Raw genomic sequence first — 72089 nt, 5'->3', positions numbered from 1 at the left:
GTTTCATGCATTGGAGAAGGAAATGGCAACCCACTCCAGTGTTCTTTCTTGCCTGAAGAATCCCAGGGACGGCGGAGCCTGGTGGACTGCCGTCTGTGGGGTCGCACAGACTTGGACACGACTGAAGTGACTTAGCAGCAGCAGCAGCAGGTTGGTTATAACTTTTCTTCCAAGGAGCAAGCGTCTTTTAATTTCATGGCTGCAATCACCATCTGCAGTGATTTTGAAGCCCCAAAAAATAAAGTCTGTCACTGCTTCCACTGTCTCCCCATTTATTAGGCATGAAGTGATGGAACCAGATGCCATGATCTTAGTTTTCTGAATGTTGAGCTTTAAGCCAACTTTTTCACTCTCCTCTTTCACTTTCATCAAGAGGCTCTTTAGTTCTTCTTCACTTTCTGCCACAAGGGTGGTGTCATCTACGTATCTGAGGTTATTGATATTTCTCCTGGCAATCTTGATTCCAGCTTGTGCTTCATCCAGCCCAGTGTTTCTCATGATGTATTCTGCATATAAGTTAAATAAGCAGGGTGACAATATGCAGCCTTGACATACTCCTTTTCCTATTTGAAACCAGTCTGTTGTTCCATATCCAGTTCTAACTCTTGCTTCCTGATCTGCATACAGGTTTCTCAGGAGGTAGGTCATGTGGCCTGGTATTCCCATCTCTCTAAGAATTTTGACCAGAAGAGTTAATTTAATTAGAATGATTTAAGATCTAGAACAACACAGGCAGTTAAATCTGAAAGCTAGCTTGCTCTGCATATACCTATTATTGGTAGAATTTCAGGAGGAAGGGCACATGGAGCACTTCCTTAAAACCAGGAAGGAGTTCACTGAAAGATAGCATAACAGCACAGGATTTAGATTTTCATTCTGACTCTGCTGCACCCAAACTAGAGGCCTTTTTCAAATTGAGATTTTTAATCTGTGTAATGTGGATAGTAATGTTTGACTTACTGAATAGTCTCTAGTAATAAAAGACATAATAAAAGATTAGCATAATTCTTCAACTGATAGCACACAATAATGATGGCTTATAATATTATCAGAAATTAGAAAAAAATATAAGATGTAGCTTCAATATCTTAATAAAAATCTTGCTCTAGCCCCTATATTTAGCAGTATATTTTTATTACCATAATTCTTTAAATCTAGATGTCATCTCTAATGTAAGATCTATCATTATTATATGTACACCTATGAAAGAAAAAAACTCAGCTATAACACACAATATCTCATTATCTTTTTCACTGAATTACATGTCACTGTAGGTTAAGCAGCTTCTGTTTAAAGTTGGCTGGAAGTTTCTGACATAGTGGTATATGATGCTGTATCAACACTGTCCTGTACAATGCATGAATGGATCATACCAGTCTCTTGCTGTCTTGAAGTTTTTCATCTGCTCCATGGAATTGTCAACTTTTTCTACTTTTAATTACTCTGCTTAATATTTGGTAGACAATCTTTTTTTTCATGTTTTCTCACAAAGTGTAGCTAACATAGTCTATTTACAAATTAACTAAAAAGTTAACCAAAAACCTCTGTACAGCAATGAAAGCCATCAAAATGAAATGGCAATTTATAAAATGGAAGAAAATATTTATAAATCATATCCAGTAAAGGATGAATACCCAAATTATATAAAGAATTCATATTGTTTTATTGTTGTTGTTTACTCACTAAGTCATGTCTGATCCCATGGACTGTAGGCATGGACTTTGTGACCCCATGCACTGTAGCCTGCCAGGCTCCTTTGTCCACAGGATTCTCCAGGCAAGAATACTGGAGTCAGTAGCCATTTCCTTCTCCAGGGGATCTTCCCAACCCAGGGATCAAACCCAAACCTCCTGCATTTGCAGGTGGATTCTTTACCACTAAGCCACCAGGGAAGCCCAAAGAATTCATATAGCTCAACAGAAACCAACAGTCTATTTTAAAAAATGGGCAGAGAATCTGAATAGATGTTTCTCCAAAGAAGTTGTACAGATGGCCAACAGTTACATGGAAAAAAAATGCTTAATATCAACAAATCATCATTAAAATGCAATTTAAAACTGCAATGAGATACTTTAATCGAGAAGAATAAACCTGACTCCGTATTGGATCTCTAGCTCTAATTTTTGTACTCAGTTGCCTGCACCAACTCAGGCTGGTTCTGTACCTTTGTCTTCTCAATTGGTGAAAGAATGTTATTTATAGCCTGAAATATGCATAGCAACCCTTTCTCAAGGCTCTGCCTCCCACACTTGACCTTTCATTCATACATAGATAAAAAGCTACAGACAGAAAACATTTGTCTTGCTGAAGGTTTGCAGGAATACCATGATTAGATCTACCTGGACAGTTCTAAGAACAAAGAAGATTGCATCTGGCTAGCACCAAGAAGTCTATAACAACCAGTCATATCCCCTTGTCCCGTTTTAGTATAAAAGAAGCCTGAATTCTATTACAGATAAGACTGTTCTTTGGGACACTAGTCCACCATCTTTTTGAACTGAGTTATTGGGGAAAGGAATACTGACATCTCTCAATTTTTTTTTCCTGTTGTTTGTTGAACAGTATGAGCCTGGTCTTGATAGCAATATCATCTCACACCTATCAGAATAACTATTATCAAAAAGATAATAAATAACAAATGCTGGCAATGAGGCAGACAAAAAAAACCTTTGTGAACTGTTGGTGGGAATGTAAATCAGTACAGACACTATGGAAATTCTGGAAAACAATATGAAACTTCCTCAAAAACTTTAAAATATAGATACCCTGTAAGATATTCCATAGTCCTGCCAATGGATAAATGGTTAAAGAAAATGTGATAAATTTATTTAAATGTGATAAATATATATAAATATTCTAATTACAATGAAATGTTATTCACCCATAAAAAGGATATCCAACCATTTGCTATAGCATGGATGAAACTTGAGGACATTTTCCTAAGTGAAATAAGTCAGACAGAAAAATACTTATATGTCAATTAAAAAAAAAAAAAGCAAAAATCAACACCCATAAATATAAATAACATTCTGGTGGTTGCCAGAGGAGGTTGAGGGAGTGGGCCAACTGGGGAAGGTGATCAAAAGGTACAAGATACTGCTTAGTCACTCAGTCATGTCCAGCTCTTTGTGACCCCATGGACTATATAGCCTACCAGGCTCCTCTGTCTGCGGAATTCTCCAGGCAAGAATACTGGAGTGGGTAGCCATTTCTTTCTCCAACAAGATTCTAGTTATAAAATAAGTCCTGGTTTGTAATGTGTAATCTAGTGACTATAGTAAACAATATTATATATTTTAAAGTTTTTAAGAGTAAATCTTAAAAGTTCTCATCAGAAGAAAAAAATTTGTAATTTTGTGTAATGGAAAGTTAATTACACTCTGATGATCACATCACAATACAAACACGTATCAGCCCATTATGCTGCACATATATCATTAAAAAATAAGATAAAAGGAAGTGCTTTGGGACAAAAAATAAATTCTTGAATATTGGAAAGAATTTGTGTGTTGCTTTATAAGAAAATAATAAACTGTGTTCATTCCTATAAAGAAAATTTTCCCTTTAAACATATCAAATTAATGTCACACTCTAACTAGAAACTTCAATACACAAAGTAATGTTTTATTAAAATAGTCATAGTGTAACCTTCTTAAACTTAATTGAAATAGCAACTAAACTCAAAAAGTTATTGTATAAAATGTTCAAACTCAACTTATGTGACGACAGCATGAACAAATATGATCAAGTTGACATACTATGTGATGTCTGTCATCTGATCAACACAAGTTGTAAAATAACAGATTGTAAGAAGCACCCCAATTTCAGATATGATTCTTATAACCTATCAGTATAAAACATGATCATATTTACTCAGGTCCCCTTATGAGGGGAAGTGAAAAGGACAGAAATTAGAGAAAAGGAGAGTCAGGTACAGAATTCGCCATAAGAAAAGTCAATTTTTAATACATAGAACAATAGTACCTATTTAAATGTTTATCAAACCCAGAATATACTTTCAATATTTAATTAATTATTGGGTGTTTATAAACTTTACCTTACCAGAAAAATACAATGTTTCCCTTTATTTAAAAAAATTATATAAACATAAGTTCTGGGGATTTTTTCTAAAATCAGCAGTTTTTTTTATTAATTAATTTAATTGGAGGTTAATTACTTTACAATATTGTGGTGGTTTTTGCCATGCATTGACATGAATCAGCCACGGGTGTACATGTGTCCCCCTGTCCGAAACCACCCTCCCACCTCCCTCCCCATCCACCCCTCTGGGTTGTCCCAGTGCACCGGCTTTGAGTGTCCTGTTTCATGCATTGAACTTGGACTGCTCATCTATTTCACGTATGGTAATATACATGTTTCAGTGCTATTCTCTGAAATCATCCCCACCCACGCCTTCTCCCAGAGTCCAAAAGTCTGTTCCCTCTATATCTTTGTCTCTTTTGTTGTCATCATTACCATCTTTCTAAATTCCATGTATATGTGTTAATAAACTGTATTGGTGTTTTGCTTTCTGACTTACTTCACTCTGTATAATACGCTCCAGTTTCATCCACCTCATTAGGACTGACTCAAATGTGTTCTTTTTAATAAATGAGTAATATTCCATTGTGTATATGCACCACAACTTTCTTATCCATTTGTCTGCCAAAGGGCATCTAGGTTGCTTCCATGTCCTAGCTATGGTAAACAGTGCTACAGTGAACATTGGGGTACATGTGTCTCTTTCAGATCTGGTTTCCTCTGTGTGTATGTCCAGCAGTGGGATTGCTGAGTCATATGGCAGTTCTATTTCCAGGTTTTTAAGGAATCTCCACACTGTTCTCCATAGTGGCTGTGTCAGGAACCATTTAACAGGAGGCTTCCTGTGTTCTGTTTTGGATCTGCCAGGAATCCTCTGGTCCTTGTTAATTCCTGAATATTCAGGAATAAAGAGGAGAGGCACGTTTTTCCCGGAGCTGAGGAATCCAGGTATTTCCTTCGTTAGTTTTTCAATACGGTGATAAGCACCCTCTTCCTTCTTATGAACCATACGGTAAAAAGTGATTGTTTGCAACTGTCTCTCTTTAATAGGGATCACCTTATGTTTTGTAAGTCTGGAATTTTAATCTTTATCTTTGCTGAGAATAAGTACCTTATAAGACAGTATATATGCCCACACCATATTGATTAAAGCACCTTTGCTCCATCAGAGCTTAGGTCCCTGTGTCTTTCTTTCTTTCTCTCTCTCTCTATCTGACTATTTCTGGCTGATTCCCTGGAGTGTGAAAGCCAGCTACGTAACACAGGGAATATTAGCCTCTTTCCTTCTTTCATTCTCTCATTGTAGACTCCAAACCACCAGGTTCTGGGGTCCAATAAAGGCCCAACATGGCTGTGCTAGTTTGCATTCCCACCAACAGTGTAAGAAGGTTCCCTTTTCTCCACACTTTCTCCAGCTTTTATTGTTTGTAGACTTTTTGATAGCAACCATTCTGACTGGTGTGAAATGGTACCTCATTGTGGTTCTGATTTGCATTTCTCTGATTAAGGAGTGATGTTGAGCATCTTTTCATGTGTTAGCTATCTATATGTCTTCTTTGGAGAAATGTGTGTTTAGTTCTTTGACCCATTTTTTATTAGGGCATTTGTTTTTCTGGTATTGAGCTGCATGAGCTGCTTGTATATTTTTGAGATTAATTCTTTGTCAGTTGCTTCATTTGCTATTACTTTCTCCCATTCTGAAGTAAAATCAGCAATGTATTTTTTAAATATGTGTTTGAAAACCTGCATTTTATAGCAATGCTAGGATGAATAATTAATAAAATGTTTTATTTTAGAGAAATCATCTGTCATTTTAAACTTAAAAAGAAAAAAAGAAACATGACACATGATCACTATTTGCTCAAATGTAGTGAACGGGCATGAAAATTCTAAATTTGAACTTGGACAGTGGGTGTGAAAAAAAAAATCAAGACAAAAACTCTCTACAATGTGTGGAGCAATGTGATGACTCATGGAATTAGCAATATGTTGCTAACAGTGCCTAAAGTAGCATTGAATTACATTTTTGTATCCTATGTATTCCTAGCTAAACCAACACTTCTGAGATGAATCAGTGCAGATATGTCTAGTTTACCCCAGAAAGGAAAGATTCAATAATTAGCTATTTTCAGGGGACCACAGACAGAGTATAATGGAGATAAAAATGAACAAAAAAGTTTATTGCTTCTATCTGAGCTTGGGTCATCCTGACTCCAGGGTGAGAGGAACTACAAGTTTTTACAGCTCCACTGTAGCCAGTTGTAGCCACAGTCTGACAGATAGGAATGGGGAAGATATATTAAATCAACCTGAAGCAAAGAATGGTTGTTGACTGCTTGGGTTATGATTCACAAAGCAAAGTAAAACCTTGGAGTTCCAGGGGGAAGAGATCATAGCAGAGGCCTTGGCCTTTATGTGCATTCTTGCGTCTAAAGCCAGAAGCAAAATTATCAAGAAACACCATAGAATCTGGGGGTAGAAGGATCCAATTGGGATGAAGATTTAATTCTTTCTGAATTTTCAGATGTAGCAAGAAGCCAGGATTGAATTTAGCCACTAAGAAGCAAGGATTTAAGAGGACAAATAAAGTGAAAGTCTCTCAGTCATGTCTGATTCTTTGTGACCCCATGAACTATACAGTCCATGGAATTCTCTAGGCCAGATACTGGAGTGGGTAGCCTTTCCCTTATCCAGGGGATCTTTCCAACACAGGGGTCAAATCCAGGTCTCCTGTATTGCAGGCAGATTCTTTACCAGCTGAGCTATCAGGGAAGCCCAGTAAAAATTAGGAAGCTTTTATAGAAAATCATTCTCACGTATATTGGGACTGATTGGATCAGAGAGGAAGGCATACATTTCCTCTCCCTAGAATATCTAAATTATCTAGACCTAAATCCCCTACATTTTCCAAAACTTCTCTCAGTTTGCTTCATTCCATTCACCTCTACCTGGAATCTAGCTGATATGCCATGAGGAGTTGAAGTCATATGGTCAGGCCACATGTAGGGATTCCTGTTGACAGTATTAGGTGGCCCACCCACCTGAATCATCTTAGCCCAGGTTCCAGACATGTGACTGCAAAAGCCATTTTACAACTGGAATCTCTAGCCTCAACTATTTCAGCATCCCTTTCAAGTAACCCCCAGACATCTGAGTCTGACCTGCAGAAGTCACAGACATCTGGGGCAGAGGATAGCTCTCCCTGCTTTCCTAGCTATCCTTTCTATATTAATGACCTACAGAACCTGCGAGCATAATAAAATGATGTTTCATGCCACAAAATTTAGAATTATTTATTATGAAGCAATAATAACTAAAATACATTTCCTTTCCAAGTAAGGAAGTTACAGCTTGGACATGGTTGTATAATTAAGTCTCTATAGTTCACAGCCTCCCTTACAACTTAATGGGGATGTACGTGTGTTGTAGACAATGGAAAAAGAACAGAAATACTATCATCACTTCTAGATATGTCCCATAACTTCCTGCAGTGAACTCCTATATACACAAGGACTGTCCTGCAAACTAAGTCATCAAATAAGGATAATGCCCTTTGAGACAATAAGCAAATAAGGTAATAGTAACCTATGATTTTGAATGGTGCTCTAGTTACTCTAAAAGTGAAATATATATATTGTTTGGGGAGCTCTTTGTTATAGCAGCCTAATCTTACACCAACTCTACCATATGCAATATAGAATCCTTCATTTCCTCTTCTAAAATAGAGATTGTAAGCAATGCAAGCTATAACACAGAATTGTGAGACAGTTTCAATTATCTTGTTTTGGATAAAGTTTCTCAGTATTATATGAAAAGATAGCAATGTGGCAAAGGGGTTGGAAAATTTAAATTTGAAGCTATTCTCTTAAGGAAACACTTGCTGTAACCTCAAACAATTTTGAAAATAAGTGCAGTATAAAGATGGGTGAACATTACCTATTTCAAGTAGTATTAAGAACTTGCTATTCTCTTTCAAATTCAGGATAATAAAAATGCTCCTCTTCACTTTCTCCATCTAGGGAAGGAAATAGAAGCAAAAACTCTTTTAATAAAACAAAGAGGCCTTTATTAACCCAAGAAATTATGAATAAAGGTTGAAAAGAGAGAAACATTAAATAGCTAGCAAAGAAAAGGAAAGTCAAGCCTATGTACAATTAGGCTTGTAGTGCAAGTGAAGTGGAAAAGAGTGTTGGTTGGCTCCAAGAAGGGTTGCAACTAAAAAGCATGAAAGTTTTTGGGAATTGGGAGAAATAGTATCACATAAAGGGAGATGAGATGAGATCAGAAAATAGGATAATTTAGAAATTTGTTTTAGGAAAATGAAAGCCCTTCATCTCCACCCTGACCTTTACAACTAAGGATATATTTAATCCTAATGCTTGCCAAAGTTATTAGAGACTCCCTGGACCCCAGCCTCTGTAACATCAGCCTTTTTTTTTTTTTTCTATCTCCTTTATATCCCCATGTAGAATATTGAAAAATATCAGAATTGCCAGTAGCAAGGTAAAGAATTCTCAGAACATTAGAAAGTTCTTTTTCTCTAAAAAACTGAATGTCTAGAGGACAGATGGGAACATGCTAGAGTGTATATGTATTCCCATTTAAAATCCAAGTAGTTATCTTACATATAGTGACTTCTACCAATCCATCAACCTCACCAAGTATAGAGATTCCAATAAGCATTTCACTGTCCCATTCTTAAGTGTGAAGAATGGAAATAAACATTACAATATATAAATATTTGAAATGGGCTATACAGCATAAAAGAAAGCCTAAAAGGACTCAAATGAAAAAAATTATTACTTTGTCTCATATAATGAAAATAATATATATATATACACTAACAAGATGTTATAAAGGAGGCACAAAAAATAATTTTTGGAAATTAAAAATATAATTAGTTTTGGGCTAAAAAATAATTAGAAGATAAAACTGAATACAATAAAAACAAAAAAAAAAAATGAACAAAAGAGAGAAAGTAAAAAGAATCCAGGAGATTCAACATTTCAGTTGAAATGTTGACAATATGAGCTTCAATATGAGATAACACACACAAAAAAACAACAACAAAGAGAAAATTGCCAAGAAAATACAGAATATTTCTTACAATGTTATAATGTGAGACTCCCTACTAGAAGGGTTTATCAATGCATAAGGGCAGAAAGTGAAGAGGAACTAAGGAGCCTCTTAATGAAGGTGAAAGAGGAGAGTAAAAAGCTGGCTTAAAACTCAACATTTAAAAGCTGAAGATCAAAGCATCCCATCCCATCATTCATGGCAAATAGATGAGGAAACAATGACGGACTTTATTTTCTTGGGCTCCAAAATCACTGCAGATGGTAAGTGTAGCCATGAAATTAAAAGATGCTTGCTCCTTGGAAGAAAAGCCATGATAGGCTTAGACAGCATGTTAAAAAGCAGAGACATTACTTTGTCAACAAAGTATGTATAGTCAAGCTATGGTCTTTCCAGTAGTCATGGATGGATGTGAGAATTGGATCATAAAGAAGGTTGAGCAGCAAAGAATTGATGCTTTTGAACTGTGGTGTTGGAGAAGACTCTTGAGAGTCCCTTGGACTGCAAGGAGATCCAACCAGTCCATCCTAAAGGAGATCAGGTCTGGGTGTTCATTGGAAGGACTGATGTTGAAGCTGAAACTCCAATACTTTGGCCACCTCATTCGAAGAGTTGAACTCACTGGAAAAGACCCTGATGTTGGGAAAGATTGAAGGCAGGAGGAGAAGGGGACGACAGAAGATGAGATGGTTGGATGGCATCACCAACTCAATGGACATGAGTTTGAGCAAGCTCCAGGAGATGGTGATGGACAGAGAAGACTGTCATGCTGAAGTCCATGAGGTCACAAAGAGTCAGACACAGCTGAGTGACTGAAAAACAATAACAACAAAGTCAGTGCATAAAGCAACAAATTTTAAAGAACCCAAAAGAAGGCAAACTATCATAAATTTCTTAACACCAAAGAAAAAAGAATCTCTAACATTGTAAGAGGAAAAACAATACATATAAAGGATAATCACAATGATTTCATAATTCTCAACAGAAATTTTAACAACAGGAATATTTACTGTCCAAATAGTGTTATTTAACTTAGAGCAATGAAGTGAGAAAATAAAGATAGTTTCAGATTGTTAATGTTTTAAAATATATTTTCCACATAGCCTTTATCAGGAAACTACTAGCCGATGAGAAAGCAATCCAAGAAAGTTGAAATGGGATTGAAATAATAGAGGAACCAACAGAGGAGAGATGAGAATTCCAAGCACAATAGCAGGAGTCTCAGACAATAGAACAGCTGTAGAACAACTTTTAACATGGGAGCAATAGGCCAAAGCCTCCAGAAAAAATGTCTCCAAAGTAAAACAATGACAAAATAAATGAACTGGCAAGTTATATAACTATTTTGACCATATATTTGGAAGTAATTTATGGAACTGTGAATGTGTTTGAGAAGTGTTCATCATATGTTCTAAGAAAAATAAGCAACTTAGAAAAAATAATTAAACCTTGGAAAATAAAATTTTATGCTAAAACAAATTATAACCAGAGCATATACCTAGACTCAGTAATGAACAACATGTGTATAATTGTAACAAAAACACTGACAATGTATTTAACAGAAACTGAGATATAAACATATTAGAAATATGTAGATAGAACTAGGGCTAAGTTTTATAAAGAACCATTAGACTTGATTAGAGAATTATTTTACACAAAATTTTTGCATTTAATCCTTTGAAAAATAAAATTTAATTTAAAATAGCTAACTAGAACATCCTATAAATTAATTTTTTTATCTTCTCCATTTCCAAATCAATGAATCTGGGCTTATCACATGTGTGCACTCACACACACACACACACACACACACACACACACACACAGCATCATAAAATAACTGGCAGGCTGACTGGATCACTGAGATGTCTCCAGAAGTTACAATATTGATGAATTCTAGCATGGATGGCAAATTTGTTTCCATTTTTTTAAGTTCCTCTTATCAAGAGTTGACATTTATGCACTCTTTGATTTGAGTTTAGCCTTATTACTTGTCCTGGCCAATTAAACGTAGAGAAAACAATGTTGTATGAAGCCTGGGCCTCAGCAGGTTTTTTGCACTTCTGCTCTTGCTATTGGGACCATACCTTCTGAACCAGTCTGCTGAAGAATGAGACAGGACATGAGCAGAGATACAGTCTCATATTTGAGCTACCTTCAACCAGTCAGACCCCAGCTGATGAAGCAGCTGATTCCAGATATGAGTAAGCCTAACCAACGCCAGGCAAGCCTGCTGTAGATCTGGGAACTTCACCCTACTGACTCTAGTTTTGAAACAAATGGTTTTCTAGTTTTGAAATAAATGGTTTTAAATCTCCCAATCTGGGGGTGATTGATTACACATAAGAGTGAGAAATCCCAAGGGAGATTATAAGCCCTTAACAATATATTGTACCGAAAATTGAGTTCCCCTAGAAAGATGCTGAAATAACCCCAAATTATAGGCCAATGGAACTTAAAGATGGAATAAGATGTAGTTGGTTCAGTGGAACAAAATAAAAGACAAATAGAATGTGACTTTGTCAGTTCAGTGTGCTATAACAAAATATCACAGACTGGATGGCTTAGCCCACAAACATTCATTTCTCACAATCTGGAGGTTGGCAACTCCAAGATCAAGATGCTAACAAGTTTGATGTCTGATGAGAGTGATCTTCTTGGTTTGCAGAGAGCTGCCTTCTATATGGCACCCGAGAGACATTTTGGTTTCTTCTCTTCTTCTAAGGACACTAATCATATCATGGGGGCTCTATCCAGTTATTTCATCTAATCCTAATTTCCTCCCAAAGGCCTCATCTCTAAACACCATCACACTGGGGGTGAGGACTTCAAAATGTGAATTTTGAAAGGTTACATTCAGTCCACAGCTGGATGATTGTGTTAGTCCCAAGATTTAAACGTTGCAAAAATCTGTGTCTGCCTTCAAATGAGAGCTCAATGAACAACCCACAAATTAGCTACCAGAGTAGCAATACAGATCACACGACAGTGGAGTATAAGACTGCACAATGGTTTTGGAAGCCAATTCCATCTGACATTTCTATCTTTAAAATGTATCCAGCAGATGTATATACCCATATTCACAAGAAGATCTATACAATAATACTCCCAGAAACATTAGTTGTAATAGAAACAGAAAGGAAATATAAATGTCAATTTAATGTCTTAAGATGTGTCTATATAAAATAATGTCCATTACATATTTCTGAGTTTAAAAAGGCAAGCCACAAAACTGATAATATCCTGAATAGAATATAAACATATTCTGTAATAACGTAATTCAATTAAAAGTAACTTTGAATTTTATGAGCACATAATTCCTCAATATTCTGAAGCCAAGAATTTTGAGAAAAACTGTTGATTGGATAATATTTGGGAAGAGGATCAAAACCAGAAAAATGCCACATTAAAGGTACAAAAAATTTTTTACTAATTGAAATAGTATCAACTTAACCATACAGTAAGACATCATTTCTTTTTCTGTACCGTGACAAGGTTGAATCTATGAATCTAATGCAGGTTCCACTGATTCCTCTACAACACCTTGGGCCATTAAACATTACATTTAGAAGCATGTAAATTTTTTTTATAACCTCAGCTCAAAAAATTAACTTTTTTCCAAATTCAATTTCAAGATCTATTAAGAAAAATTAGAGTTTAAGATAACATTTGTCTGATATATTGTGCACACCTGTGCATGTTAAGTTGCTTCAGTCAAGTCCAACTCTTTGTGACCCTATGGACAATAGCCCGCTAGGCTTCTCTGTCAATGGGATTCTTCAGGCAAGAATACTAGAGTGGGTTGCCATGCCCTTCTCCAGGGGATCTTCCCGACTCAGGGACTGAACCCGCGTCTCTGTGCCTTACCTCTCCTGCACTAGCCATCGGGTTCTTTACCACTACTGCCATCATATTGTAGGTTTTTTAAATTGCATTTTATGTGGTGGGAATTTAAACCTCTTGTCTTAAAATTTGGCACTTATGTGTATGTGGGAAAAAAAAAAAAACTGGAAAAATACATGCCCAGCTATTATCAGTAGTTACACTGGAAGAATAAGAGTGGAAAAAAGATAGGGGTTGGCAAGATTTTTAATTAAACTTTTTAATTATACTTTTAAAATGTCTACTATAATACATGTTTAATACATGCTATATGCTTTGTATTGTTTAAGTATACTTTAAAAATATACTTGGAATGTTTTACATATAATTTTTCTATGAGCTTAAATAACCAAATAGAAGAAAATTATTCTTCATTTATGGAAGGAGAAAGAAAAATGCAATTTGTAACACCTGATAAGGGCAGAAAGAAGGCAAGCACAAATATTACTGAAATTTTTGAAATGGGAATAAATAAATAATTTACCTTTACCACATCAACTAACCTCTCTTTTATGCCATAAAAAAATAAAAAAAAACAAAAAATGGAAACATAAACAGATAATCAGTATCTAGAGATGCATTGTAAAAAACTTGAGGAAGAAGGAAAATGGTAAATATTTTTTCTAATTTAAAAATGTATTTGTCACTTAAAAAGAACATTACACATGTGTACATTTTAAAGAAGGCAATAATTTTTTTTCATACACTGCTTTTTGATGTGTTAGTGCTGTGCAAAATCTTGAACACTAGCTATTTTTCTCTCTCTCTTCTAACAATAAAAATTAAACTAATGGAACATACGGGAACCTACGATTTAACTGTATAACTACATTTTCCTTTGACTCCATAAGTTCAATTCCAGATCCTACAGAAGGGTCTAATGCCCTATAGTCGGCAAGGTGGGAGAGTCATATGCCTCTAGTAAATTGATAGTTTTCCTTTTAAATAGACTTTTAAAAAATTCAGCATGTGGACTTCCCTGATGACCCAGTGGATGAGAATCTGCCTGCCAATGCAGAGAACACGGGTTCAATCCTTGTGTCTAGGAAGATGCCATATGCATGGAGCAACTAAGCCGGTGCACCACAACTCCCGAGCCTGTGTTCTACAGCCATGAGCCCACTACTGAAGTGTGTGCACTTTAGGACCTGGGAGCCACAAGCCTGCACACCGGAGAGCCGGCAAGCTGCAGCTACTGAAGCTGAAGTGCCTAGAATCTGCACTCTGCAATGAGAAGCCCACACACTGCAACTAGACAGTAACCCCTACTCACCACAAATGCACGACAAAGACCCAGCAGAGCCAAAAATAAATAAGTAAATAAATGAAAACAAAATTCAGCATGTATGAAAACATTTCCACAGAGACTATTCAGTGGAATATACATAAAGCTGAAATAGTCCTCTCTGTTAATGGATACATACAGAAATAAATTTTCTGAGGTGAGAAAATTTGTATTTGTATTAGTTTTTGTGAAATGGGAGCATGTTTTATCTGTAATAGTATGGCTATTCTTCACTTTGAATTAAAAGCTTCCGGGTTACATAAAAAAAAAAAAAAAAACTTGAGAAAGAACATAGATGAAAAAGCAGACAGCATCCATTTGCCCTCATGGTGTAAGCTAAATTGCTTCAATAGTGTGTGACTCTTTGCGACCCCATAGACTCTAGCCTATAAGGCTCTTCTGTCCATGGGTTTCTACAGGCAAGGATACTGGCATGGGCTGCCATTTCCTTCTCCAGGGGATCATCCCCACCTGGGGATCAAACCTGTATCTCTTATGCCTCCTGGATTTTCAGGTGGGTACTTTACCACTAGCATCACCTAGGAAGTCCTCATAGGGCCATGTAATAGGGGAGTCAGTATGCTAAAAACTTTGTAAATTGCCCATATCCAGGAAGAATGTTTTCACAATTCTTTTACAGTAAGTCCCCTATATATGAGCCTTCAAGTTGTGAGCTTTCAATGATATGAATATGTTCAAAGAAAGGACAGAGAGACAAGAGGGAGAAGTAACTGGAGAACCAAAGAGATTCAGAATGCAGGAAATGGCAAGGGGATTTTCTTTATTTGAGGAGGCACTGTTAGTTTCTGAGGCACAGGATGCAAAGGTACCTCAGACATACAGATGACACCACCCTAATGGCAGAAAGTGAAGAACTAAAGAGACTCTTTATGAAGACAAAGGAGAAGAGTGAAAAGACTGGCTAAAAACTCAACCTTCAAAAAATGAAGATCATGGCATCTGGTCCCGTCACTTTATGGTGAATAGGGAAAAAATGGAAATAGTAATAAACTTTATTTTCTTGGGCCCCAAAATCACTGCAGACAGTGAATGCATCTAGGAAATTAAAAGACAACTGCTCTTTGGAAGAAAAGCTATGACAAACCTAGACAGTGTATTAAAAAGCAGAGACATCCCTTTGCCAACAAAGGACCGCATGGTCAAAGCTATGGCATTTCTAATAGTCATGTACAAAGTGAGAGTTGGACCATAAAGAAGGCTGACTGCTTACAACTGATGCTTTTAAACTGTGGTGCTGGAAAGACTCTTGAGACTCTTTTGGACAGCAAGGAGACCAAACCGGTCAATCTTAAAGGAAATCAACCCTGGATATTCATTAGAAGGACCGATGCTCAAGCTGAAGCTCCAATACTGTGGCCAACTGATGTGAAGAGCCGACTCATTGGAAAAGACCCTGATGCTGCGGAAGATTGAGGGCAGGAAGAGAAGGGGGGACAGAGGATGAGATGTTTGGATGGCATCATCAACTCAATGGGCAGGAGTTGAAGCAAATCCAGAAGATAGTGAAGAACAGGGACTGTGGGTCCCTGGGGGTCGCCAAAAGTCAGACATCACTGAGTGACTCAACAGTAGCAACAGTGGAAGACTGCAGTAGCCATTCAGAATTCAGTCTAGTGCTACGCTGTCAGCTATGATCAGAATAAAGAGCTACTTCTCCAACATCACTGGATGCTTTTTTCAAGATAGAAAAAAGGTAGATAGAATTGAATCCAGCAAGGAACCAGAACCTGTGCCATCAATGTCAGGCCCGAGTGAAATTGCAGTTTGCCTTCCGTCTCCTATTGCTGACAATTCTTCGCTTCACCACCTCCCACCTCCCTCCCTCCTCCAGTCAGTAACTAGTCTTGCTTGTTCATTCAATGCCACCTCTGTGCCAGCTGTTGTACCCTACTTTTCAAGGTACTGTTTTGTAAGATAAAAAAAATGTTTTATTTTGTGGTTTGTGTTTTATGTATTATTTGTGTGAAAAGTATTAAAAACTGCTTACAGTATGGTACTATATAGCCGATTGTTAGTTGGGGACCTAGGCCAAATTTGTTGGACTGACTTGTGAACAAAGTGCACTTATGAATGTGCTCTTGGAACGAAACACAAAGGTGCTGCCAGGAGAGCCGGAATCTCCTTTTTGGACTTTTAAGTCCTTCTGTGTTGTAACTGGAATGGAAATCAGAGGCAGTGTTCAACTGTATGGTGATCTCTACCATAAATATTTTTAATGTTTGGTTTTAAGAGGGTAAATGATAATAACATGAAAATCTAGTAATAAGACTTTTCCTAAAAGGATTTCTTTAGTGACAGATAAGGTTATGCTTATAATCACACACTATTTCTAAAGTTATTTGTAAACTCCTACCCTTATGATAAAGATACAGTGAATAGGAACAAATGCTATACTAACAATAATATTAGCATGATAATATTTAGGCACTGTATTGCTGTTGTTGTTTTCAGTCACTCAGTCATTTCCAACTCTTTGTAACCTCATGGACTGCAGCACGACAAGCATCCCTGTCCTTCACCATCCCCCGGACCCTGTTCAAACTCATGTCCATTGAGTTGGTGATGCCATCCAACCATGTTGTCCTCTGTCATCCCCTTCTCCTCCTGCCTTCAATCGTTCCCAGCATCAGGGACTTTTCTAATGAGCCAGTTCTTTGCATCACATGGCCAAGGTATTGGAGCTTCAGCTTCAGCATCAGTTGTTCAATGAATATTCAGGATTCATTTCCTTTAGGATTGACCTTGCGGTCCAAGGGACTCCCAAGAGTCTTTTCCAACACCACAGTTCAAAAGCACCAATTCTTTGGCACTCAGCCTTCTTTATGGTCTAACTCTCACATCCATACATGACTACTGGAAAAGCCATAACTTTGACTATACAGACCTTTGGGGGCTGGAATGCAAAAGTAGGAAGTAAAGAGGTACCTGATAATAGGCAAGTTTGGCTGTGGAGTACAAAATAAAGCAGGGCAAAGGCTAACAGAGTTTTGCCAAGAGAACACACTGATCATAGCAAACACCCTCTTTCAACAACACAAGAGAAGACTCTACACATGGACATCACCAGATGGTCAATATTGAAGTCAGATTGATTATGTTCTTTGCAGCCAAAGATGGAGAAGTGCTATATAGTCAGCAAAAACAAGACCAGGAACTGACTGTGGGTCAGATCATGAATCTCTTATTGCCAAATTCAGACTTAAATTGAAGAAAGTAGGGGAAACCACTAGCCCATTCAGGTATGATCTAAATCAAATCCCTTATGATTATATAGTAGAAATGACAAAAAGATTCAAGGAATTAGATCTGATAGAGAGAGTGCCTGAACTATGGCTGAAGGTTCACAACGTTGTACAGGAGACGGTGATCAAAACCATCCCCAATAAAAAGGCACTATATTAGGACCTGGCAAAGTATCCAGCTGCAATGCAGGAATCTGCCTGCAATGCAGAAGATCACCTGCAGTGCAGAAGACCTGGGTTGGATGCCTGGGTTAGGTATCCTTCTCCCCTGGAGAAGGAAATGACAATCCACAGCAGAATCCTTGCCTGGGGAATCATACAGACAGAGGAGCAAAGCAGGCTACAGTCCATTGGGTTGCAAGAGCTGGATATGCCTTAGCAACAAAAGCACTACCATACTTGGAATAAAGGACTAGTAATAAAATTTCTAGACAGTATCATTTAAAAATTAATTTGATCATGTTTGGCTTAAAGCAAGTTTCTAAAATAAAAGTAAGAGAATAATAATGCTAGGAAAGGATTTTTGTTTTTAGCCATACCACACAGCTTGTGGGATCTCATTTTCCCAACCAGGAACTGAACCCAGACCATGGCAGTGAAAGCCTGTATCTTAACTGCTAGGTCACCAGAGAACTCTCCAGGAATGGGTAATCTTAACTGAGGCTAGGCTAAGTAGATATGTTTGTCCTAGAACATTTTGAATGTTGCTTTTCCCAAACATTGTAGCAAAAGGGTTGGGGGTGGGGTGGGGTGGGGTGGGGGGTGGAGGGGGCTGAAAATTAGTGTGCCCTCTCTTACTTGTTTTGTGGGGGTACCCAAATGCAAATAGGAGCTCTACTGCCCAGCTCAGCAACAATATTTTAAAATTCACTGAACCATGGCCAGATGGCAAAGCAGAAATATGAGAGAGACTTGAGCTTATCATTTGAGTCCAAAATAAGATTTAAAAGCAGGCTTAAAACAGAATCTTTTTGAAAAAAGAAAGCATTTTCTAAATTGCTTTGTGTCTTTAGTCTGTTCAGGTCACTGTAACAAAATATCATAGATTGGGAGGATTATAAACAACAGAAATTTATTTCTTATAGTTCTGGAAGCTTGTAAGTCCAAAATCAAGGTGCTAGCAGATTTGATATCTTATGAGAACCTATTTCCTGGTTCACAGTCCGCCATCTTTTCACTATGTCCCCACATGTTGGAAGAAGTGACACAGTTCTTTGGCATCTCTTTTATAATCACATTCATGATAGTTCTGCTCTCATGACCTGATCTCCTTCCAAAGGTTCCATTTACAAATACTATCACATTAGAGGAACATGTCTCAACATATGAATTTGTGTTGGGTGTATACCAGTGTTTATTCTATAGCACTTTGCCATCCCCTTTAATATGTTAAGCTGCACATTCAACTGGTGATAAAATTTTTCAACAAGTGATTGCATCACCCAGATAGAACTAATGGATTGGAGATGGATAAAGAAGACAGGAAAAGGGAAACCAATGTCAGGTCATTATCTCAACCTATGTGTTTGAGAGGTTTTGGAGGGAAATGCTGAGGGAGGACTTTGATTTGCGTTGGGAATTCTAAGACAGTAATTCTAGCCAAGTTTGGGATAAGGTATATCTAAACAAACAGATCCCCTGGAGGAGGGCATGGCAACCCACTCCAGTAATCTTGCCTGGAGGATCCCATAGACAGAGGAGTCTGGCAGGCTACAGTTCATAGGGTTGCAAAGAGTCAGACATGACTGAGGTGACTTAGCATGCGTGCAAGCGAACAGAGCAGTGCAGTATAGTTGGGCAGACTGAGGGTTTGAACTGCGTGAAATGAACTTGGTCCCTGTGTGGAATAAGCAGACACAGACTTTCATACATATCCCCAAAGCTCAGCATGAAAATTTACAGAGTGTCTGGTTGGGGAGCTCCCAGAAGGACTGACCATACCAGAAGCAGAGGCAAAGGCCACAATAGATAGTCTGCATCAGGAACACACATGAGTTACTCCCAGAATTTTAGAGGGATCCAAACACCAACTGCCACTCAAAGACGTAAGAAGGTATTGGGGCTTTTAAATCTCCCCCACGAGATTCTAACCTGTAGCCAACATTGAGAACCACTGCCTTTGAGAAAACTTTCTAGCAGTCATGATAATCTCCATATTCGAGAAAGCATTGTGTAATGTGCTTTTATCTGTATATGTTTAATTTTCATGCTAATCCCTAGAGTAGAGAGTATTAACCTTATTTTAGTGGTAGTAACCTTGAACTTAAAGTAAATTATTTGCCCAGATTAGCCTGGTAGTAGAGATGGAATTCAAACTTTTTCCTCATTCAAAATTGCTTTCTCATTTAATGTGGCCTGTAACACAGTGTTTTCTGTGCTCTCCTTCTATCCTTGTATAGGCTACATAATTTATGAAACCCTTCTTCTGGATATTATTTTTGGAAAGGGCATTACACAATGCCTTCTATTCAATCTGGTAACATGTTTGCCCTCAGAATTACAAGTGGATATGTAATTGAGGACTTGATATTGTCTCTTAAGACTGCCATTGCCCTGGAAAAGGATCATAACACTTTCTACTTTAATATCACTCCGTAAGGATCTTCCAAGTTAAAGAATTTCCATAAGTTAAAAGGAAATTCTTCCTCTGACAGATTAGTTTAAACAACAAAACATCTTATCATCATTTTTACCTAAAAGATATTGAGGTCTAGGACAGAGACATAATTAAGTTAGGCCTAGATCTATAGAGATACTACCTTATGCAAGGTGCTACTCCTGACACCAGGAAGTGCATAGACTTACAGGACATCCAGACAAAACAATGATCATAAATCACTATGTGTCAGATACTGTGCCAGACGCTTTATATGCAAAGTTCAATTAACCCTCAGAGCACAGTTATGTGTTAGGGGTCATTCTTTCTCTTTCACAAATGAGAAAACTGAGGAAAGAGAGGTTAAATTACTTGTCAATAATCACATAGTTAATAAGTTATAAAGCCTGAATATAATGTGATCTATGTCAAATAGTAGCAATAGAGTAGGATACGTTTATCTCTTATTTAAAGCAAGGGCAGAGAAAGCTTCAGAAACACGTGACACCCAAGCAGGTGTCATTTGGAATCCAAATAAGGCTTTAACAGACAAATCAAAGAACCCACACAAAATGTGACATAATACCTAATGTGTCTTGCTTATTAGACACAAATTTATTTTCTGTGCATTAAGCTTAGTGATTCGCCTTCAAAATCAATTGTTTAACCACCACAATGCCAATGGCAAATCAAATATATACTTGGCACATAACTAGAACTTCTTTAAAATGATACATTTTGTTTTGAGAGTAGGGGGAAGGAAGAGTAAATTGAGTAGTCACTACCATAGTCTTTGGTAGACTTGGTCTGGGAAGAGACCTTGGATGCCCATGATGAGTTTGAAGGGCCCAGCAACCCCACAGGGATGCTAGCGTTCAGGTCAGCAGTTCAGATCCCCAAACCTCACTCCTGGCATGAAGCAGAACAGAGTCCAACCAAAGTGGTACTTTGATTTTCAAAGCACACTTAGTCAGCTCACATTACCTATCTACATCATAGATAGTGTTTATCACATGATGTTGCACATATTCATTTATACAGCTGTTTTTGTACTAAACTACTAACTTCTACAGAACAAGGAATTGTGTTCCACAGCAAGTACATTTAGTTTCTAATAACTCTTAGGCACCCACCATTTGATGGTTGAATGAAACAGAAACAATTCCACTTTGTGATAGCAAATATCATGCAAAACGAAAATGAATAAAATATTAATATTTCTCGAATACCAAATCACTCCCACTTGAGGATCTACTCACTTTTCCATGATGTTAGAACCAGAATGTGGTAGTAGATGCCAAAAGAGGCAGATGTACTTCTCTACCCATTTTCCTTGGACTTTAGGCCATATGGCTTTCGCCATTCCTATAACAAGACTTCAAATTTAAGATTCAGAAGTCCATCATTTCCAGAATGCATGGCTCTGACCCAGAGCCCAGGCTATTTTTTCCCTAAGTTGACTTGGCGCTGGATCATGGTGTGATGAATTTATTATGTGCAGCAGCAGTCGTGGTGTTTTTTTGAAAGCAAGTGCCAGAAACAGAAGCCCATTGATTTAAAAAAAAAAAAAAAATGTTAAAACTTTGCCAATTTTCTCCAAATACCATCAGAGTAAACTATCATCAAATACAAGTCATTTCCCTGTAAATAACAGCATGGAGCAAATGTATTGCATTCCCAACTTCTTTGAAAAGGCTAAAAATAACCTCAGAAATCTGATCTAATTATCCTGCATACATACAGCATCATATGAACATTAGAGTGTAGCATTGACTAGCTGAACAGCTAAGACTACTGAAAAACTTTAAACAGAAGATTCCCAGAGTACATGAGTAATAATGATGGCATTGAAAGAATGTACTGACTTTTGCAATATAGTTTGAAGCCCATAAAGCACTGTAGATGGCAACAACTGCATTTTGATATGCAGATAAAGGTCTAATTATGGGAACTCTGCTTTCAAGATCTTTATAATAATGTACCATAAACTGAGAGCTTTCTAGGTGGCTCAGTGGTAAAGAATCCACCTGCCAGTGCAGGAGATGCAAGAGAGGGGTTTGATCCCTGGATGGGGAAGACCCCCTGCAGGAGGAAATGGAGACCCACTCCAGTATTCTTGCCTGACAGAGGAGCCTGGTGGGCTATAGTCTGTGGGGTCTCAAAGAGTTGGACACAACGACTGAGCACATATACACACACCATAAACTCAAGGGATCCTCTTCCATTTTTCTGTGGAAATACAGATTTACTTAATTACCTGACACTGACCCTTTAATTACTACAGAAAACACTCTATTCCTATCACACCCTAGTGAACCTAAATATACTAGCATTTTCCAATTTACACTGGAAGCACTACCATTAAAAGCCTGGGTTTTGTTAGCACAGTTTTGTACAAAAATATAGGTAGTAAATATGTACAGTACCATCAACTGTGAGTGCTAGATATGAAGCAAAATGAAACACGACTGTGACTAACCAATGATTTCCTTTATAAGACGCTATTAAGTTTAGATGATAAAGCAATACATACCCATATTGAAGTTGGGGCAGTGGCCAATATTCTTCAGGAAATTAAACACTAGAACCAAAGCACTGATTTTAATGCAGAGCATTGACAATAAACACAAAATCTCTATGCTAGTATGAAATCCAAAACTCTGACATTCATTAGATTTCTTGCTGTTAGATTTTTTCTTTCTTCAGCTAGCCAAAGACATCTTTATTTTGTTTTATTTTATTGAATGGAAAGTATTGTTTACTCTGTCGTAAGGAGACAAAGCTAAGCCATAAATCCAAACATACTTCCCGACTCGACCTGTACTTAACCCTTTGTTCAACTTTCCTAAAAGTGTTTTTTTAAAAAAAACAAAAAAACACAACTTTCTCTATAAGTGTTTCAAATATTGGAATTAAGAGCTGGTATTTAATTTCCCTAACTAAGAGGTATATTGAAAAGTCATGAACAAGATAGGATTGATGTGAAAATAGAAGGTAAGTCTGGAAGTAGAGCAAGGCATCCCACAGTGGATAAAATTTGGTGTAAATAAGATTGAGTGAATACCTAATGTAAAAATCATACTAATAAATTAGACTGGTAATTGTAGTAGGCAAGGATGTGAAAATTAAAATTGAATTAGCTAAACTCAGACATAAATTGTAAGATTAAAATAAAAGTTTCAAACCGTTGAAATATCTTGAACAGAAATATATAAATTTGAAAAAAGTATTTTGAGGTCTTGACCAGGTTCAGTAGGAAAAAGGGTCATGATCAATTAATAATATAAGGTAATATGGACTTTTGGATATTTTTCATGTTTCATTTATTTTAGATCCTCTGATTTTTTTTAATAATGTCATACACAAGCATCATGTCTGACTGTTTGCAATCCTATGGACTTTAGCCTGCCAGGCTCCTCTGCCCATGGGATTCTCCAGACAAGAATACTAGAGTGGGTTTCCATGCCCTTCTCCAGGGGCATCTTTCTGACCCAGGGACTGAACCTGTGTCTCCTGCAGCTCCTGAATTGCAGGCAGATTGTTTACTGTTGAGCCACTAGGGAAGCCCCATGAGAAATAATAAAAGTGAAAAAAACATGGATAAAGATTATTATGTCATTATTCAGTACAGACAAAAATAGAAGCAATCTAAATGTCCTACATGCCAACACCAGATAAAAATATTTTTAAGACTATTTAGTAATGTGGAAATGTACACATAATGTTGAGAGGAAAGGGGTATCTAATTATAAAAATTATATAAAACAAAAAGGTTAGGACATACTTCAAATGAACAGAAGTTATGACTTCTCCAGGCAAGAATACTGGAGTGGGTTGCCATTTCCTTCTCCGGGGGATCTTCCCGACCCAGGGATCAAACCCAGGCCTCCCACATTTCAGGCAGATGTTTTAACCTCTGAGCCACTAGGGAAACCCAAAATGAGATTATACATAATTTTAATTTTGTTCTTGAATATTTTATATTTTCCAAATACATTAAAACTATTTTTAAGACGATATTAATGCATTTTAAAAGTTTTAAAATACTTATAACTCTAAAAGAACCCCCATAGAAATGGTTTTCTTTCCATAAAAAAAGAGGTACTATTTTATCTAATCTCTGATACAGGTATACTCATACTATTTCTTAGATATTACTCCCTATGGAAAGGAATTCCAAATTTCCTGTTTTCCAATTCTTTCTTAAATAATCAATTCACCTTTCCATTTATTAATAAACATATTTTAAAGAAAAGAAGAGACCTAAATTCATCTCATAGGCGGTGTGGGATTAAGGATGTCACTCTGATCTCCAGTGCACTACCAACTCTTAGGACATAAGAGACAGAAGAAAGGACTAAGGAATTCTTTAAGCATTTTCAAGAAACACATCAATATACAATGGGCACAAAATTTACATTAGTTTCAATATGACTAAAAATAGTAATTGGTGAGTCTTTAAGTGACAGACTTATCTAAAGTCTGTGCCAGATTATCTAAAAGGTAGCATGCCAGATTATCTAAGGTAGCGTGAGAGTGACTGTAACCCTTCACTCCCAAATAAATCAAGATATACCTACTGAGCTCCAATTACATGCCTGATATGGGCACAGGGGAAAAACATCTTTCACTTGCTTAAAATTATCAGAAATAACTATGTTGTAATTATAATTATGTAAATGCAACTGTGAGAGTTAAGGGCCAAGGGAACAATTCACAAAATTAAACATGTATAAACAATTTTCCAAATCCCCGTTAGTCTGACAATGAATAGCCCAGTGGAATAGAAATTGTGGATATCTTTTCCCTAAGGTGGTTTCCTGTCATACCCAAAAGACCCAAAACCTTATGAATCTGTTTTGGTTCCATTCAATTTTAACTCAGCTAGCCTAGAGCTGTTACTAATCCAATTGTGTGTGTGACCTGGCTAAAGTGGACAGCATAATAGAGATGTAGCTGTTTTGACAATATCATCCCTCTGATATGTTCCAATTATGCAATTCCATCTATGTATTAGATGCTGAGTTCTCCATGGTTTAGTCATAATTCATCCGTTTTTATGATGCCAGGGGAATAAAAGATGCCTTGGGATCCATTCATGCCCTCCAGTTCTGCTTTAGATACTTTTTATCACTCTCAGAAATCCTCTACTCCACCTCATGCAAGCCCTAAGAATATTTCAAGAAAAATAAAGTTCAATTCAAATAAAACCAAAGGGTGACCCACAAGAGAAAGGTTTTTAAAATGTACTGCAAATCCAACACTTCTCATAACTGAGGGATAATGCCACTTTTCAACTTAATGGAGACTACAAAACCTGATATAAATTGCCTTCAGGATCTAGCCCTTCTTAAATCTACAATCAAATATCTTTCTACAATTCCCCTCCCAACTTAAGCTCTAGTTATACTAAACTCCTTGCAGTTCCTCAAGTCCATATGCTGTCTTGGGCATACACCTGCCGTCTCTATCTGGAGATAGTCATGATCTCTGATAACTCTGTATCTCCCCCACACAATCCTAGATTTTCTCTGAATAATTTCTAGTCAGTCACCAACATTCAACATAAGACTTCAGAATTAATAAAAGCCCCCATTCTACAGCAAAATTTGTATATCCCTTGAGTTCCATAAGGCTTATACTCCTTTAGATAGTTTTGTTTATTTAATAATTTTTTCTTGTACCTGAAATAATGCGGTAAACTTGTCATCCAATGTTGACCAATGTTATGTTCCAGAGGAGGCAAGACAAGAACACCTGGATAGCCAAGAAGGCTATCACTTCCTCCCACTGTGCAGCTTGTAAAGACGAAATGTCACTCTGAGATACTGTCCCACAACCAATTCTGAAGTAGTAGCTCAGCGGTTTTGCTCAAGAGGTGTGTGTGTGTGTGCGCGCGCGAGTGCGCATGCACGTGCACGCACACACACACATATGCGTGCTCAGTTGCTCAGTCAAGTCTAACTGTTTGTGACCCCATGAACTGTAGTCCACAAGGCTCCTTTGTCCATGGGATTTTCCAGGCAAGAATATTGGAGTGGGTTGCCATTTCCATCTCCAGTAGGAAAGGTAGGCAATAAGAAAAGAGAGCTCTGAATCTTTTCCCCAAGGGAACTTACTTTATTTGGAATAGATTGTGAAAACTTAAAAACCTCAGAGAACTCTCCAAAACAATGGAGATTTTGGTGGTTAGCAATTAAGAGGAGGCTGACAGCCCTTGCTAAATCATAGGCCAGCTAGTTGACCAGAAAGAAACAGAGAAAGAGACAGGAAGAAGTCTTTCTGGAGTTACAACCTATCTCAGAGACAGGCCTTAAAACTAAATCAGCAAAGGAACTTGAATTTAATTGCATCAGATTGTTAAGCAACGTATGCCCCAGTGCACTGATGAAAATACTGTAATCAGACAGCAATTAATACAGCCTAAATCTGAGTATGATACCAATAGAAGCAGCTGGTTTGATAGAGTGATCAGGACAAGAGACAGTCAAAGAGAACCCTGCTAAAGAGTCATCAAATGTGATCTAAATGAATGAGTTTTTCTCCTCTGAGAGGTGATGTCAGAGGTTGTATACTGTGGGGAAAACAGAAATCATGAAAATAGTCAACCAAAGCCTTTAAACAAGTAAATAAGGAAACAACAACAAGAAGCTCTGAAGCAGAAAAGAAAACACATGCAATTTATTATCTAGTATTCCATTTAAAATTTTGAACCAGGTAAAGAAGTAGAAAAATATGACCCATATGCAGGGGAAAAAAAATAGACAGAGGAATTGCCTGTGAAAGGGCTCAGGTCTTGGACATAAAAGAGCTTTTAAATAAGTTTTTTAAAATATATTAAGCATAGGCTTAACAAAATAAACAAAGATATCCTGTCTCACAAAAAGGAAATATTAATAGGCATGAACAATAGAAATTAAATTATAAAAAGTAACCAAAAGAAAATTTGAAGTGAAAAGTTTAATAACTAAAATAAAAATATCCCTAAAGGGGCTCAACTGTATATTTAAAATGACAGACAAAAATAGAAAACATAAAAAACAGAACAAAACAAAAAATAGAAAGCATAAAGATAAATCTATAGAGATCTTACAATCCAAAGAACAGTGAAAGAAAAGAATAAAGAAAAATAAGCAGAACCATAAAGAAATGTGGGACATCGTTAAGTACCAGATTACCAGGGAAAAAAAGGATTAAAAAAACAGCAGAAAATATTCAAAGAAATAATGAGTAAACTTTTCCAAATGTGATGAAAATCTTTAATCTGCACATTCAAGAAGCTAACTTCTTGAATTTAAATTCTTGAATTTACTTCTTTGAACTCCAAAGACTTTATTTTGGGGGGGGGCTCCAAAATCATTGCAGATGGTGACTGCAGCCATGAAATTAAAAGATGATTTCTTCTTGGAAGAAAAGTTATGACCAACCTGGAGAGCATATTAAAAAGCAGAGACATTGCTTTGCCAACAAAGGTCTGTCTAGTCAAAGCTATGGTTTTTCCAGCAGTCATTTATGGATGTGACAGTTGGACTATGAAGAAAGCTGAGCGCCAAGGAATTGATGCTTTTGAACTGTGGTATTGGAGAAGACTCTTAAGAGTTGTTTGGACTGCAAGGAGATCTAACCAGTCCATCCTAAAGGAAATCAGTCTTAAATATTCATTAGAAGAACTGATGCTGAAGGTGAAACTCCAATACTTTGGCCACCTGATGCAAAAAACTGACTCATTGGAAAAGACTTTGATGCTGGGAAAGATTGAAGGCAGGAGGAGAAGGAGACAACAGAGAACGAGAAGGTTGGATGACATGACCGACTAGATGTACATAAGTTTGAGTACGCTCCAGTAGTTGGCGATGGACAGGGAAGCCTGGCATCCTGCAGGCCATGGGGTCACAAATAGTTGGACACAACTGAGCGACTGAACTGAACTGAACACAGAGAATGCAGAATGGTAAATAAATGTTAATATAACAAGCAGAATGGTAAATAAAAAGGTTAATATAACAAACTTTATAAATACACACTCAATTTCCTTTTTCTCTCAACTTCTTTAAAACCATAAAATTTATAAATTACCGTAACAGAGATAGTTGGTTTTGGAACATACATATAATTAGAATATATAATGATAAAAATTATAGCTACACAAAAATTGAGAAGATGGAATAGAACTATATAAAATCAAGTTTCTCTCTCTCAGTAAAAGCATATTTTGATAAGAAAGCTGAATATAGTAATGCCATACTCAATCATTAAGAAAATAAGTCCAAAAATCTAGAAAAATATATATTAAAGGAATTAAAATGTTACATACTAGAAAATACTTAGATGACTAAAAATTATGTAAGATTTATTGAAGACAAAAGTAATGCCAGGCAAATTCAACTGTATCAATAATAGTATTAGCTAAGATTTGATTAGAAAATCCAATCAAAAGACAGAGATTGTCAGATTAAATAAACAAGATCCACTGCTATGCTTTCCACAGGGGACACATTGTATATTTTTACACAGAGATAGGTTGGAAGATCAAAAGGTAATAAAAGACTTGGATAATAAACATTATAAGCCAGATAGACCTGACCAACACTTAGAGAGCACTCCAAACAAAAACAAAGAATGCACTCTTTCTTAGTGAATATAGACTCTTCTCCAGTAGAAAATATATACTAAATTGCTAAATTGTATTTTTCTCTTTGTGAGAGGGCATCTAAGGGCAGACACACTAAAACCATAATCACAGAAAACTAGCCAATCCGATCACAAGACCACAGTCTTGTCTAATTCAATGAAATTAAGCCATGCCGTGTGGGGCCACCTAAGATAGTCGGGTCCTGGTGGAGAGGTCTGACAGAATGTGGTCCACTGGAGGAGGGAATGGCAAACTACTTCAGTACTCTTGCCTTGAGAACCCCATGAACAGTATGAGAAGGCAAAATGATAGGACACTAAAAGAAGAACTCTCCAGGTCCATAGGTGCCCAATATGCTACTGGAACTCAGTGGAGAAGTAACTCCAGAAAGAATGAAGGGATGGAGCCAAAGCAAAAACAATACCCGGTTGTGGATGGGACTGGTAATAGAAGCAAGGTCCGATGCTGTAAAGAGCAATATTGCTCTTTAGGAACAAAGAATAGGAACCTGGAATGTTAGGTCCATGAATCAAGGCAAATTGGAAGTGGTCAAACAAGAGATGGCAAGAGTGAATGTCGACATTCTAGGAATCAGCAAACTAGAATGGACTGGAATGGGTGAATTTAACTCAGATGACCATTATATCTACTACTGTGGTCAGGAATCCCTTAGAAGAAATGGAGTAGCAATCATAGTCAACAAGAGTCCGAAATGCAGTACTTGGTTGCAATCTCAAAAATGACAGAATGATCTCTGTTTGTTTACAAGGCAAACCATTCAATATCATGGTAATCCAAGCCTATGTCCCAACCAATAACGCTGAAGAAACTGAAGTTGAATGGTTCTATGAAGACCTACAAGACCTTTTAGAACTAGCACCCAAAAAAGATGTCATTTTCTTTATAGAGGACTGGAATGCAAAAGTAGGAAGTCAAGAAAAACCTGGAGTAACAGGCAAAATTGGCCTTGGAGTACAAAATGAAGCAGGGCAAAGGCTAGTAGAGTTTTGTCAAGAGAACGCACTGGTCATAGCAAACACCCTCTTCCAACAACACACGAGAAAACTCTACACATGGGCAGCACCAGATGGTCAACACTGAAATCAGATTGATTATATTCTTTGCAGCCAAAGATGGAGAAGCTCTATACAGTCAGCAAAAACAAGACTGGGAGCTGACTGTGGCTCAGATCATGAACTCCTTATTGCCAAATTCAGACTTAAACTTAAGAAAGTATGGATAACCACTAGACTATTCAGGTATGACCTAAACCAAATCCCTTATGACTATACAGTGGAAGTGAGAAATAGATTTAAGGGACTAGATCTGATAGACAGAGGGCCTGATGAACTATGGACGGAGGTTCATGACGTTGTACAGGAGACAGCGATCAAGACCATCTCCATGGAAAAGAAAGGCAAAAAGGCAAAACGGTTGTCTGAGGAGGCCTTACAAATAGCTGTGAAAAGAAGAGAAGCGAAAAGCAAAGGAGAAAAGGAAAGATATTCCCACTTGAATGCAGAGTTCCAAAGAATAGCCAGGAGAGATAAGAAAGCCTTCCTCAATGATCAATGCAAAGAAATAGAGGAAAACAACAGAATGGGAAAGACTAGAGATCTCTTCAAGAAAATTAGAGATACCAAGGGAATATTTCATGCAAAAATGGGCTCAATAAAGGACAGAAATGGTATGGACCTAACATAAGCAGAAGATATTAAGAAGAGGTGGCAAGAATACACAGAAGAACTGTACAAAAAAGATCTTCATGACCCAGATAATCACAATGGTGTGATCACTCACCTAGAGCCAGATAACCTGGAATGTGTAGTCAAGTGGGTCTCAGAAAGCATCACTACTAACAAAGCTATTGGAGGTGATGGAATTCCAGTTGAGCTATTTCAAATCCTGAAAGATGATATTGTGAAAGTGCTGCACTCAGTATGCCAGCAAATTTGGAAAACTCAGCAGTGGCCACAGGACTGGAAAAGCTCAGTTTTCATTCCAATCCCTAAGAAAGGCAATCCCAAAGAATACTCAAACTACCGCACAATTGCACTCATCTCACACGCTAGTAAAGTAATGCTCAAAACTCTCCAAGCCAGGCTTCAGCAATCCGTGAACCAAGAACTTCCAGATGTTCAAGCTGGTTTTAGAAAAGGTAGAGGAACCAGAGATCAAATTGCCGATATCCGCTGGATCATCGATAAAGCAAGAGAGTTCCAGAAAAAAGCATCTATTTCTGCTTTATTGACTATGCCAAAGCCTTCGACTGTGTGGATCAATATAAACTGTGGAAAATTCTGAAAGAGATGGGAATACCAGACCATCTGACCTACCTCCTGAGAAACCTGTATGCAGGTCAGGAAGCAACAGTTAGAACTGGACATGGACCAACAGACTGGTTCCAAATAGGCAAAGGAGTACGTCAAGGCTGTATGTTGTCACCCTGCTTATTTAACTTATATGCAGAGTACATCATGAGAAATGCTGGGCTGGAAGAAGCACAAGCTGGAATCAAGATTGCGGGGAGAAATATCAATAACCTCAGATATGCAGATGACACCACCCTTATGGCACAGAGTGAAGAGGAACTAAAGAGGCTCTTGATGAAAGTGAAAGAGGAGAGTGAAAAAGTTGGCTTAAAGCTTAAGTTTCAGAAAACTAAGATCATGGCATATGGTCCCATCACTTCATGGCAAATAGATGGGGAGACAATGGAAATAGTGTCAGACTTTTTTGGGGGGGGGCTCCAAAATCACTGCAAATGGTGACTGCAGTCATGAAATTAAAAGACACTTACTCCTTGGAAGGAAAGTTATGACCAAACTAGATAGCATATTAAAAAGCAGAGACATTACTTTGCCAACAAAGGTCCATCTGGTCAAGATTATTGTTTTTCCAGTAGTCATGTATGGATGTAAGAGTTGGACTGTGAAGAAAGCTGAGCACTGAGAAATTGATGCTTTTGGACTGCGATGTTGGAGAAGACTGTTGAGAGTCCCTTGGACTGCAAGGAGATCCAACCAGTCCATCCTGAAGGAGATCAGTCATAGGGGTTCATTGGAAGGATTGATGCTGAAGCTGAAACTCCAATATTTTGGCCACCTCATGCGAAGAGTTGACTTGTTGGAAAAGACCCTGATGCTGGGAAAGTTTGGGGGCAGGAGGAGAAGGGGACGACAGAGGATGAGATGGCTGGATGGCATCACTGACTCAAAGGGCATGAGTTTGAGTAAACTCCAGGAATTTGTGACGGACAGGGAGGACTGGTGTGCTGCGATTCATGGGGTCGCAAAGAGTCGGACACGACTGAGCGACTGAACTGAACTGAACTTTGCAACCCCATGGATCGTAACCCACCAGTTTTTTCTGTCCATGGTATTATCCATGCAAGAATACTGGAGCAGGTTGCCATTTCATACTCCAGGAGAGACTATACACTCACCATAAATGATATTTCATTACATTTAAAAGAATTAAAATAATCCAAGATACGGTATATGATTGCAATTGAATAAAGTAAGAAATCCACTGCAGGAGGAAATTTTGGAAATTCACAAATATTTCGGAAATAAGGAACACATTTTTAAATAGATAGTGGATAGAAAAATAAATCATAAGAGAAATTATAAAATACTTTAAAGAGAATAAAAATAAAAATACAACATTCCAAAAAAATTGTGAGATACAAATAAAACCCTACATAGAAGGGAAAATTATAGCCATAAAAGAAAAAATAAATCAATCAACAACCGAGACTTACATCTTAAAACATGGTGTGTGGAATAAGTGGGAAGGGTAGTCTAAACTTAGAGCAAGAGGAAAGAAGAAATATTGGGCTGGCCAAAATTTCATTGTGGTTTATATATGATGTTATAGGGGGGGGAAATCAATGAATTTTTGGCCAATCCAATAATAGAAACAGTAGAAATCATAAAAAAGCTTATGAAAACAAGAGAGAAAATAAATCCAAATATTGGGTCTTTAAAAAGATCAACAAAATTGACAAATTTTCAGTTAATCTAAGTAAGAAAGATAGATTTTATTAAGTTAAATGTCCTTAAAGATTTTATCCTACACTTATACATCTAACATGTTGTATCCAGTTTTAAGTAAATTGTCTAGTAGATAAACTTTCTCAAGTACTTATGAAGTTATTGTAAACATAAAATTTTAAACATAACATAGTCAATCTTAATTTTCATTAAATACTAATACTTTTTACAAATTTAGGAAAATTATGTTATCCTGTTACAAAAATTTCACAATTACTGAGTGAGAAATTATTCATTGGAATCACAAGTCCAATTTGTTATGAGCTTTAAATTGGCAAATTATACATTTAAAACACCAAATTATCTTAAATGTTACAAGTACTCAAAATACCAAACATGCACAAATTATTTCCAAATTAACATAAAACTATGAATACTATGGATTTGATTTAATCTTCCCAAAATTTAATGTTAAATGTTCCCAAGATTAAGTAAGATAATTCACAGAAGACATAATTTTGTGTTCTCAAGAAATTTAGGCTTATTATCTAGTGTAGTTTGGGGTTTCCTCTCCTAATAAGATTGGGGTCTGCTTCTCAGCTAGCTGAGGCTGCATATCAAACACAGATGTGAATCTGTTGTATTGATGCAGATATGCAAGCTACTTTTTCTTTTAATCTCAGTAACACACAAGTAGGTCTCTCTTCTAGTCTCACTAAACCATTATGCCCTTTAACAGAGTAGTCTCACAACTCACCTCCCTGAACCAAAATATACACACACTATCTAATAATCAAGCACAATTATGTTCTTAATCTTTTCGTTCCCATCCTTGCCTGGATCCAGTTAATCTAGTTACTACAAGATCCATGTCTGAATTATTTTTATAAACTTCTCGTCTGGAAAAGCTAGAACTCCTTAAAGATATTTATGTATGTAAATAGCATACAATATGACTCTGAATGTCTGTCATGACCTTGTCTCCCTATCTCTACAGTTAGGCCACTATTATAACCTCTCACTGTTCATTCAGGGTCTTCCCTGCTGGCTCAGTTGGTAAAGAATCCACCTGCAATGAAGGAGACCTGGGTTCAATCCTGGGGTCGGGAAAATCCCCTTCAGAAGAAAATGGCAACTCATTCCAGTACTCTTGCCTGGAGAATTCCATGGACAGAGCAGTCTGGCAAGCTTTAGTCCATGGGGCCAAAAGAGTCAGACATGAGTTAGTGACCAAATGAAACTCTTTGCTACCCCATAGACTACAGAGTCAATGGAGTTCTCCAGACCTGAATACTGGAGTGGGTAGCCTTTCCCTTCTCCAGGGTATCTCCCCACCACCACCGTAATTCATTCATTTAACAAATTCCTAAAAAGCACCTACAAAGCCCTGGGCAATTATCATATTGTGCTCTAAGTATACATCTACATGTCAGTTTCGAGCATAGCAACCAGGTTTTAGCCAGTTTGCAAGTAACACAATTGCCTGGCAGGCAATGGGGACTAAGTGCATGGGGAAATTAAAGAATTGCATGATATGTGTCGGCAGGTATTTTGCTTCTCTCACTCTTTCACTCTCTTCTCTCCATGTGAATCAGAAACAATCAAAAAATATATTTACTCTTTACATTAATACATCCAAATCACTTTTAAACACCAAATTTCAGGCATTAAATATCTGAGGTATAACAGTTCTATCTTATAGAGTCATACCTACAAATTGCTCAGAACAGTGCTTGGCACATGTAAAGTATATAAAAGTCATTAAATAGTTTCATAATACAAAAAAGAACAGCAGAACACAATAGTCTCTGTTTTCAAATAGTTTGCAGTCATAAGTGAATTAATGCAAAATTTGAAAAGTCATTCAAAGTCATCCACTGAAGCTCTAGCACTGTCCATGGTGAAAGTAAAAGTTAAAGTCACTCAGTCGTGTCCAACTCTTTGGGACCCCATGGACTTGGTCCATGGAATTCTCCAGGCCAGAATACTGGAGTGGATAGCCTTTCCCTTCTCCAGGGGATCTTCCCAACCCAGGGATCGAACCCAGGTCTACCACATTGCAGGCAGATTCTTAACAAACTGAGCCACAAGGGAAGCCCATGGTACTAATGATTCAAAGATGAAAACATCAGTTTTTGCCTCACAGAGGTTCCCAGTCTCCCCTACTCAGAAATTTTCACTGTGTCTTCACAGCCTACAGTTTACTTGGAATGAAATGTAAGCAAACTGGATGGACCACTTGTTTGCAAACTTAGGTTACAAAAGTCTCCTGTATAGAACTACCAGCTGCTGTCTAAATCTGCCCTACAGTTATAAGCTTCTTCCTGGGTACTGTTCATGCTATGTTCTCTGTCTTGAATATCACTCTATCTCTAGCAATTTAAATCTTTATATCCTGAATAAAATGCAATTTGAAGGTTTATCTAATGATTTGATATTCTGTCTCCTTTCTCTGAACCACATGTCACATGTGTATATCTCCCTGGTAGCACTTAATTCATCCTGACTTGCATTATGGAGATTTGTTCTCCCTACTTGACCTTATTTCTTTGTGTTTTATTTATTTCTGCAACCTCTAGGAGTTCTACATAATGCCTTGAATGCTGCATCAGTCAATAAATATTTTTTAAATAAATAAGCTGGATTTTATTTTTGGAATGACTTTTTGGACAAGTTCAGTTCATCAGTTCAGTTCAGTTGCTCAGTCGTGTTCAACTCTTTGTGACCCCATGAACCACAGCATGTCAGGCCTCCCTGCCCATCACCAACTCCTGGAGTCCACCCAAACCCATGTCCATTGAGTCGGTGATGCCATCCAACCATCTCATTCTCTGTCGTCCCCTTCTCCTCCTGTCCTCAATCTTTCCCAGCATCAGGGTCTTTTCAAATGAGTCAGCTCTTTGCACATCAAACCTATCAGGCAACTTGATAAAAACTAGTTACAGCAAATCCAGTTAATTTTATATATTATCATATGGCTTTGATTCTATCAATGTAGAACTACCAAAATGTTGAGAGATGAGGGAGAATGATGGAGAACAATTAAACTTACTTGGGCATCTACTGTATGTCAGGCATATTATTCTTCTATTTACTCTGAATTACCTGTTTTTGCAGATAAAATATGTAAAAGGGAGGTTAATAACCTACTCTAAATCACATAGCTATTAAGACATAAGGCAGCAAATAACAACCAGGTCTATGTGATTCAAAACCAATGTGTTTTGGGTTGATTGATTGATTGTTGGTCTCCTTCTCTTTTTTGTCCTTCAACATAAGGCCTGCCTTCAAAAATGTTGATGTGGATACTTGAATCAGTATGATATAAAGAAAATTATTGGATCATTCGGGAATCACTTCAAAAGATAAAAATTAGTGAACATTGTTGATTATTCTCCACTTCAAATCTCAGTTTTATTTTAATTAAATAGAACCATCATTTTCATGTCTACTGCTTTTGACACAATGCACTTATAACTAGGAGATATACGGATGTGGAAGGCAAATATTTTTGCTGGAACCATTGTTGATTCATCTAATATTAGCCCATGAATATCTTTTCTTTTGTTATCCTAATCAAAATAAATTTTACCAAAGTAAAGAACAGTCAGAGAGGAAGTAATAAAACACTGAACAGAACCTAATTTGTCAGCACAAAAGTATACTTTGAAATATTATAGCCTGAAATATAAAATGCACAGTTATTCCTTTCCCCCAAAACACCTAAGTGATGCAGTACATGTACTGTGACAATAACATAAAATGAGAAGCACCTAGTCTATTTTCTTTTCCTAAGTGGCATGGATTCTAGAAACTCCTCTCTGTTGATCCTTCAGAAATATTTACTGAATGGAAAAGCATTATATACTCTGCTGATGATTACAGAATATTTTTAAAAGACAAATTTGAGATGAAGAAAGTACAAAGAATATGTACACAGAAAAAGCCAGGTAAAATCTTAACACCTAGGGGAAATCCATTATTCTAGAGCAAATAATGCACAGTTAGAGCTCAAAAACCCCTAAAGCCAACACTCTCCCTTACCACATCAAGCACTGGGATTTAAGATTGTGGTATTAAGCATCCTTCAGGCACAGCTTGGCACACCAGAGATGAAATTGTTTTCTGAGTTTTTACCTGGGGTTATTGTACACCTCTTGATGCAAAAAAAAGCAGGAAGCTAGCTTAAAGTGTTAAGTGAGAAATATATGAGTGTTGAGTCTGTGTACTTTAAACTTACTCCATAAATCCCTTCAGTTCAGTTCAGTTCAGTCACTCAGTCTTGTGTGACTCTTTGTGACCCCATGAATCACAGCATGCCAGGCCTCCCTGTCCATTACCAACTCCCGGAGTTTACTCGAACTCATGTCCATCGAGTCGGTGATGCCATCCAGCCATCTCATTCTCTGTCGTCCCCTTCTCCTCCTGCCCCCAATCCCTCCCAGCATCAGGGACTTTTCCAATGAGTCAACTCTTCATATCAGGTGGCCAAAGTATTGGAGTTTCAGCTTCAGCATCAGTCCTTCCAATGAACACCCAGGACTGATCTGCTTTAGGATGGACTGGTTGGATCTCCTTGCAGTCCAAGGGACTCTCAAGAGTCTTCTCCAACACCACAGTCCAAAAGCATCAGTTCTTCGGCACTGGCTTTCCTCACAGTCCAACTCTTACATCCATACATGACCACTGGAAAAACCATAGCCTTGACTAGATGGACTTTTGCTTGCAAAGTAATATCTCTGCTTTTTAATATGCTGTCTAGGTTGGTCATAACTTTGCTTCCAAGGAGTAAGTGTCTTTTAATTTCTTAGAACCCAGTATGTTTTAAAAGCAATAGAGGTTAAACAGAAAGCTGTTACATTTTATTCAATCTATGACTCAAAATTTCTGTGACTTCCAATAAGACAGATGTTCTCTGACTCCTTCAAAAGTTCTAAAATAAAGGAAAAGGAAGATGTAAGCAACTGTCATGTGGAATAAACATGTGAAGCAGTAAAGTTATTAAAATATGGGAGATAAATTATCATCAAGATGTTGCAAAAAGAGCAGAAGAGCAACATGTAATACAACAAAAATAGGCAACAAGCATATAAATATTTGTTTGTAAATTAGTACATGCATAATATACAAAAATATACAACAAACATGCAAACATTTTGTTTGTATATTAGGACATGCATACCTCGTTCACTGATTTGCCCAGTCCTTTGTCTGATTCTGGCGAATAAGGGATCCCCAGTAAAGATTTTTTTTTTTTTTAATGAATTACTGTGTCACACAATCAAGAATTCTGGACACTATTTTTAGATTATTCTCAAATTTTTATACCACAAGTTACATAAATAAAATAAATCACATATATTTTTATGTTTTTCAAGTGAATTTTTTAGCATAACCTATTTGGAATCTACATGACAAGATAATTATAGCTTCGAAAGGTTTTCTTACTTTACAAACTGATCCAAAGAGGAATCCTCTTCCAAAGACCTGTTTCCTAGTGGAGGAAAACATAACAATGATGTATTCCATGCCATGTATTTTGTATGTATTATTTCTTTTAACCATTCATTTTTTCTATCAATATAAACTAGTTATTATCATTCTCCATTTCATAGAGAAGGGTACTGAGACTTTCAGAAGTTAAATAACATGCCCAAAGTAAAAAAGCAGTAAATGTGACTACTGAACTTTAAACACTGTGTGTGGATCCAACACTTTGGATCTTATACCATCATAACAGAGATCACAGAAAGGACAGCTTGTTAGACAAAACAAAGCTACTTGAAGAGAAACTGCTCCTTAGTAGACAAGTCTTAACCAAAGATTACTTTTTCTTGATATCTTCTCTATTTTAAAGCAGTAATATGTTTACAGTATTTATAAAATGTTACCAAATTTGATTAGTATATTAAAAAATTTACACTATACTCACTATCAAGTACAAATTAGATCTTTTCCAGTTTTCCCATTGTTTTTCATTCAAGGATATATGGAAGACTCTATTTTCCAAATGAAGCCAGACAAGTGTAGATAGGTAGATACATAGAGCTATCCCATCTAACCTGTTCTTCTGACCATGTTATATTGACACATCTTCCTCAAGAGCCGAGGTCTATTTTTCTTCTCTTAAACCTTCAACAAGTGTGGAATTTTGTAACAGCCTCTACTAATAGAATGTGATAGAAATCTATGAAATCTCCAAGGCAGATTTAAAAAAGGCAATATGTTCTCCTTCTTACTCTCACAGAATGCTTGCCTTAGAAACTAACCACCTATTATTTAAAAAAAAAAAAAAAGACCACAAACAAACAAAAAAAAACCAATCCATATGGAAAAGTCCCATGCAAGTGCGTCAAGCAGCATTTTTACCCAAGCTTCCAGCCAACAGCCAACATCAACAATTAAACCTAGGATGCAGGTCCTTTCAGATGAATCCAGTATCAAGTGGTTGACTCTTACAACTCATACTCTAGATATCATAGATAAGAGACAAGCTATCTCTGTTATGCCCTGCTTGAATTTCTGACTTAGCAAAATCCATAATAAATAAGAGGTGACTGCTGTTATTTTAAATCACTAAAACTCAGGGTGGTGATTTGTTATAAAATGATATAAAAGAAAAACCAAGACTTTCATCAAGTACAATTTTCCACAAATAAACTCTAATCATGAAGATATTTGGTGTTCAGATATTCCTAAGATATATTAAGCAAACCTACTTTTGAACCTGGATAAACAAAGCTTATTTTATCACAAAGCTATACTATGGGAATGGGGATAGCATATTACAGTGGAAAATAGATGGGCTATATAGTCAGACTATCTAGATTCAAATCCAAGTTCAATCACAAAAGGGCTGTGTGACATTGAGAAATCTGCTTCATTTCTCTGCATCTTACTTCCTCTTTGATAAAGTGACTTCCCTGGTGGTTCAGTCAGTAAAGAATCCATCTGCAATGCAGGAGACTCCTGCATACAATGCAGGAGACCTGAGTTTGATCCCTGCATTGGGAAGATCCCCTGAAGAAGAAAATGGCAACCCACTCCACTTTTCTTGCCTTGAAAATCCTATGGACACAGAAGTCTGGATGGTTACAGTCCATTGGGTTGCAAGAATCAGACATAATTTAGTGACTAAACCACTAAACCCTCATCAAAGTGGGAATAACAGTAATAACTACAATTATTACAATAGTAACAATATTTAATCCCTCAATACTGATTTTCTATCACAGCCATAAATCACTTCTATCTCAAAAATCCTTATTTTTAAAGTGCCACACAGCTTTGGAGGGTAAAAAAATTAATCTGAGAAAACTTAATAACATAGGAATGCTTTTGTATATAAGACACACACCATATAAGATATCTATATATTTGTGTTTCAGTCACTCAGTCATGTCTGAACTTTGCAACCTCATGGACTGCAGCACGACAGGATTACCTGTCCTTCACCAACAACTGGAGCTTGCTCAAACTCATGTACATTGAGTTGGTGCCACCATCCAGCCATCATGTCCTCTGTTGTCTCCTTCTCCTGCCTCCAGTCTTTCCCAGCATCAGAATCTCTACCAATGAGTCAGCTCTTCGCATCAGTTCAGTTGAGTTCAGTCATTCAGCCATGTCCAACTCTTTGCAACACCATGCACTAAAGCACACCAGGCTTCCCTGTCCATCACCAACTTCTGGAGTTTACTCAAACTCATGTCCATTGAGTTGGTGATGCCATCCAACCATCTCATCCTCTGTCATCCCCTTCTCCTCCCACCTTCAATATTTTCCAGCATCGGAGTCTTTTCAAATGAGTCAGTTCTTCACATCAGGCAACCAAAACATTGGAGTTTCAGCTTCAACATTAGTCCTTCCAATGAACACTCAGGACTGATCTCCTTTAGGATGGACTGGTTGGATCTCCTTGCTGTCCAAAGGACTCAAGAATCTTCTCCAACACCACAGTTCAAAAGCATCAATTCTTCTTTATGATCCAACTTTCATACCCATACATGACTACTGGAATAACCATAGCTGTGATTAGATGGATCTTGACTAGGTTGGTCATAGCTTTTCTTCCATGGAGCAGGTATCTTTTAATTTCATGGCTACAGTCACATCTCCAGTGATTTTGGAGCCCAAGAAAATAAAGTATGTTACTGTCCCATTATTTCCCCATGTATTTGCCATGAAGTGATGGTACCAGATTCTATGATCTTCATTTTTTGAATGTTGACTTTTTTTTTCCAGAATTAAAGGCAAATGTTTAATGAACCATGTTCAAACACAAGCTAGTCAATGAAGAACTTTAGGTTCAAAGGGCCAGATATTCTACATCCCTAAGAAACTGACATCAACTTCTCAATCTGATTTGAGTATTTTCACATTGCATTTTGCTGCCACAAAATTAATTGTATATTTTTGAGCATGGATCTATCACTAAAAGATTTGTTAGGAGACAGAAAGAAAATGTTTTGTATCTGCATTTAAAAAAAAAATCCGTCAATGAACAAGGAGCCAGGTGTCAGTTTCCCTCGGGGGGAACATTCTGATGGAGGTATTGTAAGGCCAAGTCTGTCCACTTCATCTCTTGTTCTTTAACAGACTCTGTGGTGCCTCCATTGTCCTGTTCAGGTTCAGGGAGCTCATTCAGTGGTATTGCAACATCCTCATAAGGCAGCTTGTCTTCTCACCAAGTATCGTCAGTCAAATCCAAGATCCTTCCATCTCTCTGTGCCTCACTGTCTATTCTCTTGCAGCTTTGATCTTGTCGGATGGGACCTGGAATGCCTTTTCCCCCGCTAAATATGACCCTCTTGGGCCACCACCGTCCGTACAGGCGTGGGATCCCGCCCCACAGCTAGAATGTTGACATTTAAGCCAGTTTTTTCACTCTCTTCTTTCAACTTCATCAAAAGGTTCTTTAGTTCCTCTTCGATTTCTGCGACAAGGCTGATGTCATCTGCATATCTAAGGTTATTGATATTTCTTCTGTCAACACTGATTCCAGTTTGTGCTTCATTCAACCCAGGATTTCACATGATGTACTCTACATATAAGCTAAATAAGCAGGGTGACAATATACAGCCTTGATGTATTCCTTTCCCAATTTGGAACCAGTCTATTGTTCCATGTCTGGTTCTAACTGCTGCTTCTTGACCTGATACAGGTTTCTGAGGAGGCAAGTAAGGTTGTCTGGTATTCCCATCACTTTAAGAATTTTTCATAGTTCATTGTGATCAACACAGTCAAAGTCACTGGAAAAGGTCAGTTTTCATTCCAATCCCAAAGAAAGGCAATGCCAAAGAATGTTCAAACTACTGCACAGTTGCACTTATCTCACACACTAGCAAAATAATGCTCAAAATTCTTGCTCAAAACAGTACACAAGCTGTGAAATTCCAGATATTCAAGGTGGATTTAGTAAAGGCAGAGGAATCAGAGATCAAATTGCCAACATCCACTGGATCATCGAAAAAGCAAGAGAGTTCCAGAAAAACGTCTATTTCTGCTTTGTTGACTACACCAAAGCCTTTGACTGTGTGGATCACAACAATCTAGAAAATTCTTCAAGATATGGGAATACCAGACAACCTTACCTCCCTCACAATAAATCTATATGCAGGTCAAGAAACAACAGTTAGAATTGGACATGGATCAACAGACTGGTCCCAAATAGGGAAAGGAGTATGTCAAAGTTGTATATTGTCACCCTGCTTGTTTAACTTATATGCAGAATATATCATGCAAAATGCCAGGCTTAATGAAGCACAAGCTGGTCAAAATTGGCAGGAGAAATGTTATTAACCTCATATATGCAGATGACACCACACTTTTGGCAGAAAGGGAAGAAGAACTAAAGAGCCTCTTGATGAAAGTGAAAGAGGAGAGTGAAAAAGTTGGCTTAAAACTCAACATTCAGAAAACTAAGAGCATGGCATCAGGTCCCATCACTTCATGGGAAATCGAAGGGGAAACAATGCAAACAGTGACAAACTTTATTTTGGGGGCTCCAAAGTCACTGTAGATGGTGACTGCAGCCATGAAATTAAAAACACTTGCTCCTTGGAAGAAAAGCTATGACCAACCTAGACAGCAAATTAAAAAGCAGAGACTTTTCTTTGCCAACAAAGGTCCATTTAGTCAAAGCTATGGTTTTTCCAATAGTCATGTATGGATGTGAGACTTGGACTATAAAGAAAGCTGAGCACCAGAGAACTGATGCTTTCAAACTGTGGTGTTGGAGAAGACTCGAGAGTCCCTTGGGCTGCAAGGAGATGCAACCCGTCCATCCTACAGGAAATCAGCCCTGAGTGTTCATTGGAAGGACTGATGCTGAAGCTGAAACTCCAATAGTTTGGCCACCTGATGGGAAGAACTGACTCATTCGAAAAGACCCTTATGTTGGGAAAGATTGAAGGAGGGAGGTGAAGGGGACAACAGAGGATGAGATGGTTGGATGGCATCACCTACTCGATGGACATGAGTTTGAGTAAGCTCTGGGAATTGGTGATGGACAGGGGAACCTGGCGTGCTGCAGTCCATGGGGTTGCAAAGAGTTGGAGATGATTGAGTAACTGAACTGAACTAAACACAGTCAAATGCTTTAGAGTAGTCAATTAAGGAGAAATGGATATTTTTCTGGAATTATCTAGCTTTTTCTATGATCCAACAGATGTTGTCAATTTGATCCCCAGTTCTTCTGACTTTTCTAAATCCAGCTTGAGCATCTGGAATTTCTCAGTTCACATACTATTGAAGCCCAGTTTGGAGAATTTTGAGCATTACTTTGCTAGTGTGTGAGATGATTGCAATTGTGTGGTAGCTTGAATATTCTTTGGCATTGACTTTCTTTGGGATTGGAATGAAAACTGACCTTTTCCACTGCTGTGGCCACTGCTGAATTTTCCAAATTTGAAAACTGGCATATCTCATGCAGCGCTTTCACAGCATCATCTTTTGGGATTTGAAATAGTTCAGCTGGAACTCCATCACATTGATTAGCTTTGCTCGTAGTGATATTTCCTAAGGCCCACTTGACTTCATACTCCAGGATGTCTAGCTCTAGGTCAGTGATCACATCATCATGGTTATCCAGGTCATTAAGATCTCTTTTGTATAGTTATTCTGTTTATCTTTTCCACCTCTTCTTAATATATTCTGTTTCTGTTAGGTCCATACATTTTCTTTATTGTGCCCATCTTTGCATGAAATATCCCCTTAGTATCTCTAATTTTCTTAAAGAGATCTCTAGTTTTTCCCATTCTATTGTTTTCCTCTACTTATTTGCATTGATCACTTGGGAAGAGTTTCTTATCTCTCCTTCCTATTCTTTGGAACTCAGAATTCAGATGGGTATAATTTATCTTTTCTCCTTTGCCTTTTGCATCTCTTCTTTTCTCAGCTGTTTGTAAGGTCTCCTCAAACTACAATTTTGCCTCTCTGAATTTCTTTTTCTTGTGGATGATTTTGATCATTGCCTCCTGTACAATACTACAAACCTCCATCCTTAGTTCTTCAGGCACTTTGTCAATTAGATCTAATTTTCTGAATCTGTTTGTCACTGCCACTGTATAATCTTAAGGGATCCAATTTAAGTCATACCTTTATGGCCTAGTGGTTTTCTCTACTTTCTTCAATTTAAGTCTGCATTTTGCAAAAATGAGTTCATGATCATATATATATATATATATATATATATATATATATATACACACACACACACACATATATACATATTCATATATATGTATTCATATATATATATATATTTTTTTCTATGTATTAGTCTCTGCTGCTGCTGCTAAGTCACTTCAGTCATGTCCAACTCTGTGCAACCCCATAAACAGAAGCCCACCAGGCTCCCCCGTCCCTGGGATTCTCCAGGCAAGAACACTGAAGTGGGTTGCCACTTCCTTCTCCAACGCATGCATGCATGCTAAGTCACTTCAGTCGTGTCTGACTCTGTGTGACCCTATGGATAGCAGCCCACCAGACTCCTCTGTCCACAGGTTTCTCTAGGCAAGAATACTGGAGTGGGTTGCCATTTCCTTCTCCAGCATTAGCCTCTATGTGTGTTTGTGTGTGTGTGTGTGTGTGTGTGTGTGTGTGTGTATATATATATATATATATATATATATATATATACATATACACATATCTGTATGTTTTTGTGGTGTATGTTTCTGTGAAATTCTGTGCTAAAACATATATGTGGGGGGGTGCTAACTATAATCACAAACCATAAGGATAGAGTGAATGGAAGAGGAGGAATATAATTGCCATGAAAACACACCTCTCAGATCTTCTACTGTGGGGAGCATAAATGACCAGCAGCTCATCTATTTCACTCTGAAATATACTACTGCATCTACACTGAGGCCACCTTAAGCTGCTCCTGGCCAAGGAGTAAGCTTTGCAGGAATACTAAAACAGGTCAGGTCCTGGGAGATGTGGACTTCTTTGAGAGGTGACTTTAGCTTGATCAATTTCAGCAACTTTACTGAATTCTCTGAATTGTATTGTTAAAACTCCTCCACTCAATTTTTCTTCCTTTCCTCACTCCGTCAAAATATCAAAACTGCAAACTGCCCTGACAGATCTCCCAGCCACCATCAGGTATCTCTATTGTTTTTTTCTCACAGGCATTTCCTATGAGGAGTAATATATCTGACGTATCTAAACAATCTTGGTGTCTGCCTCTTAGATGACCTCAAACTAACATAAGAAGTAAGTAAAGGCAGAAAACTTCAGAAAAAGAAAAGAATATAGTCTTAACTCAGCAATATTAACCTTAAGTTTTAAAAGCTAAAATCCTGCATAAAATGACAAAACATACAAGCCAATTCAGGACACACACCCGTTGAAATGTGTGTAAGTTAGAGCCATGGGGTAGGTATCAGACAAGATAGTAGTTGTGATGTAACTGAAGCAAGACCATTTAGGCCAAAAAATCTAAATAAGGAAAATTTGTAACCAGGTCCCATCTCCATCACATACAACCAGAAGAATGCTCCTCCGTCTCCCCAGAAGAGAGCATGTGTGTCAGGCACTTAACTAAGAACAAGGAGGAGAAGATATTTTAGAAGTAATCTTTATTTCATCTCCCCAAACTGAACAGCAAGGTTTTCCACACAGTTGAAAGAAGATAGAGAGATGGAAAAAGACCAATAGACAGATAGGAGAGTCGGGTAGATAAGGAGGCAGAGAGGGAAGGAAAGAAAGGAGAGAAGGAAGGAGGAAGGATGGATCACTCTGAGATATTAGGTTTGACAAATCCAGCAAATAAAAATGCAAGATGGGTCATAAAATTTTAAGTATAACAATGATTTGTAGTATAATATGTTACATGCAATGTTTGGGACACACTTCTGTGAGAAATGTATTTATCATTTATCTGAAATTCAAATTTAATGGGGCATTCTGTACTGCAACCTTACGAGGTATACCACTGAAAAATTTCAAAACACCACAAATAAAGAGAAAGCCTTAAAGTTTTCCAGAAATAAATATATAAAAACTGGGAATAGGAATGGTGTCTCACTTTCTAAAAGCAACCACAAGAGATAAACAAAAATTGAGCCATGTGTTTGAAATTCTGTGGGAAAAATTATTTTCATCCTAGAATTTTATGCCCTGACAAACTGAGTTAGGATATAAATTCTCAGACATGTGAAGTCTCAAAATATACCTCTAATAGCCATATGATATAAGCTGAGCTTTGATCTAAATAAAATTTTGCTATTACCACATTGGGTAATCTGATTAACTAAGAGAAACTGGGAGCAGCAGAAGACTCAAAGGGATAGAGTGCTACAAATTGTGATATTCAGCCCTTTTGAGGAACTCCAGTGGCTCTGCCTCTTGGTGTCCATTCCCTCAGATAACTCCCTCTTGCTGTGGACTGATGTCTGTCTATATGACCAATAGAATGGGACAGAAATTATAGTATGTCATGCACAAGATGAGGTTACAAAAGGTTACATTATCCTTTTAACTCAAAAATACCTGTGCCTGTGTGTATGCTCTAGGGGTAATCAGCTGCCATGCTTGAGGATACACAAAGTTTTGAGGATCCTTGAAGTGTCCCATGTGGCAAAGAACTGAAACTTCTCTCCAACAGCCGCCTGAATGAGGCTTCTTAGAATTTGTTGTCCAACCCCAAATGAAGCTTCAAATGATGCAGCCCCACTTAATATCTCAATGGCACCTTCATGAGAGATGCTGAGCAAAACCAACCAGCTATATGGGCTTCTGGATGCCTGACTTCCAGAAACTGTGAAATAACACATGTTTGTTGTTTTGGGCTACTAAATTTGAGGATAGTTCATTTTGAACTACTTTATTATTATTGTTAGTTGCTAAGTCATGTATAATCATAAGGGACTTGATTTAGGTCATATCTGAATGGTCTAGTGCTTTTCCCTACTTTCTTCAATTTAAGTCTGAATTTTGCAATAAGGAGCTCATGATCTGAGCCACAGTCAGCTCCCAGTCCTGTTTTTCTGACTGTACAAGCTTCTCCATCTTCGGCTGCAAAGAATACAATTAATCTAATTTTAGTATATTCAGTGATGTCCATGTGTAGAGTCATCTCTTCTATTGTTGGAAGAGGGTGTTTGTTATGACCTGTGTATTCTCTTGGCAAAACTCTGTTAGCCTTTGTCCTGTTTCATTTTGTACTCCAAGACCAAACTTGCCTGTTACTCCAGGTATCTCTTGACTTCCTACTTTTGCATTCCAGTCCCCTATGATGAAAAGGACACCTTTTTTAGTGTTAGTTATAGAAGGTCTTGTAGGTCATCATAGAACCATTCAGCTTCAGCTTCTTTGGCACTAGCCATTGGGGCATAGACTTGGCTTACTGTGATACTGAATGATTTTCTTTGGAAACAAATAAAGATCATTCTGTCATTTTTGAGATTGTACCCCCCAAGTACTGCATTTCGGACCCTTTTGACTATGAGAGCTATAGTCATCTGCAAGAAAAAGAAATGCAAAAAGGCAAAATGGTGTCTGAGTAGGCCTTACAAATAGCTGAAAAGATGAGAGAAGCAGATGGTAATGGAGAAAAGGAAAGATATGCCCATCTGAATGCAGTTCCAAAGAATAGCAAGGAGAGATAAAAAAGCCTTCTTCAGCGATCAATGCAAATATAGAAAAAACAATGCAATGGCAAACTAGAGATATCTTCAAGAAAATTAGAGATACCAATGGAACATTTCATGCAACGATGGGCACAATAAAGGGCAGAAATTATATGTATGTAACAAAAGCAAAAGGTATTCAGAAGAGGTCGCAAGAATATACAGAAGAACTACTCAAGAAAAGATCTTAATTACCCAGATAAACACAATGGTGTGATCACTCACCCAGAGCCAGACATCCTGGAACGCAAAGTCAAGTGGGCCTTAAGAAGCATCACTACAAACAAAGCTAGTGAAGGTAATGGAATTCCAGTTGAGCTATTTCAAATCCTAAATGATGACACTGTAAAAGTGCTGCACTCAATATGCCAGCAAATTTGGAAAACTCAGCAGAGGCCACAGGACTGGAAAAGGTCAGTTTTTATTCTAATAACAAAGAAAGGCAGTGCCAAATAATGTTCAAACTATCGCACAGTTACACTCATCTCACACGCTAGCAAAGTAATGCTTAAAATTCTCCAAATTGGGCTTCAACCGTATATGAACTGAGAAATTCCAGATGCTCAAGATGGATTTAGAAAAGGCAGAGGAACCAGAAATCAAATTGCCAACATGCATTGGATCATAGAAAAGGCAAGAGAATTCCAGAAAAGCATCTACTTCTGCTTTATTGACAGGCCAAAGTCCTTGACTGTGTGGATGGCAACAAACTATGGAAACTTCTTCAAGAGATGGGGTTACCCCTTATCTGCCTCCTGAGAAACTATATGCAGATCTAGAAGCAATAGTTAGAATCAGACATGGAACAATGACTGGTTCAAAACTGTAAAGGAGTACATCAAGGCTGTATATTGAAGCCTGTTTATGCAAAGAACTTCATATGAAATGCCGTGCTGGATAAAACACAAGCTGGAATCAAAATTGCTTGGAGAAATATCAATAACCTTAGATATGCAGATAACACCACCCTTGTGCCAGAAAGTGAAGAGGAACTAAAGAGCCCCTTGATGAAAGTGAAAGAGGAAAGTGAAAAAGCTGGCTTAAACTCAAGATTCAAAAAACAAAGATCATGGCGTCCAGTCCCATCACTTCAGGCCAAATAGATGGGGAAACAGTGGCAGACTTTCTTGGGCCCCCAAATCATTGCAGATGGTGACTGCAGCCATGAAATTAAAAGATGCTTGCTCCTTGGAAGAAAAACTTTGCCAACAAAGGCTCATCTAGTCAAGGCCCTGATTTTTCCAGTAGTCATGTATGGATGCAAGAGTTGAACCATAAAGCAAGCTGAGTGCCAAAGGATTGATGCTTTTAAATTGTGGTGTTGGAGCAGACTCTTGAGAGTCCTTTGGACTGCAAGGAGATCAAACCAGTCAATCCTAAAGGAAATCAGTCCTGAATATTCATTGAAAGGACTGATGCTGAAGCGGAAATTCCAATACTTTGGCCACCTGATGAGAAGAGCTTACTCATTGGAAAAGACCCTGATGCTGGGCAAGATTGAAGACAGGAAGAGAAGGGGATAACAGAGGATGAGATTGTTGAAAGGCACCACTGACTCAAGTGGACATGAGTTTGAGCAAGCTCCAGGAGCTAGTGATGGATAGGGAGGCCTGGCATGCTGCAGTCCACGTGGTCACAAAGAGTCAGACACAACTGTGACTGAACTGAACTGAAGTCATGTCCTACTGTTTGTGACCCCATGGACTCTAACATGCCAGTCTCCTCTGTCCTCCACTATCTCCTGGGATTTGGTCAAATTCATGCCCGTTGAGTTAGTGATGCCACCTAACCATATGCCTAATAAAAAACCTAATACACTTCTCAAAATACAAACACAGAAAGAGTAAAATAGTTTCATTTTTTAAATTTTTGTTTAAAAAGCATTCAAGAAAATAACTAAATGATTACAAAGTAGTTTTATCTGTGGAGAAGGACTCTAGATTTGTGAAAGGAGAAAGGCAGATGATTATAATTTTTTATTACAAGTCTTTTTTATCACCCATCGTTATAACTTTTTAATATTATTTGAATTTTTTAAATAAATGTGTTACAATAGTATACAGATGTTCATATGTAAAGAAAATATAGCTGCTCAATGATTTTGTTTAAATATTTAAGATGGATAAATTTTATTAGCCTTTACCCTAGTAAGAAATCCACATACACAAACCCTGAAAAAGCAAAGTAGACATAATCATATCTTATTTATAGATATATATATGACAAAATTAGGTGTTCAATAGACTTTTGCTGTTATTGTTTAATTGCTGTATCATGTCGAACTCTTCTGTGATCCCGTGGATTATAGCCCACCAGGCCCCCTCTGTCCAAAGGATTTCCTAGGCAAGAATACTGTAATGGCTTGCCATTTCCTTCTCTGGGGGAATCTCCCTGACCCAGGGATCAAACCCTCATTTCTTATATTATAGATGGATTCTTGACCACAGAGCCACCTTATTAATGGTGTTTTTTATTTTTTTCTCTGTTAATACTATGATTTTTCATTGTGCAAAATGCTTAAGTCCTCATCTAACCAGTTCCAAGAGAGAAGAAAATCAGTATTGAATTCTGAAAGAAGTAGAGTAATTTTAAACATTTGTTTTAAAAAGATTGTCTCTGTATTATTCAGGCAATCTTTTTTCCCTTTCAAGTTTTTGATCACTTAGGTCACTTTTACCCTCCATCAGCATAGATAATTTAGCTGAATTTATGTTTAGTTGAACCAGCAGTAGGGATCTAACAGAATGAGTTATTATCTTTCTCTCTTGGATCCTTGCCAAAACAATGTGTCTTCCTATTGAATACTGCAGCTCTGAGGCCAGTTTGGATACTGAAATAAAAATTCTACATGTTATTTCAGAAACAATGCTACTATTTCAATACAAATAGAAACAACACGATTTATAAGCACCCCAACTATAACATCACATCCCAAGTCAGTTTATAGGCTAACTTGAAACAAGCAGCATATAGATGCCAATTTCTCTGAAATTTAATTAGCAAAAGGTATGTTGACCAAGGCCATTGTTCAAAGATTTCTTAGTAAAATGCACATATCCCTAGAAAGCATAATACTTTAAGATAGAAATCCAAAGCCTAAAAATTATATGATTATTGCTGAAGAAAGAAGGCACTAGTGGTAAAAGCACTGACTAGTACAGTGAAAGACGGATATTGAACTAGCTGTAATAAGAAATCCATGGGGAACAGAGATTTCCAAAACTGCAAATAACCAAGCACCACACCATGTTGTATACCAATTAGGTAAATTTTTTAATATGCGCAAGATGATTTTTCCCCCACAAAAGACCCTCTGTTAGAATTGTAAAAAAAAAAAAATCATTATGAGCTGGGAGACCAGGATTGACTGTTTGAAGACCTGTGATATAATACAAATACACATATCAAAATTATGCATTTGTTAAAAAGCCTTTCCCAACACCATGCAATTCTGGCTCACTCCCTCTGCCATGCTCTACACCACTTTCACACAATAAATCCTAATCTTTAAAGTGCCACACAGCTTTGAAATGTAAAGCATGTAATCTGAGAAAACTTCATAATTTGGAATGTTTGTACTTTATTTCTACACAGGCTTTTCTCAAGTGGAAGTTTACTGGTGATCTGAGGCTCTGTAGATCTCCCACAATGCTGTATGTTGCTTTTCCAGTTGTGTATGACAGGTTGGCCATGTTTGTAAATCTCTTCTTCCTTCAAAGGAACAATTAAAATGACCAGTCAGGGTCAGGAATGTCTGTTATTTCTGGAATCTTTCTCCCTCACTTCTGCAGAGTGCAATTACAAAATCACTGCAAGAGGCAGGAATAGAAAGTGAGGAAAAACTCAGGACATTTTTTTTTAGAATCAATCTACTATATATGTTTGATTGTGTTTAAAAAAAGGAAATAAATACCTGAGAATCCACGATCCAAGGGAACAACTAGTATTTGGCATCAACGAAAGTCTAACAATATGGTTTCCCCATCATCCTAGTGCTCTTTTCTCTAACCCAAATTAACCATTATCCTGAATACCATGTTCATCTTTGAAAGTGAGTTGCTCAGTAGTGTTTCTTTGTAGTCCCATGGACTGTAGCCCACCAGGCTCCTCCATCCATGGAATTCTCCAGGCAAGAATACTGGAGTGGGCAGCCATTATTCATCTTTACCTGGCATCTATTTTTATGTATTTCATTTTATATATATATAATTAATATGTTTTAATTTTTAACTTTAGCATGCAGTATTTAATTTTTCAAAACCTTTTTTCATTTACCATTATGTTGCTAATGTTCATCCATATAGTTGCATACCACTGTTTCAAACTGCTATATAATATTCAAATATGTAACTTCCTTTTATTTTCATATTTGTGTTTTGACATGTTACCCCCAAAATCATCATTAAGGACCTATAAATTACCCTTACTAACTTCAACATTTCAATGTGAAGCACATCCTGGGATAAAGTCTTTGAACAAAACATTACCTGATTCTCTCTACAGTTATATGAGCGTTACTGACTGACTTACTCTCCATAAAAACTCAGGTGGAGAGAAAGCTTTTCATTGTGTCTCTCTTTCATTAAAAACTACAAAAACAGCAATTAAAAAAAAAAGGGAAAAAGTCAATTTTTATGTAACTCGGTGATTTCATTATTAGATTGTCTTTTGTTAACGAAAAAAAAAAAAAAAAAAAACAGTTACTTAACAATCTCTACTACCTGAAATGTGGTATCAGGCTTAAAGAGTTGAATCATTTTTTTAATGCAGCACACTCTATGAAGGCCTAGTTTGTAGGCTCTGCACTTATGATTATACAACTATGAGCTGCTGTTTCTGAAATGACAAGCATTAAAAAGCTACACCAACCTCATGCCAGAGCAGGACCACTTCCAAATGATCCCATGTGCCAGCGGGCAGTGTGACTTGGTGGCCTGCATACACAGGACCCCAGCTCTCTCCTACTGGAGAGCTAGTCTTGCTAATCTTGATACAAAACAGGCCTTTTGATGAAATTGATTAGCGTTTCTCTCTGCCTCATCCTGTTAATTGAGATTTTAGCAGCCATCATATATTGGCTATTATTATAGAAGGTAGGATAAAGCCTTAGCTCTTAGGCTCTTTTCCTTCCCTCCAAATTACTGTACTTACAGAAATACACGCTGCAGTGAGTGGGACACTGCCCTCTTTACACACTTCTTACTGAGCCAAGTGTTTTTCACACTCCTTGAGGCAGGTACAATTTGTCTAATTATAATTTTAGACTAACGATGTTCTGTGTATAGAGAAGGGGAGGAAATAAAAGAGCTTTGGTAAATTCAAGGAGCAGTCCTGGGTAGATTGTATAGATCAGGGCAAGCACACAAGCATAAGAGCTGAAAATCTGGGCCCGTGGCCTTGTCAGCAGGGTCCGGCTATATGAGCTCCAGGCAAGCACTTATCATTAGGTTTTGCTTTCTTTAGTGGAAAATCTACAATGAATTGGGCTGCAATCAGTGGGATGATTTCTTTCCTTTTCCTTTATTTTAAAATAATTTTATTTATTTACTTATTTTGGCTGCACTGGCCCTTCATTGCTGCAGGGGTTTTCCTCTCGTTGCGGTGAGTGGGGGCTCCTCTCTAGTTGTGTGCAGGCTTCTCATTGCCGTGGCTTCTTCTGTTGTGGAGCGCAGACTGCAGTTCATGTGGGTTCAGTAGTTGTGGCCGTTGAGCTCCAGAGCACGGGCTCAATAGTTGTGGTGCGCAGACTTAGCTGCTCCACAGCTTGTGGGATATTCCCAGACCAGGGATCCAACCTGTGTCTCCTGCATTGGCAGGCAGATTCTTTACCACTGAGCCACCAGGGAAGCCCTTCTTTTCTTTTTACTGAGACACTGTACCTACAGTCTATCAGTCTCCCTTCAGGCGCTTGAACATGAAATGTTCCTTCTCAGCAACTTCAAAAATACTGCGTCATCTCCCCGACCTAGTTCCAAATTCTTCCCTCTCACTCTTCTCTCTCTCATTGTTGCACCCTCCTCATCCATCAGATCCCAGCTCAGCAAGCACTTCCTAAAGAAAAGTTTCCCTACTTGCACTTAGCGACATGTTCCCATAGCACTTCCTTCACCTTCACTACACTTAGTATTTGCTGCTATTGCTGTTTAGTCACTAAGTCATATCCAACTCTTCGTGGCCCCATGGACTGTAGCATTCCAGGCTTTCTTGCCCCTCACCATCTCCCAGAGTTTGGTCAAATCCATGTCCCTTGAGTTAGTGATGCTATCTAAACATCTTATCCTCTGCCTTCTCCTTTGGCCTTCAATCTTTTCCAGCATCAGGGTTTTTTCCAATGAGTTGGCTCTTCACATCAGATGGTCACAGTATTGGAGCTTCAGCATCAGTCCTTCCAATGAATATTCAGGGTTGATTTCCTTTAGGATTGACTGGTTTGATCTTCCAGTGCAAGGGACTCTCAAGAGTCTTCTCCAGCACCACAACATGTAAGCATCAATTCTTCAATTAGTATGCTTGTGGTTAAATGATCACTTGTCTCATGGTGACCTTCTCAACTAGAAATCAAGCTGAGGATGGTGGCCACCTGTCTAGGTTTACTTTCACACTTTATACATAATAATCATGTAATAAATGTTTAAAGAATGAAGTAGTACTTGTACATACACTAGAGAATTTTATATAAATTTTTAGAACATCTACAGAGTTTCTAGTATCTATATACTTTTCAAGAAGATCCCCCAGCAATCATTACATTTCTTATTAGCAGACAAAAAAAAAAAAAAAAAAAAATATGTTGTACTAGGAACAAAACTAAACAAAGCAAAACATGTTTAAGAAGAGATCAAATGAGAGGAAAATGTTGAAATAAAATATAGAAACAATTGAAAGAAGACCCTTGCAGGACTGCTAAAAATTCCATGCTTATGCCAACATAGATTTCAGTTGCTTTCAGCAAAGAGAAGATGCTAATTAGTAGAATAATCTTTGTTTCCCAGTTTGAAAGATTATTGTGATTGCTTTCCTCCAGTGCCATGCTAGGCTTTAATGGTTTTAAAGATTAATTGACAGCATGTGAAAGCCAACTAGCCAATTAATGGCTGCATGTCACCTAAGTGCCCTAAAGAATGTGTTCACATTGCATAGGTAGCTAGGTCTGATGCTTTGCTTTATACTTGTTTTTCTCATTGCCATGTGTATCTTCAATATATCTTTTCTCCTTATACAGACTGTGAGCCACATATCAGTACCTCCTCATAGCTAATTTGTAAATTAACATATATTATCTATTTTTAGTAGTAAAAGTCTTAACTATACCAATAAAAATTTCTAGCACTTCAAAAATTGTTATATTTTTCATTTTGTATATCAATTTTGTGTCTAAATTTTATCTTTTGGCAAATTTTAAAATGAAAGTTAATTATATGAAACCTGCCTATTCAGAAAGTTGTATGATGTGAGACAAAACACCTGGATCTTAAAGGTTTTTTTTTGTTGTTGTTGTTTTTTTTAATAGAAAAAAATTATAAAACTTTCTAGCTAAGGATCAGGAAATGTTTGAGTTTAAGCATCTTTTTTGCTACAGATAACTTTAATCCTCTTACTGACTATATATTATTTTTTCATGATTATAAGGAGCTGAAAAACATTTACATTTCAATTTGATTTAATGTATAATAGTAAGCATTTGGGGTGTTGCCCCATGTGTTAGTCACTCAGTCGTGTCCAACTCTTTGCAGTCCTATGGACTGTAGCCCCCCAGGCTCGCATTCTTCAGGCAAGAAGATTGGAGTGGGTAGACATTCGCTTCTCCAGGGGATCTTCCTAGTCCAAGAATTGAACACAGGTGGTGGCTCAGAGGTTAAAGCCTCTGCCTGCAATGCGGGAGACCTGGGTTTGATCCCTGGGTCGGGAAGATTCTCTGGAGAAGGAAATGGCAACCCACTCCAGTATTCTTGTCTGGAGAATCCCATGGACAGAGGACCTTGGTGGGCTACAGTCCACAGGGTCGCAAAGAATCAGAAATGACTGAGCAACTTCACTTTCACTCCTACATTGCAAGTGATTCTTTACCGTCTGAACCACCATGGAAGCCCATTTGCCCCCAGGCATACTTTATTTTATTTTATCAGCTTCATTTTTCTTTAGACCCTAATTCCTCAACTATTCTATTTGTTATCTTCTAATGAATTTGATCCTAGAAGCTGCTTAAATTCCTTTGGAGAAAAACTGTGAAATGAAAATAAATGAATGCACAAATTAATTAATAATAAATCTAGAAACATTTTCTATAAGTAAATTATCTCATTCTATAGTAAAAAGCACTGAAATACAGGAGAGAACTCATCTATTTCCTGAATTCCATTTCCTTGAGCTTCCAATTTTCCCCAGGAGATGCTTTAAGCTTTTAAAAAGGTCCCAGGACATGAAATAGTCATATGCAAATAACCAGTGAATAACCATTGTAGCTGTTAATTTCAATATGTCAAAATATTAGATTTACATCTCTCTATGGATATCAGCATTTTAAAAAGAGGGATGACATCCCTGATTTCATTCTATTAAGGCATTTAAAGTAAGCAGTCCCACACTGCTCTCTAATCACTTGGCAAAGAAGAGGGTTTAGCTATGCAGTCACAGGCTGAAATCCCTTGTTTCTCTCAATGAATGGCACTGCAAAGAGAAATATTGGGCAGGCCAAGAATTGCCAACCACTGCAAGTCTCTTCGAAAGACTTGCTACATCTTCATGCAACGAAGGGAACTCTGTATTGAACTCCATGTCTGTGGTGATTTTACCTGGCTACAACCCTTACTTGCCTTAAATCTTTCTGTTGCATACTGTTTGCACTTGCTATTCATTCCCCCTGGAGCAGTGTGTCTTGGCTGATTGGAATAGCAAAATCTTCTGTCTTGTTTCAAAGAAATAAGTCATCTCCAAATTGTTATCCCAGTCACTGCCCTGTAGAAACTTCTGAAACAGGCCCATGGAACACAACAGGATAAGGGGTACATCCACTAGATTGCTAATGGGTGTAAAGGAAAGAACATCTGGGCCCCAGCTAATTCTACTTCTGGCATTAACTGGCCATGACCTTTAAGGCTGTTGTTTGACTTTTCTAAGTCTCAATTTCCTTACCTGTAAAGTAAAAGAAGTTAGTCTGTGGTACACATCAAAAAAGGACAAAGTCAGAAAACTTTATGTGCATTAATTCTCCTAGTTATATTAAAATGCAGTTCCTGATTCAGGTGATCTGAGATGGGGTCCAAGATTCTGAATTTCTAGCAATCTGGGGTTGATGCTAATTTTGTTGATCTAGGAACTACATTTGAAGAGTTAGGGAGAGAATCACAAAAATTCTTTGACTTCATTAGACCACCTAATTGAAAAGTAACATATAAATAAATGAAAATTTCATTCAATAGTTATATTGATATTCTTTTTCACTTACTGTGTTTTTAGGTGATACTTAATTAAACTTAGTTGAAAGCTAATCCTTTTTCTCTCCTTAATAGTCCTTTACCCTCAAAAAAGAATAAAAATAATGTGTATTGAATAGCATGTGCCATGTGTTGACTCCTACTAAGTCCTGTGAACAATCAAACTGATAGAGCAATCACATGACAATGCTTGCATCAAACCCAAGTCTTCTAACAGTGATATTTCTTAGGACATTTGACAAAAACGATGAGCTAGGGAACTTCAAAAAAGTTGCTTTCATTGAAACTCCAGTTGTATCATTACTATGCTCTGAAGAACTAGACTAACAACATATTTAGGAACAAAGGGTTTAAAAACATATGTAAAAGAAAACTTAGGGAAACTGAAATGCTCTGGTAGGCTATACACATTTAGAACTTAGAAATGCCCATTCCAGGAATAACACTGGTGACTAAAGATGCAGGCCTATCCAGGGCACCTCCTGAGGCAGGAGGACCACCCCCTATCTGCCAAGGTAAAGCAATTGGAGATTCATTCCCTATGGACTGAAACTCCAAGATGAGATTAGCAGGACAATTAAGGCAGGAGGCTGGGCCTGGCCCAGACCACAAACCTCTCATTCCTGAAGTCAAGAGACCTCCCTGACAACACATGCACATAAAAGGCTCTTTGGAGGCCAGAGGGGCATTATGTCAAGGGATGTTCCCTACCTGTATGCCTTTTTGATAATATCCATTTTGGTTAATGATGCACGTATATACATGGGAGGATTCTGAGATATATCAAATATATATCAAATATATCAAATATCACAGTCAAACCAGGCAAATCAAAGTGATTGGCCAAAGGAAAGCCAGAAGAAATGCCCCATCAAAGTGATTCAAACTGCATGAGGGCATGACCAGGCACTCTCCCTCTGAGTTTGCCCTTGTGTGTATCCACACGTACTATACTTTTTCCTCATAATAAATACTTGACTTATTCCACTACTTTCCATCTTTGTGGGAATTCATTTCTGCAAAGCCAAAGAGCCAAGGCCAAGACCACTTGTCTAGTGTCTAGGATCTGATGCTTTCACCACCACCACCCAGCCTCAATCTCCGGCTGGAGAGCCCTGCTCCCAGCCTTTGCAGGCCAAGGCCACTCAAGATCACCCCAGTCTCCTTTACATACTATATTTTCATTCTAGGAGCAGATTAAAGGCCAAGTTGCCATTGCACTTGCATGTTTAGTTCTGACCCATTTTAAATGACCACACAACCAATTTTTCTGTGTGTCATCAAAAACTTGTTTCCAAAAGTATTATTTGGGGAAAAAAACATAGAACTCTTTATTCATAGTTCACTTAGTAAATTAACAGACTCAAATTAAAAGTCTATATATGTATAATGAGTCCTAAGTTCCTTTTAGCAAAAAATAAGGTGCAACTATAAAAGAATGTAATGGATTATTTATAAAACTTTCAGTAGTTAAACTACCATCCTACCTGTAACTCCAGAACTATCCGTGTACTATTCCTAGAGGAACTCCTACTTACTCTTTTATTTCCAACACAAGCTGGAATCAAGATTGCCGGGAGAAATATCAAGAACCTTAGATATGCAGATGACACCACCCTTATGGCAGAAAGCAAAGAGGAACTAAAGAGCCTGTTGATAAAAGTGAAAGAGGAGAGTGAAAAATCTGGCTTAAAATTCAGCATTCAAAAAACAAAGATCATGGCATTTGGTCCCATCACTTCATGACAAATAGATGGGGACACAGTGAGAGACATTATTTTGGGGGGGGCTCCAAAATCACTGTAGATGGTGACTGCAGCCATGAAATTAAAAGACATTTGCTCCTTGGAAGAAAAGTTGTGACCAACCTAGACAACATATTAAAGAGCAGAGACATTACTTTACCAACAAAGGTCCGTCTAGTTGAAGCTATGGTTTTTCCAGTTGTCCTGTATGGATGTGAGACTTGGCCCATAAAGAAAGTTTAGCACTGAAGAACTGATGCTTTTGAACTGTGGTGTTGGAGAACACTCTTGAGAGTCTCTTGGACTTCAAGGAGATCCAACCAGTCCATCCTAAAGAAAATCAGTCCTGAATATTCATTGGAAGGACTGATGCTGAATCTGAAACTCCAATACTTTGGCCACCTGATGCAAATAACTGACTCATTGGAAAAGACCCTGATGCTGGGAAAGATTGAAGGTGGGAGAAGAAGGGGTCAACAGAGGATGAGATGGTTGGATGGCATCACTTAATGGACATGAGTTTGGGTAAACTCCAGGAGTTGGTGATGGACAGGGAGGCCTGTGGTGCTGCCATCCATGGGGTCAAAAATAGTCGAACACGACTGAGTGACTGAACTAAACTGAACTGACTTTTTGATTTCTTATTCTGTTGGAGGAATGTGTAATTTCCTCAGTTCTGTCTTGCCACAGGAAAAATGTGAAGCAACGGACAGACCCCGTGTTACAGCTCAGTTTTATTGGCAAGCAAAGGCAAATACATCCTCGAGGTGTGAGGGTAGGTGACCCGAAAGAGGAGAAGAGAAGAGAAATCCCCAGCTCAATTCTGGCTCCTCTTTTTATATGTTTTTTCCTGAGCCAGCCCCATGTAAATTAGGCTAGACAGGAGGGTTGTTTGTTTTACCTGAGGTCCTCACTCCTAGGTCCTAAGACCTTCCTTTGATCTATTTTCACAGGCTTTTCCCTTCTTTGTCTTTTAGCCACCGCCATCGAGGACTCCTTTTTCCTATTCTAACTACATAACAATTCCATCCCTATTAAGATCAGATTTACTCCCTAAACTGACATCTCACAAACCTTCTGAGGCCACAGAAATCTGGGTGTATTTATGTAAAGCACAAGATGAGAAAACTCCTATTTCTACCCTTCCATTTATTCATTCACTTATCAAATACATAAAAACCCTAAATTTACAGTAGACAATGTAATAGGTTCTAGAAATAATTTTGTCTTGATTTTCATTTTTCACCAAGTTCTTGACATGAATCTCATTTAATTTCAGATGCCATTGTGGAATGTATGATAATAACTTGATTTGGCAGATGAGGTACAGGTTTCTCCAGGAAAGTGACTTTTTCATAGCAGCAGAATGTGAACTCTTACCTATATCTTATAAAGCAGAACTTTGTTCTTGTAAACCTGATTCTTTCTACTTCACACACTCAGTTTCTTAACTTAGGAGAATTATAGCATCCATGTCAACTTTTTCAAAAACAATTTTTTTTTTTTACTATAACATCTAGCAGTACACAAGAAAGTGTCTGAGAAGCCAAAGCAGCATGTGTTACTAGCAGTCTAAAGCAGCCCATTTTTCTTGGGCCTGTGTAGAAAAAGGTAAGATCAGGGAGATCAGCTGAGTGCTCCGTGACGACCAAATGGGTGGGAAGGGGTGGGGTGGGAGGGAGGTTCAAGAGGGAAGGGATATATGTTCACATAGAGCAGATTCACTTTGTTGTACAGGAGAAAATAATATGAAATTGTAAAGCAATTATACTCCAATAAAAATTATATGTGGAATCCAAACAGAAATGATAGAAATGAGCTTAGTTACAAAGTAGAAAGAGACTCACAGACTTAGAGAACAAAATTAGGGTGGCTGAAGGGAAGGGATAGTTAAGGACTTTGAGAAGGTCATGTAAACTTTCAAAGGTTCAATCAATTCAGTCACTCAGTTGTGTCCAACTCTTTGCAACGCCATCAACTGCAGCATACCAGGCTTCCCTGTCCATCACCAACTCCTGGACCTTGCTCAAACTCATGTCCATCCATTCAGTGATGCCATCCAAACATCTCATCCTCTGTCATCCTTTTCTCCTCCTGCCTTCCATCTTTTCCAGCATCAGTGTCTTTTCTAATGAATCAGTTCTTCACATCAGGTGGCCAATATATTGGAGTTTCAGCTTCAGCATCAGTCCTTCCAATGAATATTCAGGACTGATTTCGTTTAGGATTGACTGTTTTGATCTCCTTGCAGCCCAAGGGACTCTCAAGAGTGTTCTCCAACACCACAGTTCAAAAGCATCAATTTTTCAGTCCTCAGCTTTCTTTATGGTCCAAGTCTCACATCCATACATGACTACTGGAAAAACCATAACTTTGACTAAACAGACCTTTGTTGGCAAAGTAATGTCTCTGCTTTTTAATATACTGTCCAGTATATTAAATATATTGGACATATATATGTCCAGCTGGTCATAACTTTTCTTCCAAGGAGCAAGTGTCCTCTAATTTCATGGCTGCAGTCACAATCTGCAATGATTTTGGAGTCCAAGAAAATTAAGTCTGCCACTCTTTCCACTGTTTCCCCATCGATTTGCTGTGAACTGATGGAACCAGATGCCTTGATCTTCGTTTTTTGAATGCTGAATTTTAAGCCAGATTTTTTTCACTCTCCTCTTTCACTTTCACCAACAAGCTCTTTAGTTCCTCTTTGATTTCTGCCATAAGGGTGGTGTCATCTGCATATCTGAGGTTATTGATATTTCTCCCGGCAATCTTGATTCCAGCTTGTGCTTCACCCAGCCCAGTGTTTCTCATGATGCTCTCTGCATATAAGTTAAATAAGCAGGGTGACTGTATGCAGCCTTGATGTTGTCCTTTCCCAATTTGAAACTAGTCTATTGTTCCATGTCTGGTTCTAAATGTTGCTATATTTAAAATTATAATCAACACTGCTATATTTGAAATGAATAATCAATAAGGACCTATTGCATAGTACTTGGAACTCTGCCTAATGTTTTGTGCCAGTCTCAATGGGAGAGGGGTTTGAGGGAGAATGGACATATGTGTTCATATGACTGAGTTCCTTAGCTGTTCACCTGAAACTACCACAACTTTGTTTATGGGCTATACTCCAACACAAAATAAAAAGCTTAAAGTTTGGAGCAACACCAAAAAGAACAATTGAAATAATAAAAAAGAATAAGGGAATGTTAAAAAAAAAAAAGAGAGAGAGAGAGACAGAGAGAGAGAGAAACGTTATTTTCTCTCCATTATATATGAAACACATAGGAATACTTTTCACATAAACAGCATCTACTCTTTGGAGTAGATCAACATTTTTTCTAGTGAATTCTACTCAAGCCTGTGGCACTCTCCTGTCCCTCTTGAGTGTTATGTATTAAACAATGCAGAGTAGAGAAAACCAATACAAGTTGCCTAGCCTATTTTAAAAATTCTTTAAAATTATGGTGTAATTTTTGGAGGGATCATTTGTATACCTTTAAAAAATATGATACTAGATTTATCCATCAAGTTCTCTTCCTTTTGCCTCCACAGAAAAGCTGAGCACAGAAAGATCTACCTATACCCAAACCCAGAGATTTTGTGTGCATTATCTTGACTCAGTCATCTGTTCAAGGGGATAAATGTACTTTCTCCAACTAAAGATGACCTTCTCCAGGGGGTGTAAATCACGACTTAGATGGATAATATCATGGCGTGCAAGCACAGTCAATCTTTGACTAAATTTGCTAACTCTTTAAGACATTACACCTATGCATAATACCTGTTTTCTCAGTAATTCTAAACAACAAATATTTAGGCTTACTTTGTGGCTCAAATGGTAAAGAGTCCACCTGCAATGCAGAAGACAGGGGTTCAATCCCTAGGTCAGGAAGATTGCCTGGAGGAGGGCGTGGCAATCCACTCCAGTATTCTTGCCTGGAGAATCCCATGGACAGAGAAATCTGGTGGGCTACAGTCCATGGGTCACATAGAGTTGGACACAACTGAGCAACTTACACACAACTCCCAGTAATTCTAAACTCCAATAAATATTTATTGAATGCCTACTGTGTGTGGGGAAATCTGCTAGGCTCAATAAGAACAAAGGAGGCAATAAAACCATGAGAAGACATAGAAATGATTAAATGAGAGTAATAAAAATGCTTTTTTTAAAAGAAAATTCTTTGTAAATGAGAAAGGTTTAGAAGCTTAAGAAGTTAATTTTGTGAAAGTTTTATTTTCTTAAGCCTGAAAGGAAATATAATTTAAGGCATATTAATATATACCTTGTTCAAGGAAAAAAGTTTCAAGTCTTGAATCGAAGACAAGTTTATTACACTTGCGAACTACCTGGTATCTGTATTGTTTCAATTACTGCCTTGAAGAAAAACTCATCTAGTTTATGCTACAATATTTTATAGAATCTAATCTCTTGCCTACAGAGAGAAATAGTCTTTAAATACAAGAAGGTAGTCTTCAGAAGCATTCAATAAGACAAAGCAAATGCAAACTGGGTCTAATAGCTAAAGACTTTTTGACTTTTTAAGATGTTCAATTGAACATTTAAAAGGTTTAGTCTCATATCAGTTCTAGAAAGCCCCCCTGGGGCAGGCTTAAGTAACTACACCATTAGGCACTCAGCTGCAAATTGCCTATTAAGTCTGACTGAAACTGTAAAATTGCTTTTCACAATGCAAATTAATGTAAATAAGAACAATTGGTTACACATAGCACAGGCTATCAAATTGTCTACAGATGATGCATACTCCCCTCCCCCACTCAGAATTAGCATTACTTTAAAGTTATATTTAGTAGGTTTTAACAGGCTTGAGTATCCTGTGATAAATTCCACAAATTTATTGTAAGCAGTACATGTGTCCTATGTATGTTATCTATTATATGAAATTTAAACCTGTTTTTACCTATGTCTGAGGCTATTTATATTCAGATTCAGTGGATATACCACAACATAATCCGTTTTTTCTCAGCTCTTAGGTGACAGTAGCATCATTCAGTTACTTAACATTATTAAAAACACTTACCTATTTTTTTAACAAGGGTATTATAAGAAAGAAAAAATACAAGATTATAAGAATGGCATTAAGTCTCTGAATAGTAATATACAGAGAAACCTTATTTTTATTATATTTATGATTATTGTTTTAGAAATTTACAAGTTATTTAACCTTTTAAACCCTTAGTTTCCATATCTGTCAAATGAAAGTAATAACATGCAACTAATAGAAAAGAGATTTCATACTGTAATCTGTAATTGCAAGGTGGAATGAGTGAGACTTGTAAGATGTCACGTGAAAAAGTATATTCTTAACCCTACTTCCATTCAAGTACAATCTGTGACATCTTAGGAGTTTTGGCCATCTCCTAATGCAAATCTGAAAAAAATAGCCTTGCATCTCAATGTAAAAATACTTGCCACTATTGTCTTGTCGTTAAACTTTTAAGGTCTCAGCCAAAAAATGAAATAAAAATATTTTAATTTTAATATCCTATTATAATATCTATGAACCTATCAATTAATCAACAGTTATTTTAAGATTCTCCTATCATTATCACTGTAGTAAGATAAATATGAGACCAGTCTCAACTTCATTTTGAAAAGAGAAGGTGCAAAAACAATTAACATGGAAGTATAAGTGTATGACACTTATACTATAACAAACAATATTTCTCCAATTTTAATAAAGAATGTAATACTTCTCTACCAGAGAGTATAAATATCCATGTGAAAATAATCTACTGAACCTTATTTCTAAGATTTCATTCTACTACTATATTGCAGAAATGATCAAGATCCTATTTTTAGAAAAAAAAATCATAAAAAGAATTAAAAGTTTATATAGTTCTGAGACAAATATATCATTCAAGTGAGAAAAAGGTTATATACCTGATGTTTTATTTTCATTAATTTATTGTCATCCAAGCTCAAGTGGCAATCTTTTACCTGATATAATCACATAAAATGGCAAAGTCATTACAAAAAGATGTCATACTGCATTTCAAAGAATATCACATAGGCACTTTTCTTTAATTTCTATACACTTGTAAATAACAATATGTGAAGCACAGTTTATATTTTAACATTTCTCTTTTAGGTATATTTTAGGTATCTTTTGGTATTAATCTTTAAGAATAATACCAACTGGTAAGTAATTTATTTTGGAGTGAAAATAACCACCCAAGCCCAAGTAATCATGCAAACTTCAATTCCATGGAGGCAGTATTCAACAGACTATAAGAGTGATATTCATACATTAAAAAATAAAGTAAAAAAAGAATGTGGGAAATGATCCTGGGTCTCCTACATGCAAGCAGATTCTTTACCATCTGAGCCAACAAGGAAAATCCTCCAACAAATTTGTTACTGCATCTAAATTCAACTTACTTTTTAAAACCATCACTAATAGAAACACTGGGGCTTCCCAGGTGGCTCACCTGCCAAAACAGGAAAATTCAGAGATGTAGGTTTGATTCCTGGGTGGGGAAGAGCCCCTTGAGTAGGAAATGGAAACCGGCTCCAATATTCTTGCCTGGAAAATTTCATGGACAGAGGAACCTGGAGGGCTACAGTCCATGTGGCTGCAGAGTCTGACACAACTGGGCAACTAAGCAGCAGAGAGTCAAACACAACTGAGTGACTATGCACTTGTGCACACACACACATGTGCACACACACACAGTAATAAATGCTATGGATACACACCAGTAGTACCTATTAAAAATACCTGCTACTCTAACCCATTAAGAGGGCAGGCTGGAAGTTCAAGTCCCTAGGAGCAGGAGTAAGGCAATGAAATATGAGCAGCATCTCCTCTACCCACTGAATGTGACTTTACTGAAGAGTAGTCTATGCTGTCTCCCAGAGTTCTCCAGCAGAATTGAGCAGTTCTTGTCCACAGTATTGACCTACTTGATAACACAATGAAATTTCTTCCCTTTTCAATCTTAGTTCCATAACCCCCTACCTGTATTTCCTGGATGACTTCACATATAAACTACATATACTCAAATCTTTTAAGAACCCATATTTTGATAGCACCACTGTATTTTGCATACTTTTACATATGCTACCAGTAAAGTAGAGCACAATTAAATGTTCACAATTTACTTTCTTCTTTAATTCACCATTCTACATCAGTTTGTATAAGCTATAAGCTCTCACCATGAATATGAGAGTAATATGTTTGTTATTTGAGGAAGTCCAGAAAGTATTCTTGTTTTTTTTTTACCTGAAGTTATCAAAGACACCACATTTTCTATAGTAAAAGAGAGTAAAAAATGGATAGATGTATACCTATATAATATATGTCCTTACATATATTTTTTAGATGATTCTGGTAAATTGACTTTCACTGAAAAGAAAAACACAGATAAAATTTGGGGTTGATGTTCTCTACTAACCTGAAGAAAAGACATGAGAGCATGAGAATAAGTTGTAGGTAGAAATGAATCTACTGTCAGAATAGGAAAAACTATGTTTACTTAAGCATCATTCTATCTTCCCATTGTTGTTTGGTGAAGATGGTTTTCTTTGAGGACTAGAGATCAGAGATCCTTGTTAAGAATCTATAGTAGGGCCAGTCCTTAATAACCTCTAGAAACAGAAATCTTTAACTTTTTTTCCTTTTATTAACTGTGACCCTTCTAGTCAGGAATCCATTTATATTATTCAGGGGAGAATTAGTATTGTTATAGAAAAAATGTGAAAAAAAAAAAGGTCAATGAGTCAACATTATTTTTTTTAAGCTTCCAAATGAGGCTAAGGGGAATCAAAAGACATAAGCTAGTGAGCAGTCAAGAATGGATTCTTTGGTCATAGTAAAGCAATAGATTAGATTCAGAATCAACCTAAATTTTCCACTCAAGTTTTCCAAATTTTCACCTTCACACCACTATTATTGGAGAAGGAAATGGTAACCCACTCCAGTATTCTTGCCTGGAGAAGTCCATGGACAGAGGAGCCTGGCAGACTACAGTCCATGGGGCCTCAAAGAGTCAGACATGACTAGATGAGTAACACCACGATTATATGTAATCAAAGTTCTATTCTGCCTCGTGTCAAGGAGTGCAGCCATCAGCATCCTTCTGGTGTTGTCTATGAATCAGCCAGAAGGGATGACATTGACAATATCTGAGTTGCCCAGACTGACAAATTTAGCCCCATGCAAATATTGCCCAGCACATTAGTGTTAGTTGCTCAGTCCTGTCTGACTCTTTGCAATCCCATAGGCTGTAATCCACCGGACTCCTCTGTCCATGGAATTCTCCAGCAAGAATACTGGAGAGGATTGCCATTCTCTTCTCCAGGGGATCTTTCTGACCCAAGGTTGAACCTGGGTCTTCTGTGTTGCAGGCAGATTCTTTACCAACTGAGCCATTAGGGAAGAAAAATATCCCTAAGTATCCCAAAATAGAGGGTGGAAAAAATGGGAACTGACAAGAAGAGACAGAAAAAGCCCCTGTGATCTTGGGTGAGACCTGCAGTGGGATTCTACTTGCCACCATTCTCACCCCTCTAACTATATCATCTGTTTACAATAGTGATTTTCAGGAGATCAAAATAATCCATGCATTGAACTGGATTTACCTTTTAGACCCCAGTCTAGAGATAGAGTTGTATTTTGAATCTTCACTCAAAAACACTTCCCAATGACAAATAACCCATCTGAACATATTTTCCTTTTTGAAGCCAAATGTTTTGTGTCATGTGTCATACAGGCAGTGCTTTTAAATGTTTCTGATGGTTTTTAAGGTATTTGTCACACAATCTAATTTTTCTTCACCCTGACATTTCAATATTAAAGACACAGTCTACGAGCTACAGTGTTCTTTTCTGGAAACAGTTTGTTTCAATTCTACAGAATTTCTATTTTTGTCTCCTTTTATTAAGAGATTTTATTTTTCCCTGATAAATTTGACTTTACAAGAACAAGATGTTTACTAATAAAATAAAACAAATTTAAGATAATTTCTTTCACATGTAATCTTTAAAACAATGCAGAGACCAGAATTTTAATCCAAAGAGCAAAAAAATTATCATTGATTTCAGCAAATCAGAAGTCAGTATCTAAGAATGTGTTAATTTGCCATTAAATTAGCATAAGGATTATCTTAAAAATAATAAGTAAACTCTATAAATTATTTGTATCCACTTTTAATATAATAATTTTAAATGACCCTATATATATTTTTTTTTTTTAATTTTTTATTAGTTGGAGGCTAATTACTTCACAACATTTCAGTGGGTTTTGTCATACACTGACATGAATCAGCCATGGAGTTACATGTATTCCCCATCCCGATCTCCCCTCCCACCTCCCTCTCCACCAGATTCCTCTGGGTCTTCCCAGTGCACCAGGCCTGAGCACTCGTCTCATGCATCCAGCCTGGGCTGCTGATCTGTTTCACTATAGATAATATACATACTGTTCTTTTGAAACATCCCACCCTCACCTTCTCCCACAGAGTTCAAAAGTCTGTTCTGTACATCTGTGTCTCTTTTTCTGTTTTGCATATAGGGTTATCATTACCATCTTTCTAAATTCCATATATATGTGTTAGTATGCTGTAATGTTCTTTATCTTTCTGGCTTACTTCACTCTGTACAATGGGCTCCAGTTTCATCCATCTCATTAGAACTGATTCAAATGAATTCTTTTTAATGGCTGAGTAGTATTCCATGGTGTATATGTACCACAGCTTCCTTATGCATTCGTCTGCTGATGGGCATCTAAGTTGCTTCCATGTCCTGGCTATTATAAACAGTGCTGCGATGAACATTGGGGTGCATGTGTCTCTTTCAGATCTGGATTCCTCAGTGTGTATGCCCAGAAGTGGTATTGCTGGGTCATATGGCAGTTCTATTTCCAGTTTTTTAAGGAATCTCCACACTGTTTTCCATAGTGGCTGTACTAGTTTGCATTCCCACCAACAGTGTAAGAGGGTTCCCTTTTCTCCACACCTTCTCCAGCATTAAATGACCCTATATATTTAAATAGCTCTTTTTTAGGAAGTTGGCCACAGCTGTTTCTGGAAATTAACTAAATGTCATTCATACCCATTATTAACTAAATATCAATCCAAAGGACTTAACATGCAATGGTATCTTATTTTTTAAGATTCAATCTATTTCTCTTTGTCACTGTAATCATCATGTGACTCCTTGGGTTTAGATAATTGCTATTACTTGCAGACATATTTTGCTCTATGTGTGTTACTGTTGTTCAGTCACTTTGTCGTTCAGTCACAAAGTCGTGTCCAACTCTTTGCAACACCATGAACAGCTGCACACCATGCCTCCCTGTCCCTCACTATCTCCCAGAGTTTGCCCAAGTTCATGTCCACTGAGTCAGTGATACTATTCAACTATTTTATCCTCTGCCACCCTATGTATTTAAATATTCCTTAAATTCTTTTCTTACGTAATTTTTTCTTACATAATTCTCACATAGTTTTTCACAGAAAATGATAGTACAAAGATATTAAAGATATAAATCATTGATAATACTAACATCCAACAAAAGCCCTTTGTTGATTAATACCATAGAAATGTATTCCAAATATGGTGAGTAAATGTGTAATTTGTATATATGTATGCAGATATATCTTAATAAATATACATGAATACATTAATACATATATATGTGTTCATGGCAAAGTGAGATTGAACTCTACATGCTCTTATTTTCTTGCCTCTTAAAAATTTCATTTCTACAAACTTCAATGTGAAAATTATTTATACATTGATGCTTCTATAATAATATTTGTCACTTATGATGAAATCCTTGAATATTTCCAAAAATACAAAAATATTAGATGTTTCCAGATATTTAACTTTATTTTCAAGGAAAGGTTATTGAAAAAGCCTTTATTTCACTGCATTGGCTTGTCTTATCTGGTAGAGATTTTATTAACTTTCTCCTTTATTAACTTTGTCCTTGGAAAAACTTCCCCAGAAAAGACCTCTAAATTATTAATTTTACCAAGCTTTCATTTTTTTGGTTTCCTTCAATATCTAGTGCATACCACTCAACCTAGCTTTTCCATTTTTTCTCCTTCCACCCTTATTCATTGTAACTAAGAACTAAATCCAGTCTACCTAAATCCCACTGGGACTCTATATCGCCTTCCAGCTGGCCATCTTCTCAGCCTTGTGAGCTGAAGCTTGATGATTTTGAAGGCCCTACCATGGCAGCAGGCCTTACGTGGACTGGAGTTCTCTCTGTACTAGTTGCTATCTAAGACACATATATTTGCTGCCGACAAGAGATTCACTTCAGATCTAGAAACATACAGACTAAAAGAGGAGTGGAAGAAGATGAACAAAAGTGATAAACCTTTAATAAAGCTTATTATGAGAAAATGGATATGGCCCAAATCAATAAAATCAGAAATGAAAAAGAAGTTACAATGGACATCCCAGAAATACAGCATTCATAAGAGACTACTACAATCAACCAAGTGCTATTAAAATGGACAACCTAGAAGAAATGGACAAATTCTTAAAAAGGTAAAATCTGCCAAGACTGAACCAAGAAGAAATAGAAAATATGAACAGATCAATTACCTGAACTAAAATTGAATCTGTTGTTAAAAACTAACAACAAGCAAGTGTCTAGGACTAGATGGCTTCACAGGAAAATTCTACCATACATTTAGAGGAGAGTTAATACCTATCCTTCTGAAACTGTTCTAAAACATGGCAGAGGAAGCAACACTTATGAACTCATTCTATGAGGCCACCATCACCCTGATACCAAAACAAGATAAAGATATCACAAAAAGAAAATGGCAGGCCAGTATCACTGATGAACATAGATGCAAAAATCCCCAACAAAATATTAGCAAACTTAATCCAACAATATATTAACGATCATACACCATGATCAAGTGGGATTCATCTTAGGAATGCAGGATTTTTCAATATCAGCAAATCAACCTATAGAAAGTTACATTAACATATTGAAGAATAAAAATCATATGATAATATCAATAGATGCAGAAAAATATTCTGATAAAATTGAACAATTTTAAAGAAGAACAGAGCTGGAAGAGTGAGACTCCCTGATTTCAAACTATACTACAAAGCTATGCTAATCAAGATAGCATGATTCTGACACAAAAGTAGAAAGACAGATCAATAGAACAGGATAGAAAGCTCAGAAATAAATGCACACACTCATGGCCAATTAATCTATGACAAAGGAGACAAGAATATATTAATACAGTGGAGTAAAAGACAGTCTCTTCAATGAGCAATGCTGGGGAAACTGGACAGCTACACGTAAAAGAATGAAATTAGAACATTCTCTGACACCATATACAAAAATAAACTCAAAATAGATTAAAGACCTAAACATAAGAACTGACACTTTAAAACTCCTAGAAGAAAACACAGGCAGAACATCCTTTGACATAAATCAGAAAAATATATTTTTGCATCCATCTCCTAGAATAATGGAAATCAAAACAAAAATAACAAGTGGGGTCTAATTAAATTTAAAAGCTCTCACACGACAAAGCAAATCATAGACAAAACAAAAAGACAACCTATGAACTGAGAAAAAATATTTGGAAATGATGCCACCAACCGGGGATTAATTTCCAAATTATACAAACACCACATACAGCTTAATATCAAGAAAACAAACAACTCAATCAAACAATGGGCAGAAGACCCAAGTAGACATTGCTCTAAAGAAGACATACAGATGGCCAGTAGGCACATGAAAATATGCTCAATATAAGTAATTATCAGAGAGATGTGAATCAAAACTACAATGAGGTACCATATCACACCTGTCAGAATGGCCATCATTAAAAGGTTTTGTTGTTGCACACTCAGTCATATCCAACTCTTTGTGACCCCATGGACTGCAGCACCTCAGGCTTCCCTGTCCTTGACTATTTCAAGGAGTTTACTCAAACTCACGTTCATTGAGTTGCTGATGCCATCCAACCATCTCATCTTCTATCATCTCCT

At 37.2% G+C, this 72089-nt stretch overlaps 1 pseudogene; it reads right to left on the bottom strand.

The window, feature by feature from the left end:
- Positions 1 to 41281: 41281 nt before the first annotated feature.
- On the bottom strand, positions 41282 to 60073 carry LOC136148604 (anaphase-promoting complex subunit 13 pseudogene; annotated as a pseudogene).
- Positions 60074 to 72089: the final 12016 nt, after the last annotated feature.

Source organism: Muntiacus reevesi, chromosome 1 (genome assembly GCF_963930625.1).
Source record: "Muntiacus reevesi chromosome 1, mMunRee1.1, whole genome shotgun sequence".
Classification (NCBI taxonomy): domain Eukaryota; kingdom Metazoa; phylum Chordata; class Mammalia; order Artiodactyla; family Cervidae; genus Muntiacus; species Muntiacus reevesi.
This window is presented reverse-complemented; position numbering and strand designations above follow the sequence as displayed.